Genomic DNA, 71754 nt, shown 5'->3' with positions numbered 1-71754 from the left:
ACCAGATCATGTCTTAGCACTACCATTCTAGGATTCTGTAGTTCAATAAAAAGGGTAAAAGCCTCCATATGGGTAAAGGTTGCAGGAAGAGAGACTGAGTCCTCACTAAAGTGTTTTCAATTCCAGTGATAAAGCTGTTTTTATATTTGATCTGGTCCCCTCATGCATGTTGCATGTTACAGGATGGTTTTCTGGGTCAGCCTTTCTCAGATAAACTGTCATCTAATCCATGACCAGGACATTTCTCCCTATAGAGTAACAACTTTTCCCGCCGTAGCTTTGGCTATTTTGAGATTGCTTTGCCCCAATTATCTGAATGGCTTTCAAGAACTGTGATGTAAGGGCTCCACGTGTCTTTGTTTGAAAGGGGTATCTTGTAGATTCTAGTCTGTCATATGTGGAGTTTCATGCATTCATTCATTCAGTAATTTGTTTTTCTGGAGAGCCCACTTTATGCCAGGAACTTAGAATATGATGTGAGCAATAACAGACAGCATCTCTACCACCAAGAAGCTTACCTTGCTAGAGAAGTCTTTAATTAAATAAGCCTACAAATTTTCATTGTGACTGTAACAAGTGCTGCAAAGGACAATTACAGGGGGCCCTGAGAACTTAAAATTGGAAACTCAAAGAACATCCTTAGGGAGGTGCAGAGGTGCAATTTGAACTGAGTTCTGAAAGATGAGGATAATTAAATAGGTGCCAAGGTAAGGGAAAAGCATTCCTGGAGGAGGAAAAAGTACAGGCAGAAATCTATAAAAGGGAGAATCATGAGACTAAAATAAAGCCAGTGTAGTTGAACACAGAGATCAACGGTGTGTCAGGGAGGAAAATCTTTTTCTCTACCCTCTTCGGTTCAGAACTAGGGGCTTGCGATTTAAACTAACAAAAGCAAACAGGAGAAAAAATTATTCATATATATATATGGGAGCTTACAAAAGAAGTAGCTCGATAAATGGTTAAAGTCAGAGGCTTATAAACTTCATTTAGTAGGGAAGAGAGATGGGGAGAAAGCCTCTATGAGAAGAACAAATAAGTTTCTTTAGAAGAGACAAATGGGTTTCTAGAAGAACAAATGGGAGATAAAGGGGTGCCTGGGTGGCTCAGTCGTTAAGCATCTGCCTTCGGCTCAGGGCGTGATCCCAGCGTTCTGGGATCGAGCCCCACATCAGGCTCCTCTGCTGGGAGCCTGCTTCTTCCTCTCCCACTCCCCCTGCTTGTGTTCCCTCTCTCGCTGGCTGTCTCTCTCCGTCAAATAAATAAATAAAATCTTTAAAAAAAAAAAAGGGAGATAAGAAAGTTTGTGATAATGCTTGTTCATGCATGTACAAGTGGTCTTTCTGACTTCTTCATGGTCAACTACCCCCAGAAAGGGAGTTCATAGTAAGTTAACTCTTGATCTCCTTCCCAGGAGCAAAAGCCACCCTGAAGAGGGAATTTGTGGCATCCCCATCTCCCAAAAGTTTCTGCATTTAGTCAGATAAGGGAAGCTCTAAGAAGGCTTCTTTCTGCATATGTTGAATCTCAAATATCTTCAGTTGAAAATAATCTTCGTACCATTTCTGGGATTTTAAGCAGATTTCCATAGGTGGCTCATGCAAGGTGATCCAGAGAGGTAACAGGGGCGAAATGGCACACAACACTATGTTAGGCTATGTTAGTTTCATCCTTTTCTTTAGGACAATGGGAAGTACTGAAGGGTTTGAAACAGGAGAACTACAGGATTAGATTTGCATGTGTTGAACTTGGGGTACATTTGAGAACTCCCAGAGTTAATGGTGAATAGGCAATTAGCTGGATGTACCCACTTGGAACTCAGAGGAGAGCTCTAAAAATCTTAGTATGAGTCATCTACATATAGATGGTAATTATAGACCAGTGTGTGGTTGAGATTGCCTAAGGAAAGACGTATGGAAACATAATGCTCCTTCCCACCCACCTATAAGTGGAAAGAAGGAAGGAAGGAAAAGAAAAAAGAGGGTGCCTGGTGGCTCAGTCAGTTAAGCGTCTGACTTGAATTCAGCTCAGGTCATGATCTCACAGTCGTGGGATCGAACCCTGCATTGGGCTCTACACTCAGCGCAGTCTGCTTGGGATTCTCTCTCTCCGGCCCCCGCCCTGCCCCGCCCCCACTTCCTGCTCTCACACACACACACACTCTCTCTCTCTAAAATAAATAAATAAAATCTTAAAGAAAAAAGTTTTTTTTTTTAATGAAAAGGATGGGGGAAAAGGGGAAAAGAAAAAAAAAGTTGCAGGGAAGGAAAGCTAGTTTGCAGGAAAACAACACATTTCAAGATTTGCAGACAGGACCTCTATGAAATTGTAACTGTATTATTTCTATTAATTCCTTGCAGCTCTGCCCTTGGAGTTGTCCCTTCATCTGGCAAATGGGATTTACTTTACTTCAGCTACTTTAAAGGGACTGATGAAACTCAAATGAATATGAAGATTCTTACAAAATTCAAAGTATTATAATATTGGTATTGTGCTGTTATTACTAGTGTTATTATTATCATATCATTGTTGGCTGAGAAGGGAAGGAAAGTGACACAGAGAAAAATAACATTTATTTTAAGTTTACCAACTTACTGCACTATGCCAGCCGATTTGCATTAGGTAATCCTCACTAGAACCACAGTCAGATAGGTGCTGTCATCCCACTTTACAGATGAGAAATTGAACTAAGGCTCAGCAAGTTAAAGAGATTGCCTAAAGTTTCATAGCTAGGACATAACAGAACTGCAATTCACACTCACTCCTGACACCATGGCTCATTCTTTTCCTTTTTAAAGTTCTTTCTCTCCAACCGTGTGACCCCACTCACACACACACACACACACACACACACACACACACACTCGCGCACACACACACACAGCTATTTTTCAGCTCCAACTGTGCAGTACAATCAAAGGGAATAGAATGTCATAGGGTCATAACAGTTGGGCTGGGCCACTCCTCCAGACTCCTCCAGGCTCATAAAGCTCTTGTTCTGACACTGGAGAAATGAAGCATGTCAGCCTTGGTCCCTGCTGCTCTGCTACTGGACATGCAGTTTGGCACTGTTACATTATTATTTATTCTTGTATGTCATCACAGACTTTTCATATAAAGAATTAGTAGCTGCTTATTTAATCGAAAGAGCTGGAAATTTATAAAATTCCCATCTCTGGGCCATGCAGATCAAATCCTATTACATCGAAGGTAGTCCCAAACCTCAGCCAACCAGTTTTCTACCATTCTGCCATTTTTCTTGTAGTACGGAAACAACTCTCAATAGAAGAGCAACGAAAAACTCTGGACAGTGTAGGTGTGTAGTTGTTCAACAGCTCTGTAGTGGGAACCTGAAACACTGCAGAGGATACGTACATGTATATACACACACTAAGCCCCAGTTCCTGTCCTCAAGGAGCTTACACTCCAGATATCATCTAACAGCCATCCTACTGGGCCTTACAAGTGAGAAATAGCTACTCTTGCTTCAGGGGAAGGTCAGAGAGGTTACTGTGACTAGGGAGGTTGAAGACACATTCACCGCAAAGTTGCTGCTTGAGTTTTGAAGAAAAGACAGGGGGGCGCCTGGGTGGCACAGCAGTTAAGCGTCTGCCTTCGGCTCAGGGCGTGATCCCAGCGTTCTGGGATCGAGCCCCACATCAGGCTCCTCTGCTGGGAGCCTGCTTCTTCCTCTCCCACTCCCCCTGCTTGTGTTCCCTCTCTCGCTGGCTATCTCTGTCTCTGTCAAATAGATAAATAAAATCTTTTTAAAAAAAAATGAAGAAAAGACAGGGCTCAGAGAGGTGCACCGGAGAGCATTCCAGGCAGAGGGAACCACTGAAAAAAGGCACAGAGGTCAAAACTAAGAAAGGCAGGTTTAGGAATAGGAACAGGACCTGTCTGTGAGAAGCAGAAATGCATTTTGAGAAAAATGTTTGGACATGTGGGTTAGGGGCATAAAATGGAGGGTTTTGACTACTGAATCAGCTTACCTCAGGGTTCGTCAGCCTCGGCACTATGGACATTTTGAACCAGATCGTTCTTTCTGTGTGGGGGGTAGAGGTGAGAAGATGGAACTCTCTTATAGTTAGGGATGGTTAGCAGCACCCCTGGTTTCCACCCACTAGATGTCAGTAATACCTTTTCTCCACTTAGTTGTGACCCAAAAAAAATGTCTTCAGACATTGCCAACTGTCTCCTGGGGGTCAAAATTGTTCAGTGGGCTGAGAACTACTGGGTTAAGGCGTGGTGGTAGTGTGTGTGATCTGTGTGCGATTTTTCTCAGGGTCGAGAGGTCTGTCGTGAACTGGATTCATTCTTCTATACATCATCAGGGCTCCCAAGCTCAAGGCCCAGTGGCAGTGACCTACACAGCCTGTAGAGAATTCATCTTCCTGTAGGACTTCCTGGTCTAGTTGTGGGTGGTGTCCTTATTCACCAGCCCCTCTTTCAATGCCTAGAGAATGACACTAGGGGAGAAAGAACAGGGAAAATGCATCAAACCAAGAATTAACAAGAGCCTGCCATCCAAGTGGAGATGAAACCCCTAAACAAAGATATTAAACAAAAACACATGGGAGGTTCTCAAGCAGTTTAGTATTAACATCAAACCCATTAGGACAGCTACTATTGACAGAACAGAAAACAACAAATGTTGGTGAGGATGTGGAGAAATTGGAACCCTTGTACAGTGGTGGTGGGAATGTAAAATGGGACAGCATTATCACAAACAGTATGGAGGTTCCTCCAAAAATTAAAACTAGAACTACCATGTGATCCAGAAATTCCACTGCTGGGTATGTACCAAAAAATTGAAAGCAGGATATCAAAGAGATACTTGTATACCCATGTTCAAAGCAGCTTTATTCACCCTAACTAAAATGTAGAAGTAACCCAGGTGTCCATTGACCAATGAATAGATAAGCAAATTATGGTATATACATAGAATGGAATATTATTCAGCTCTAAGAAGGAAGGAAATTCTACAACATGCTACAATATAGATGAGCCTTGAGGACATTACGGTAAGTGAAATAAGCTAGTCACAAAAAGACAAATACTATATGATTCCACTTACATGAGGTACTTAGAGTCGTCAAAATCATAGAGACAGAAAGTAGAATGAATTTAATACCACTGAACTGTATACTTAAAAATGGTGAGGATGGTAAATTTTGTGTATTGTGGCACCATAAAAAGAGTGAAAAAAAAAAACAAGAATGGTGGGAAAATGCCTTATTTCCTTCTGAACATTGAGCCCATTAGCAATAAAATGACAACTGTGATCGTCCCAGAGTTGGACAGTGAAATGCTGTCCAATTAGACCTGGCATCAAGCCAACTCAAGCCCCTGATTAACACCAGCTGGGATGTTTAGAGGCTAATGTATTGTTTTCTTGCCCTCTGTGACTGGCAGGTTGTTGATATAAGAACCCTGTGAAAATGTTTACCATTATTCTGGCTTTTCCTAATTAGAGATTCCAGAACCACAGACTTTTTTCAGGACCTCTGACCCGGGGGACGGAATGTCAGGCATTGGGACAGAGCTGTGTGCAGCTGAGTGACCCACGAAGCAGAGCTTCCTGTCTCCCTGCAGGTCTTTCTGCAACCTGTTCCCTTCCGGTGTTGTCTGGAAAGAAAGGCTGGTGAAATACCCACTTTGGAGCCTAGGAAACTTTAAAAATATCATTCTGTTACTGTTAGAATGAATATTTGAGAAGCTGAATTCCATTGCAATGATAGCTAGCATTTGTCTAGTATTTACTATCCTTAAAGGAGTTACCAGCGCAGCATGAGGAATGTGAGGCTTGGCAATGGCAGATGACCTGCCAAGGACACACAGATGCTAACATGGACACTGAGAAGTTGAATGCAGTTCTGTAAGTCTCTTGAATCCCCTTAACTTGAACATGACATCAGAATGCAGCAGTCAGGCCTGCCTACGTGGGCTGTTGATGGAGCCTCTCCACCCTTCACAGAAAGAACCTCTCTCCATCAGGATTGCTTTACATCAAGCCTGGGGACTTGGAACCGTCATGTCTGTATCCCCTTCCTGACCAGCTTCCGCCTAGTAGCCACAGAGAACCTATGACAGTTCCCTTCTCACTCTTAAAAAAAAGAAGTTTCTTTTGCTTATCTATTCACTGCAGAAAGTTAGAAAACTGCTAAAAAGCACAGGAAGAAAAAAAATCATCCATGATTACAAAACCCAGAGATAAGCTTTTAAAACGGCTCAATGCATTTCCTTCACATACAGCGTGTTTTCAGAGGCCCGTTGACCCCAGACTCTCTATCAGCTGCTAATCCTCCAGCAGTGGTAGTGTTCACAGGCAGGCCCACCCAAGATGCCAACCACAGGAGGTCCAGGAAACCATGACCTAGCACCCCCTGTGTTCTAGAAGCTTCTCCCTTTACTCTCATGGGTGAAGACTCTCCTCAAAATGGCCCCCACAATGCTGTGTCCTACAATCTTCCTGCCTCAGGAGGAAGTCGGAATTTTGATGCCAGATTTTGGAGAAATCTGGAGAATTAACCACAAGCAATGATACACCATTTCTTCCCTGAACGTCTTATCCTGAGCATAATGCTGATTTGGTTCAAATTCAAGCCTGACTTTTAAATTTTTTTGAAGATTTTATTCATTTTTTTGAGAAAGAATGCACAGAGGGAGAGGGAGAAGCAGACTCCCCGCTAAAGCACAGAGCCCAACTCCAGGGCTCTATCCCAGGACCCCGAGACCATGACCCAAGCTGAAGGCAGACGCTTAACCAACTGAGCCACCCAGGTGCCCTAAGCCTGGCTTTTTTAGAAGCTGGGCACCCCACCCAGGCTAATATGGGGTGTACAGTTACATGTCATAAATCACCCAGTCCCTATCCCTCTAGACTGTCCAATAGAAATATAATGCGAGCTGCACGTGTATTGTAAATTTTCTAGTAGCTATATAAAAAAGGAACAAGTAAAATTAATTTTGAAAGCATTGTTAATTCAAGATATTAAAAATATTATTGAGATATTTTACAGTCTTTTTTGTGCTCTTTGATATCCGGTGTGTGTTTTACCCTTATAGCACATCTCAGTCTGGAGCAGCCACATTTCAAGGGCAGAGTGATTCCAGACCCATTTTAACTCCATTCAGTGACCTGCCGCAGCCTCCTCAACTATATCCCCATTCTCAGGTCATTTCCCAGCCAGTCCTGAATGCTCCAAGAGTGGGAGAAATGGAGGAAGGGCCTTTTTTTGCACACTGGACAGCCCTGTCCTCCAGCATACTGGATGGCAAGAAGCCGAAACTAATGAGCGTCTCTGCATATCTGGTGTTGGTCGGTTCAACATCATTCAATGTGTGAGCCCTGACCACCCTCGGAGGAGCAAAGCCCACTCCCTTCTTAAAGCCCTCCCGGGTTGGGGGGGGCCTGGGTGACTCAGTCAGTTAAGCGTCTGCCTTCGGCTCAGGTTATGACCCCCTGTTGGGCTCTTTGCTCAGCAGGGAGCCTGCTTCTCCCTCTCCTTCTGCCTGCTACTCTGCCTGTTTGTGGTCTCTCTCTGTCAAATAAATAGGTAAAATTAAAAAAAAAAAAAAAACACCTCTCCCAGTAGCTTTCTGTTGCATACACAATGAAGTTCAGACTCCATAGGCTGCCACCTAGCACAGATTTACCTCCTGCTCAGCTTCTTTTTTCATGACTCCCCAGTGGGACCTTAGCTAAAGCCAAGCCAGAGCAACTTGGCACCCCACAAACACGGCTGGCACCTTCTTGCCTGCATGTCCTTGTGTCTGCTGTTTGTTCCCAGCTAGAACGTCCTCACCTACTAAATTCCAGCCACATTCCAAAGGCCTAGGTCTTCACCTCTTCCCTGAAGCCTTCTTTAATGACTTCTGCTTGAAGGGTCTTTGCCCTCCTCTGAGATCTGCAACACATTTATCAGCAATAACCAGGTCCAGTGATATCATGTTTTAGGACCTGTCTTATTTATTTTTATGTTGTAAACACCCAAAGGGCAAGGCTCAGAGTCTTAGACAATAATACATGATGGTTAATGTCTATCGAGCTCTTACTATGTTCCAGGCACTGTGCTAAGCACTTTACAATCCTCACAACCACCCTGGGAAAGAATTTCCATTTTATAGATGAGAAAACAGAGGCGAAGAGAGGTAACTTACCCAGTCCCACAGCCAGGCATGGCTTCAAACCCAGACAGTTTGAATGCCAGAGCCTCACCACTTCCCACTTAACGCATGCTCTACTGCCTCTCTGCTACGGCAGTTCCTTCTCCAATACAGTACCATGAACTCACTAGACAGTAAAGACACATTTAATTATATGTCAGCTACTCGGGGTTTTTCCCAGAGCCTCTAACAGTGTGTTAGGCACATAATAGGGATTTAAAATTTAATGCCCTGCACCCGCATGGCCACCATGGGACTGGACATTCCTTGCATACCCGTAGCTCATCTCGGCTCATCCCTCCATACCCCCCGCCCCCGCACCAGCACCTACAGCACAGCTGTGCCATCAAATGCTGCTCTATAACTTGATGTCAGCTTTGTTCTCGGTCTTGGTGCACACCATATACAGTAGAAGACACGGATCCAGACACTGGGGAGCAAAGAACATCCCCATGGGACACAAGTGAATTCCTCCCCCTATTTCTATCAACCTTATCTGCTTGTTGTGGCTCTTATCACTAAGAGGCAATTTAATCCCCCTCCTGGAACCCAAAGTCACATACCCATTCCCCAAGGAGCTGAGGTAGTAAGAAAGACCAAAGTTTAGGATTACTCCTTGATAAGAGTCTTGTTTAAACAAGATCACATATAAAAGCTGGTCTGCTCCCCCACATCCTTCTCCCCTCCGTTCCCCTCTCTCCTTTCTTCCTCCTTTGCTTGGAAGATTATGAGATTGTGCGATCCACCCCAGGGACTCAGGTTCTGACAGACCTAATGCCCATTGCTTTCAAACCCACAAATGTGTTTCCCAGCCCTCTCTGGGAGCCTATGTTTGGGGCTCCCCCAGGGCTGATTGCTCAGACCAGTTCCTGGGCACTTCCCACTGGCACTTGCTCATTTACATTTTGAAACTAGAGCAAAGTTCAACACCCATTGGCTTCAGAACCCTATGAATTGCCCAACCTTGGTTAGAAAAATGCAGACAATAGCATCCTGGGAAAACTGCCCTCCTGAAAATAGCCCAGCCCCACAGCATTTTGGCAACAGGTTTCCCTGCGGTGAGTCTCCCAGTTCTGCAATAGTGGAAACACCCAGAGATGTAAATAGCAATGAAAAAAAGGCCACTTGTGCCACTATTAGGTTTCGTGGTGGCTGGTTCATTTCCTCCCCCCGCCCAAGGCATCAGTTGCATTTTTTGTTGTTGTTCTGTTTAAACTTTGGATAAAAGTGTAAACACCATGAGTTGAGGCCTAGTTGTCCCACTTTTATGTTTTTTCTCCTCCTTGTAGTGACCTGGCTCCTCTATTTCAGCTCTGTCCTCCCCTGACCTCCCCGTCTGAAGACCAGTCCCTTTAGCTTCAAAGTGAAGGTAACACCAGCAGCCTCAAGAGCTGAGAGGGGTAGAATGAGGCTAAAAGCCCCACCCCTGGCACCATGCCGGCCTGCGACAGGCCATCAGAATATCAGGGCCATGGTTAGAATGGGTTGTTGCAGGCCACTGCGGGGGCATGCACTGAGGGACCCTCTCGGCACTTCCCAGTCACACAGGCACCTGGCAGGCTGGCCCGCTGGGCACCGTGTGGGAGCTTCAGGTAGAAGCAGCCAGCTCCCCCCACTGGTCCCCCTTTGCAGGGTTCCAGGCCAGGGCCAGCAGCCCTTCAGCACAGAACTTTCTGTACATTCCACAGCAACTAAAAGGGCTTTTGTCCCCAACAGGAAGAACAAACGACAAAGGCAATTGTGTGTCTCCTTGCAGGCCTGTACAGCGGGCTTGGAAAGAGAAACTTCTTTCCCCAGGAGGCCGGTTTGCCCGAGCGGCTGCAATCACAGATGTGGTCACACAGCCACACAGCGCAGGAGCTGTGTGGTGTTTGAGTTCCCAGGTATGTGGCAGGGTGCTCATCACACGCACGGTACACACCCTCATACACACACACAAAACGCAACAAACTGCTGCCCAGCCCAGCAGGGCTGTGAGTCACGTGCCGCAACTGCAAGGGGCCTCAGGAAGACGTCTGACCAACCAGCTCCTTCAGGAGCCATCACTTTATTATTCTTCTTTTCACGTGGAGCCACACAGGTGCCAGGTCACATTGTTCTTTCCAGGGCCCACGGCCCATTCCTGCGAAGAACACTGGGCAGCATCAGAGAAAGACCTATTCCCAAGAAATCTGTCCTGCCTTTTTCTCCCTCCTCTTTTTCCCTTTTCCCCTGTAATTGCCATAATTAGAGACTGAAGGTTTGAAGGGTTTTAAAATGTGTTTGTTAAAGGGAAAAACTTTTCTTATCAAATGAAATTATTATGTATCATTTTATTGCTCCCTGTGAATGGAAACACCCAGCCCATTTCCCCTGTAGATCTGGCTGCAGAACGCTCAGTGCTGAGTTTGGAGGATTGGCTAGAGCTACTTATTCTCCCAGGTATATCTGCTTCCCCAAACAGGTGTCTACCCCGGTGTTTGTTTTAGAATTGTGTCTTTTTGCATCCCGAGTTCAAATATCATAAGCAACCTTTGTGCTGTGCAAAAACTTTGACCTGGAAGAGTTGGGAAATCTGAGCATTATTTCTGGCTCTGCCTGTGGGATCAGTTCTACCTTAAGCAAGACATCCCCTCTCTCTGGGCCTTGATTTCCTCATTTGTGAAACACGAGACTGAGCTGTCTGTGTCGCCCACGCTGGCCTGTCATAGCATCACCAGGGGCTGTGGTTAACCATACAAAACCCCAGGCCCTTTGCCTAGATGGCAGGGGAGGCTGGAATCTGTATCTTTAAACCAAGCAGCCCAGTGGATTCTTAGCTTCCAGCAAGTTTGGAAAACACTAACACCAGATGGTTGCTAAGGTCTTGTTCTTCACTAATCTCTATAATTTATATAATTTTTTGGAAAGAAGATGCAACAGATGATGATTTTGAAACTATGCTTTGTATTTACTGAATAGAGTTTATTACAATCCTCAGTTTTCATTTATAAACACATGAGGGGCACACTTTGTATTTCCCTTTGCAGAATAACCCCCCCCCCAAGTGCTGGGTCCTCATGCGGTTAGATTTTCACGAGGGTCATAACCCCCACCCCCCCACCCCGCCCTGCTCCTGCCCGTGGAGACTGCGCTTCAGGAGCTCAACAGACGTTTCCCCAGACAGGTGCATGATTCCCCACCTCACCACCTTCCCTTGGGTGCTTACTCAAATGTCACTTACCCATGAGGCCTTCCATGGGGCTAAGATGACAGCTCCCTCTTCACTTCCTCTCCTCCTTCCCACTTTGTTTTTCTCCTTAGAACTCGTCACTGTGTAACCTACTGAATTTTCAGTTATTTATCTTGTTTGCCATCTGTCTTCCCCACTAGAAAACAAGCTCCTAAAGGGCAGGGATTTTTGTCTGTTTTGTTCCTTGCTATAGCTTCAGTGCCTGGGCTGGGACATAGTAGTTACTCAATCAAAATTTTGGGAATCAGTGAATGAAATGCTTACTGGATGAATGAATGAATGAACTTCCAGAAAATGTCCAGATGTTTGACCCCAAGGAACAGCGGCTCACCACCCATGCCAGGCTCCAGGCTTCCTACAACTGTGTCCCTAGCCTCTTGCTCATGCATTCTGGTCACATCGGATTCCGATGGACATTATCCAGTCCTGCCTTGCTCCTGTGGGATTGTCCACAGGGCACACAAATCCCCACAGGCCCCTGTCCTCTCCTGCTCACAGCTTACTCTTTGATGTCCTTCGACACCGTCCCTTTTTTTCTTCTCCTTTTCCACTAGGACCTACTAGACCTTGCTCCAGGCTGGGCTTGTCCACCTCCCAGCCACACTCCTGAACCTTTCTCTAAAAATATTTTCTCATTAAAAAGAGGGGAAATGGCAGATGCTGGGATCCATCTCCCACCTGGAGGGATGAAACAGAGTCACAGGACGACAAGGGAGATGGAATTAAGCAGGGGACTTGTATTCCAACCCAGAGAAACTGGTTCAGGCACTCATGGCTCTTCTACCATAATTAGCCTTCATAGCGTCCAATATCGAAGCATCAGCAGGGCCATGCTCCCTCCGAAGGCACTAGGAGAGAATCCTTCCTTGCTTCTGCTGGATTCAGGTGGCTCCAGGCATCCCTGGCTTGTGGCTATACCCCTCCAGTCTCTGCCTATGTCCTCACACGTCCTGCCTTCTCTGCCTGCCTTGTATTCTCCTTTTCTGTCTGCTTGTCATTGGACTTAGGGCCCACCAGGATAATCCAGGATGAACTGACCTTGAGATTCTTAAATAATTACACCTGCAAAGACCCTTTTTCCAAATAAGGTCACATTCACAGGGTCTGGAGTGAGGACATGGACATATCTTTTGGGGGGGACATATCTTTCAACCCATTCCAGTAGCCTTGGTAAGAGTGTGTGTGTGTGTGTGTGTGTGTGTGTGTGTGTGTGTTCACTTGCTTACTTAAATGCTATTGTTCAACTTTCATATATGGAGAGCCATCCCGAAATCTGATTCTCTTGCACTCTTTGCAAGTAAATTTCTTTTGTTTTTTAAAGCTTCCCAGTTTTCCTTTGACAAACCACTGCGTAGGTTTGCCCCATTATTCCCCCCCCGATTTAGAGATGAGGAAACTGAGGCCCAGAAAGTAGAATGACATGGGAATTACATGAATTCTCACAGGCACTCTGCTCCAAAAACCTTCCCCCATAACTTCACTGCTCAAGAGATAACTCAAAAGAACCCTTTGATGTGTAAACTTCCAGTCCTCTTCCCTTACGTGTATATTGGTTTTATTTTTTGCGAACTAAGAGTCATCCTGCTTCCATTTCACCACATACAGCTCAGCCCAGGTTTCAGTGGCTGCCATCGTTCCTCACGTGGATGTCATCACTCAGTGTTATTAGTTCAGCACACGTGTGTGCAGCTCTTTCAGGAGCTCGCTGGCTAGTGTGTGATGCTCACCCCTGGCTGTGTACCAGAATCATCTGAGGAGCGCTTTTTTTTTTTTTAAGATTTATTTATTTATTTGGGGGCCGGGCACAACGGGGAGAGAATCTCCAGCAGACTCCACACTGAGTGCGGAGCCTGAGTGGGGCTCAATTTCACGACCCTGAGATCATGACCTGAGCCAAAACCAAGAGTCGGACACTCAAAACTTAACTGAGCCCCCCAGGCACTCCTGAAGAGCTTTTAAAATACAGCCAGCTACCCCACCTTAGACCAACAACTTCCGATTCCCTGGATCACGGGCCTGGGCATTAGCATTTTTAAAGCTCCCCAGGTGATCTTGGTGTCCAGTCAGGGTTGAGATCTCAGGGCAGGGGACAGGAGCTCCCACCACATATGCTAATACCTGCTCTCTCTGAAGCCCCTTTCCTGCCTCCTGGGCCAAGTGTTGGCCAGATCACAGAACTCTCTGGAGGGTAGATTAACCCTTTAGGCTCTGCACTTCGGCCCTGTTGATTTCAGCGGCAACAGCCTCAAGGGCCTCCTGCCCGTGGAATCGTGTCTAGCAAGAAGTTGCTGCGGCTGAGGTCACAGAGGTTGTTGCCTGTGTGTTCCTCAGGATTTTGTTGGACTCCTGCCTCCCATTTAGGTCTTTCATGCATTTTGAGTCTATTTTTGAATATGGTATAAGGAAATGGTCCAGTTTCATTCCTCTGCATGTGGCTGTCCAATTTTCCCAACACCATTTGTTGAAGAGACTGTCTCTTCCATTGGACATTCTTTCCTGTTTTGTCGAAGATTAGTTGACCACAGAGTTGAGGGTCCATTTCTAGGTTCTCTATTCTGTTCCATTGATCTATGTGTCTGTGTTCGTGCCACTACCATATTGTCTTGATGATTACCGCTTTGTAATAGAGCTTGAAGCCCAGGATTGTGATGCCGCCAGCTTTGGTTTTCTTTTTCAACATTCCTTTGGCTATTTGGGGTCTTTTCTGGTTCCATACAAGTTTTAGGATTATTTGTTCCAGCTCTGTGAAAAAAGTTGATAATGTTTTGATAGGGATTGCATTGAATGTGTAGATTGCTCTAGGTAGCATAGATATTTTAACAATATTTGTTCTTCCAATCCATGAGCATGGAACATTTTTCCATTTCTTTGTGTCTTCCTCAATTTCTTTCATGAGCATTCTATAGTTTTTTGAGTACAGATCCTTTGCGTCTTTGGTTAGGTTTATTTCTAAGTATCTTACGGTTTTGGGTGCAATTGTAAATGGGATCAACTCCTTAATTTCTCTTTCTTCTGTCTTATTGTTAGTGTATAGAAATGCAACTGATTTCTGCGCATTGATTTTATATCCTGCCACTTTGAATTCCTGTATGAGTTCTAGCAACTTTGATGTTGAGTCTTTTGGGTTTTCCATGTACAGTATCATGTCATCTGAGAAGAGTGAGAGTTCGACTTCCTCTTTGTCGATTCAGATGCCTTTTATTTCTTTTTGTTGTCTGATTGCTGAGGCTAGGACTTTTAGTACTATGTTGAACAATGGTGGTGATAGTGGACATCCCCACCATGTTCCTGGCCTTAGGGAAAAGGCTTTCAGTTTTTCTCCATTGAGAATGATACTCACTGTGGGCTTTTCGTATACAACTTTTATGATATTGAGGTATGTTCCCTCTATCCCTACACTGTGAAGAGTTTTAATCAAGAAAGGATGCTGTACTTTGTCAGATGCTTTTTCTGCATCTATTGAGAGGATCATATGATTCTTGTCCATTCTTTTATTAATGTGGTGTATCACATTGTTTGATTTGCAGATGTTGAACCACCCTTGCAGCCCAGGAATAAATCCCACTTGGTCGTGGTGAATAATCCTTTCAAATGGACTGTTGGATACTATTGGCCAGTATTTTGATGAGAATTTTTGCATCCATGTTCATCAGGGGTAATTGGTCTGTAATTCTTTTGGTGGGGTCCTTGGTTTGGGGATCTATGTAATGCTGCCCTCATGGAAAGAGTTTGGAAGTTTTCCTTCCATTTCTATTTTTTGAAACAGCTTCAGAAGAATAGGTATTAATTCTTCTTTAAATGTCTGGTAGAATTCCCCTGGGAAGCCATCTGGCCCTGGACTCTTGTTTGTTGGGAGATTTTTAATTACTGCTTCAATTTCCTTGCTGGTTATGGGTCTGTTCAGGTTTTCTAATTCTTCCTATTTCGGTGTGGGTATTTTATACACCTCTAGGAATACATCCATTTTTTCCAGATAGCCTAATTTGTTGCTTATTATGTGTTCTTAAAATTGTTTATATTTCTTTGGCGTTGGTTGTGATCTCTCCTCTTTCATTCATGATTTTATTTATTTGGGTCCTTTCTCTTTTCTTTTTTATAAGTCTGGCCAGGGGTTTATCAATCTTATTAATTCTTTCAAAGAGCCAGCTCCTAGTTTCGTTGATCTGGTCTACTGTTCTTTTGGTTTTTGTTTCACTGATTTCTGTTCTAATCTAATTAATTCTCTTCTCCTGTTGGGTTTAAGTTTTACTTGCTATTCTTTCTCCAGCTCCTTTAGGTGTAATGTTAAGTTGTGTATTTGACACCTTTCTTGTTTCTTGAGAAGGCTTATATTGCTATATACTTCCCTCTTAGCACTGCCTTTGCTGCACCCCAAAGGTTTTGAACAGTTGTGTTTTCATTTTCATTTGTTTCCATGAATTTTTTAAATTCTTCTTTAATTTCCTGGTTAATCCATTGATTCTTTAGTAGAATGCTCTTTAGCCTCCATGTATTTGAGTTCTTTCCAAATTTCCTCTTGCGATTGAATTCTAGTTTCAAAGCATTGTGGTCTGAAAATATGCAGAGAATGATCCCAATCTTTTGGTACCAGTTGAGACCTGATTTGTGACCCAGTACATGATCTATTCTTGAGAATGTTCCATGTGCACTCGAGAAGAATGTGTATTCTGTTGCTTTAGGATGGAATGCTCTGAATATATCTATGAAGTCCATCTGGTCCAGTGAGTCATTCAAAGCCCTTGTTTCTTTGTTGATCTTGTGCTTAGATGATCTGTCCATTGCAGTGAGGGGGGTGTTAAAGTCCCCAACTATTATTGTATTATTATCGACGTGTCTCTTTAATTTTGTTATTAATTGGTTTATATAATTGGCTGCTCCCATGTTAAGGGCATAAATATTTACAATTGTTAGATCTTTTTCTTGGATAGACACTTTAATTATGATATAGTGTCCTTCCTCTTTTTTTATGACAGTCTTTGGTTTAAAATCTAATTTGTCTTATATAAGGATTGCTACCCCAGCTTTCTTTTGATGTCCATTAGAATGATAAATGGTTTTCCACCCCCTCGCTTTCAATTTGGTGGTGTCTTTGGGTCTAAAATGAGTCTCTTGCAGATAGCAAATCAATGGGTCTTGCTTTTTTATCCAATCTGATACCCTGTGTCTGTGCCCTGTTTATCTCTCTTTTTCTCAGCTTCTTTATTCTCTATCATTTTTGTCTTCTCTATCACTAATTCACTCTTCTGCCTCATTTATCCTAGAAGTTAGAGCCTCCATTTTTTATTGCATCTCATTAATAGACTTTTTGATTTCGACTTGGTTTGATTTTAGTTCTTTTATTTCTCCAGAAAGGGATTCTCTAGTGTCTTCTATGCCTTTTTCAAGCCCAGCTAGTATCCTTATAATTGTTATTCTGAGCTCTAGTTCTGACATCTTATTTATATCCATACCGATTAGGTCCCTGGCAGTCAGTACTCTTGTTCTCTTTTTTGAGGTGAGTTTTTCCATCTTGCCATTCTTGCAGAAGGTGATCGCTTTTCTGTTTGTGGAGTTGCAGCTATTCTTTTCTTAGATCTCCAGTGGAGTTCGCAGGTGTTCAGAATGATTTGATAGCTATTTAGCTGAATTCCTGGGACCAGATGAAACTAAGGTTTCCTACTCCTCCACCATCTTGAACTATCTCCTCTCTGTGCCTTTAGATGGAGGATGAGGCAGGATATTAATAAATGGTTCAGGAGCAATGTCACATGTCTGGGAATCAAAAGGCCTAGACTTAGGTCCTCTCTTGGCGCCCATATGACCCTGGCCCAGTCACTTGCTCCATTCAGTACCTGTAATCAGATGGGTCAGTTCTGAGTTTCAGGGAAATTCATAAATTTGTGAAGTGACTGCAGATGCCACTGGTCCCTATCATGACATTGTACAAATCCAAGTTAATTCTGGATTTTAATAGTTCCTCAGCCGCCTGCTCTTATGCAATGAACAACCTGAAAAAATGACACCTGGCCTGAACAAAACACACCTTAAAGGAAAGTTAACTGGCCAAGAGAACACTGGACCTGTACCTTCACCTGAGATGAAATGAAGGGTCTGCAAATGGAAAAGAATGGGGGACAGAGGAGGCTCCAAGAGCTGCTGCAGAATCTCCTGCAGCCTCAGAGGGTCCCCATATTGGGCTGGGACAGACAAGGAGCAGACCACTCAGCGTGCATGCCCTCGATCGTCCAGTGAGGCTGAGAGCTGGTTTACAAACCTAGCAATACATGCTTACATGCCCACAGTCACACTTTGCAAAAAGAAGCTGTAAAATTTTTTTAAAAATTTAATGAAGATTAAACAGAATCACTGAAGCTATAGATGTTAATCTTCCATTGGAACATTTGTGAAATTGGGCAACTTTGCTCTGAGATACATCCATGCCCACTCTGCTTTTTTCTCCTCTTCTCTGTGCCCACTTAACTTTTTAAAAAATATTTACTTATTTATTTGAGAGAGAGAGAGAGAGAGAGAGCATGCAGAGGGGGAGGGGTAAAAGGAGACAGAGACTCTCAAGCAGACTCCCCGCTGACTGGGGAGTCCAATGCGGGGCTCTAGCTCATGACTCTGAGATCATGACCTGAGCTGAAACCAAGAGTCCAGTGCTTAACCTGCTGAGCCACCCAGGCACCCCTTCCTGCTTTACTTTTTTACGTGTCCAGCATCCCTAGCTCCTTGCTTACCTTCCTCAGTCACCACACCCTCATCCATTCCCATTCTACCCTTTCAGTTAACTTAAAAAGTTATTGATGGGGTGCCTGGGTGACTCAGTCAGTTGAGTGTCCAATTCTTGGTTTCGGCTTAGGTCATGATCTCAGGTTGTGATCTCACGTCGTGATCTCAGCATCCTGGGATTGAGCCCTGCACTGAACTCCACACTCAACGGGGAGTCTGCTTGAAAGATTCTTTCCTTCTGCCCCTTCCCCCACTTGATCTCTCAATCTCTCTCTCTCTAAAATAAATAAATCTTTTACCAAAAAAAAGGGGGCGCCTGGGTAGCACAGTCGTTAAGCGTCTGCCTTCGGCTCAGGGCGTGATCCTGGCATTCCGGGATCAAGTCCCACATCGGGCTCCTCGGCTGGGAGACTACTTCTTCCTCTCCCTCTCCCCTGCTGTGTTCCCTCTCTCGCTGGCTGTCTCTCTGTCACATAAATAAATAAAATCTTTAAAAAAAAATCTTTTACAAAAAAAGATATTGAAAAGACTACTGACTTTGCAAACAGGCAGATCTGGGTTCAATTCTCAACTAATTATGTGTACTTGAACCAGTTATAAAACCCACGTGAGCCTCAGCTTCTTCATCTATAAAATGGGGATAATGACACTTAGCTGATATGATAGCACTCAGCAGATAGGATTGCTGTGATAATCAAAAATATGCTCATAGTATCAGGCATGTAGTAGGTGTTGAATAAATGCAGATTCTACCATTTTTCTCTCTGGAAAGTGATGCTTTCATTTATTTAAATCCTAGTACAAATTTGAATCATATCTTCCTGTATGTCTGGGTATTAACAATTGTGTTGTTGTTGTTGTTGTTGTTGTTGTTGTTGTTGTTGTAGTAAAGCACTGCTGTATCTTGAGCAGCCCCAGAAGGGCTTGTTTCCTGAAATGCACTGATCTTAGCAAATGCTCAGTCTTGGAGGGGCAGGCAGCAGGGAGGCCAAGCTGCGTGAATGAGAGCAGGGTGCCCTGGCTTTAGGTACACTTGACAGGTAGCCTTCTGGGACAAATGCTGGTGAGTTCTGGGGACAAGTGTATGGATGCCACCTTGGCATCAAAGGCACGACAGTGTGCAGCCACCTGCCCTTGAGCCTAGCAAGCCAGGGTCTCCTGCCCTGCCCACCGTTGAAGCTCCTCATTATTCTTCAATACCCCTGTTCTTTCCTGAAAGGCTCAGGCCACCGGTTTCCCACTGACTTTCTCAAGTGAGCTGCTATCCCAGACTTCAATATGGATAGAGTGCTGCAGCCTCCTTGAGCCTGGCATCCCAGGCCTTGCTAAAGGGGACAACAGCCTCTTGGACAGCCAGATGCCCACTGAGATGAAGAAGAAGTGCCACTCAAGGGACATTGGCTCTCCTCTTGGGCAGCGGTGGCTCCTAGGTCCGTGTGAACACCTGCACCCTTCCGAGGGCAGCCTCTTCTGTGTCTCCATTGTCTACTCTTCTTATAACCTCAAACTCTGAAGCAGGACCTCTTAACTTCTTAGCCCTTGTTTGGAAAGAAAGTGTGAAATCTCTGTGCATTTTGAAGCAACAGAGCTGAGTCACAACCAGCAGAAAGCTCACTTCTTTCTGTCACACAACCGACCATGACTGCGAAGCCTCTTCCCCCAAGGCACCTACCCCACCAGCTTTCACAACCTTTCACAACCAACCAGTCCAGCTTTTGAAGCTCAGAGTGTGCCAGAGCCTGCTCGATGCTATGGAGGGGGAATGCGGGTGTCTGACGGTCTTGTGCTGGGAACAGTGGTTAAAATATTTGAAAAGATAGCTCTCCCCAAGAGGGGAAGACAGTTCCTAAAAGAAGAATCCAGGGGTGCCTGGGTGGCTCAGTCAGTTAAGCATTGGACTCTTGATCTTAGCTCAGGTCTTGATCTCAGGGTTATGAGTTCAAGCCCCATGATAGGCTCCATGCTGGGCATAGAACCTACTTAAAATTATGATGATGATGATGATGATGATGATGATGATGATGATGATAATAATAGAAAAAGAATCTAGATGTCTTTTCCTGGTCCATCAATAAGTCATTTTTGTAGTAGAACAAAAGCAAATGTGGTTATTAATACTTTTATTATCAAAAATCTCTTTTACTACCAAAGCAGTGCATGTTAATTTTCTGAAAACCCAGAAAAGCAAAAAGAAGCATAAAAACCACACACACCCCCATCTGCACGTTTACAATAACAACCAATTATTGAACAGTACAAGCTAGGCACCGTGCTAAGCCCATCATGTGCATTTTTAAATTTAATCCGCACAACCCTATACAAGAGATACAATTTAAATCTCTAATAAATGATTAAACAGTCTCAGACAGGGTAAGTGTACAGCCAATAAGGAGCAGAGCTGGGATTTGCACCCACTCCTCTCAAGTTGGACTATAAGACTTTATTCTCTCTTAAGGAAGCTTCAGGCAGCAGAGATGACGTTTGGGAGCTGAGGTGCTCTTTCCAGCCCCCAAATCTCAATCCTTCAGAAGCCTCCCACTCTGGAATTCTCTGCCTGGTTGGCCGCCCCTGTCCACACCCACCTGCCCACCTGTGCCAGCTTCTGCAGTTGCTTCGTCTTTGCCGGCTGCCACAGCAACACATTTGCGTGTGGCCATTGGGGCTACTACACAGCAGGGACAGAATTCTAGGGCCGCTGACATAGGAGCCAGAGGTCCTGCCCTTCACTACTTTGCAGGGTGACCTTGGACAAGACCCTAGAGAGTCCCCAACTCTCATGGGAATAATAGCAATCAGTTTTCCTGTGGTTCTAAAGGAGGTGAAGTATATAAGACCAGCCAGATAGTTTAAAGATGTTTAGGGCTCGATCTCATGACCCTGAGATCATGACCTGAGCTGAAATCAAGAGTCAGGCACCTAGGGACACCTGAGTGGCTCAGTCGGTTGAGCGTCTGCCTTCAGCAGGGTCCTGGGATCGAGTCCCATGTCAGGCTCCTTGCTCAGCAGGAAGACTGCTTCTCCCTCTGCCTGCCATTCCCCCTGCTTGTGCTCTCTCTCTCTGACAAATAAATTATTAAAATCTTAAAAAAAAAAAAAATAGAGTCAGACACTTAAACGACTGAGCCACCCAGGTGCCCCAAGACCATCCAGATAGTTTAAATGTCATACAACAGACGTTACTGAGAAGATAAGAGTAAGTTGTATATAACATGTTTACAATGTTCAAAGGGCATTTGATGACATGAGACTATGAGAACATATGCAGGCAGACCAGCTGACACCAAAGGTGCCTTAGTTATAGAACAGGGATAGGCAAATGCATATTGACCGAAGCTTTACCTGACATGCCGACCCAGAGTAGGTAGGTTCCCTGTGACATTGGGTGGGGGGTGAGATTAGGCTGGAGTCAGGATTACCTGCACTGAGAACAGGATCCTGATTTCTCATCTGCTCTGGGGGGCGGCCCTTCCTGGAAGAGGCTGAGTCTCATGATTCCAGCCTGTCTGTTTTGGACTTTCTGGAGCTTCGGGAAACACCCTATTGGCTCTGTCTCTTTGGATCTCACAATAAGACTTAACTGAGGAAAAGGAGAAGAGAGTTGGCCAAGGCATGACTGCCCAAACTGGCGGGTGGGTCCTGCTGATTTCTGCATCTAAGCACGTCAGCCCTACCAGCCCAGAGTGCTCAGATCAAGCAGCTCACTTGTCGCCTCACGGCCTTCTGGGTCTAATGCCCTGTAGTTTTAAACAGCCATCTCCTGCAACAGGAAGAAGAAAGTACCGTATTTCTTCTGGGCTTCAACAGGCTCTTAAAACAATGCTGTTTCTGTTTCAGATGATGGTACCCTGAAATAACCTGCCCATCCCTACCACCGCTCATGCAGTCAAGAATTAATTGACCAACTAACATTCTTAGAAAGGACGCTGCGGAAGACCCAGTGCTGTGTCGGGCCTAGGAGGTTACCCAGAGGTTCACAACCCTGTCCCTGTCCTCAAGGAGGTTAGCCTCCAGATGATGTTTGAGTCACCTTGGAACTCACCATGGGCACTGGAAAAAAAAAAATAGTACAGGAAATGACTTCTTGGTGTCAGCCTGAGGACATTTGCCTATTCGGGAAATGTTTACACGAAGATTGCACTGTATGGAACGTTACACCACATACATCTGCTTTTGTGGTTGTGTTGTCCTTGGGCATTTCCACGTGCTGAGGAAGGGAGGACAAGGAACATTCCTGGGCTCCCCCTGCGGGTGGGCACTGTAGCAGCCGCCTCACAGGGGTTACTCCTCCTTCCACCACCTGGTGGGAAGCTTCGGGACTCCTCTCTGCAGAGAGAGATCACAGCTCTGAGGGGCAGGGAGTGCTGTGCTCTGGGGCTGGAGCTGAGAGTGCAGGTTCGTGAGCTGATTGTTGTAGGCGTGGGCTATAGGGTGACATGGCAGGTTCCAGCTCATGAAGGACCTCAGGTACTGTCTAAGGAGTGGGACTTTCCTGGGAGCTGCAGGAGCTGCTCAAGGGTGGTACTGATTTGATCATACCTGCAGGGAAGCGCAGTGGCAGCTCTGTGAGGGCTGGCAGGGTGAGGAGGACAGACTGCGGAATGAGACCGGAAGAGAGGGCTCTGGAAGGGCAAATCTGTTGTCCCTCTCCTCCTGCCCCCACACACAGAAGAATGGTATCTGGACTCAAATAAACCATTTTAATAACCCAGTTTTAAATTTTAGAACCCAAGTCGGTGGGCTCTATATTAATTTGGATAATCAAAATTAGCTAAACTGAGTGAGGGAAGCTTGTGCCGTGGGCAACAGCTCTGGTAGGTGGCTGCTAGGAGGACAAGCGTGACAAGATTTGGCGCCGTGGCTGAGGGAGTGTGGGGGGGGGCGGTGCTAACTGTGGATTTAGGCAGACTTGAGTTTGAAATCTGGCTCGATAAGACCTTTAAAACGTCATTTAATCTCTGATCCTCTTTACCTCGTCTGTAAAATAGATTTCATCATCCCTCTCTTGCGTGATTATGGAATTAGAGTATTCAAAGTTCCTAGCACACGTAGCTAGCGTGTCACCACTTGTCCTGGTTGCTCCACGGTGATGGCTGCCACCAGCCTGGCTCTGCCCTGTAGAGCAACAGTGTCCTTTAGTGGCCAAATAGGGAACGACAGGTCTTCCAGGTGCCCAGGCCTGGCTCCTGCCCCAGCCCACATCCCACAGGTTCAAAGTCTCCTTTGTCCTCCACAATCAGAGCTGACAACCACTCAGATCCAGCCAGCATGCGCCTCTCAGAAGAGCCCGAACCGCACACTGGTCGGCAGGTGACAGGCTCCACCATCCTAGTACTGAAGGACCTCAAATCCAGTGTGTTCTGAGCCTTGGGCTAGGAAGAAAACATGACCTTGAGTAGCCTGGGAACAGTTTTCTGAGATGGCCATGACCTCCAACCCCTCCTACCCCGCCCCCAAGAATAGTGTGAGTTGAAAACAAAATGCCAGCTGCACAGCCAGGCGTTCCTCAGCAGAACAAGGAGGAAAGCCATTCAACAAACACTGGACACCATCCAGGCCCCTGGTTCCACACCAGGCTGCAGATACCATGGCCAGCAAACACAAAGCCCTGCCCCCAGGTAGCCGACTATTTAGTGGCATAAGGACATTGGCTCAGCAAACACTTGCATACATAACTGCAGACCATAATAAGATTATGAAGGAAAGGCTCAGGTTCTGGATAAGGTGTGCTCTTTACTGCTCCCATGGGCCTCACGAGCACCTTACTAGTTAAGGTGATGACCCTAGGCTGCGTGCTCTTAGCATAATTTAAATGTTCATTACTTTTTGGAGGTGGGCTGATGTGGCTCTGGGCTGTCTGCCCCTCCAATTAGTAGACAGCAGTCGGGGAAGTCACCAAAGGGTGAACAGGCATTAATAAGTGCTGGTTTTTAGAAAGAACATTCCCAGAAGCAGTTCAGAGGTCCTGAAGTGGGATCTCATGGGGCATGTTGGTGCACAGAAATCAAGGGCAAGGACAGTAACGCTAAAGCAATAGGCAGGGGGGTGATAATCAGGAGCATAGAAGCCACCTGCAGGGCTTCTGCCTCCCTGCCACCCAGCCACCTGCCCACCCGCTCCCCCTGTCCCTGGGACAAGCCCCTCTTGCTGCCTCCCTCCTCCCCCAATGGCCCAGGTGCCTCCATCAAGTCTTTTCTGAATCCAGCCTTTTGTCCTTTTCTCTATAGCATCCTATCGACCGTGTCAGAGATGTTTCCCTTTCTCCCTTCTTTCCACAGAAAATCCTAAGTAAAAACCAGCCTTCAAAATCACATTCCCATACCTAAGCTGCAAGGATTTCTTGCCCGCCCCGTGTGCCCAGCCCTGTGCTAGGCAGGGCCAAGGATGAAAGAGGAAAATATGCTCCTTCCTTACTCCTCTGGGGCTTCTCATCTTGTCCTGAATCCAGAGCCTGGCTCTCAGCTCTGCACTATTGCATTCCAAGTCCTGTTGATGGAAACGACACTTAAACATGCTCCCTCTCTTTCGGAACATTCAGGTCCACACGCGAGAGTCAGCCTGGGGGACGGTCAGCTGATCTGGCGAGTGGAGTCTAAACCCCTGGGTTTGTAACCTGGCCCTGCCATTTTTTTTTAAAGCTGTGTGTCCTTAAATTTTTCGACTTCTCTGGACTTTGGTTTTTTCATTGATGAAGTAGGGAACAACATGACTTTCTCTGCCTCCCTTGCAGAGTGTTTATGAGGATCAGATGAGGCACTGCTGTTGTCCCCAGATGAGGCTCCTGAGACAGGTGCCACCCATGAGGACGTTTTCACCAGCCCACCATGAGCTGAGGAAAATGAGGACAGCAGAGGGAGGTCTTCACAAAGGTAGATTCATTCAACTGGAAGGACTGGCCTTTATTATCAGACTGTGTCCTTCTTTGCATTGAAATTGCATTTATTTGGGGGCCTGGGGGGCCCCAGTCAGTTAAGCGTCGGACTCTAGGTTTCAGCTCAGGTCATGATCTCAGGGTCATGAGATCGAGACCCACATACTCAGCATGGAGTCTGCTTGAGTTTCTCTCTCCTTCTGTCCCTCCCCTTGCTCTCACTATCACGCACGTGCTCTCTCTCTCCTCTCTGTCTCAAATAAATAAATCTTAAAAAAAAAAAAGGAAGAAACTGCATTTACTTTATGAAATGATGTTAGAACATTTTTTTAATGTTGATAAAATAAAAGGGCAACTATTCAGTTTGGGGTAAACTTACTGCTCTGTGAAACCCCAAATCCACCCAGTAAGGGTAACCAGAAAGCCCTCTGCAAACCACAGGTACTGCTCTTGCTGACCCACCTCCTGGATTCCTGGGCACATCCTGTGTCCTTGGTTGTGGCCTTCTCATCCTGGCATTCAAAGCAAAGATTCTGGAATCTGACCATTAGGACTTCAATGCCAGTCGTGCACTTCCTAGCTGCATGTGATCATGAACACGTTGCTTATGCTTGAGTTTCGGTATCTAGAGTGAAGATTAAAAGTAAGACACATAAGGGGTGCTTGGATGGCTCAGTCGGTTAAGTGTCTGCCTTCAGCTCAGGTCACGATCTCGGGGTCCTGGGATCGAGCCCCACATCGGGCTCCCTGATCAATGGGGAGCCTGCTTCTCCCTCTACCTCTTCCTCTCCCCTCTACTTGTGCTCTCTCTTGCTCTCTCTTAAATGAATAAATAAAAAATCTAAAAAAAAAAAAAAAAGTTAGGCACATAAAACAGCATGTGGCACATATGGGCACTCGGTGAATGTGAGCTGTGATTATATAATGATTTTCCCTCCCAGCCCTAGCTCCCAGGTCACAGCTCCCTGTGCCAAGTCTTAAACCATCATACCCTCTGCTTCTCTGTCTCAATCTCAAAGCCTTTCCAGATCTGCCTTTAGGGGCCGCGAAGCCATTGGCTTCTCCCGGAAAGTTCTGGGAAGGGAAACACACAAGCCTGTTCCCAAGAAGCAGAGAGAAGAAGGATTTTAACTGTACTTTTGTTTTCCTCTCCTTCTGAGACTCTGCCCATTGACTTGCAAAGGAAGAATCGCTTTCAGGTTTTCAGCCATCTTTCACCACAACTAAGCCAGAAAGGGAACTTGGATGCTGAAGACTGGAGAGGAGCACCTGCTTGGCAGAGGCCAGGTGTTTTGGTTTGTTTGTTTTAAGGGAGTCCTTTTCTACTTCAGTTTCTCCTTCTCAGGACACAGACTCACTATCCCTCGCGCTCGCGGCGGACATGCGTGCTCTCAGTCATTTGCTAAGAAGACAGCGCAGCATGCGTCTCCCTTGCGATTACAAACGTGCAGGGAGCCAGAGCAGGCACCTGCCTCCAACGCTCCTGTTCCATTAAGAGAGACCACACAGCCGGCCCTGGTTTGGGGCCTGCCCATCCACGTCTGAGCGTAAGAAGACAAGGTGCTTCGCCCTGGACTTCCAGAACAAGCTGAGAACACCAGCTAGTGTCCAACTCCATGCTCTTGAGAGTCAGCCGCTGATGCCACCTGGGAGCCCATGGAGGTAATGAGCTTTTGCTCTTGCTTATAGCTTGTGGTATTTGCATCATTGACAGTTGGAAGTTTGCAAGCAACAGTGTTTCCATTTTTTTCATACTTTGAATAATGGACACTGCATGGTTTCTCGTTAGACTCTTTACCGCTTTTGTCCCTAAGTGCCCCGAAAAGCATGCAGAGGGTTTTGTCTTTCAGAGTAGCTTTAATGCAGGACTGGCTCCCTTTATCTGCAGTTCCCTAGGCTCTACCCTCTCTCCCTGCTTGGCCCACACCCCCAGCCTGGTGGCCAGATGGCTCGGGTGGGCCATAAATGTCCCCAGGAAAAGAGGAAACAGGTCCAGCCCAACATGAGAAGCAAGAATCCTAAGAGTCCCGCTAATTGGACAGCTCAGGGCACAGGGGCCCCCGTGAAAGCAGTGATGGTGCTGACTGGCTGTGCTGACCAGGAACCCCAGGAGCTGGGCCTGGGTTCCCCTTCCCCTGCCAGATGTGGGCTGTGTGATGAAGGGGTAGACACGAAGGCTGGGTGGACCACCAGTAATGCCCACCACACAATCATTCTTGAGCTTTGGAAACTGCCAACAAAAAATTGGGCCTCCAAATTTAGAGGGTTTGTGGACTCTTGAAGTCCTTCTCTGGGGACCAGGAACCCCTCCACGGTCCTATTTGATTCAGCAGCTGTCCATGCTGCCTTGGAAGAGCTCACACCTTTATGTCCCACTCCTCCTCAGAAACCTGCCAGAGTCCTCTCTTATCGTCTGAACTCCCCCAGCTGGCGGTGGTCCGTGTCCCCTCCAGCTGGTGCCACCATCCCTCTCCACCTTAGTTCCCCCACCCCCTCCCGGGAGCCACTGCTCCTGGAGGTTTCCTGCAGGTAGCCTTGGAGCCTGCCACTCTCCCCACCTGGATTGTTCTTCCTGCATTCTCCTCCAGCCAAATGCTACCCTTAAAGCTGAGCCTACCCAAAGGCTCCCAGGCAGCCTGGCCTCATCTGAAGCCCGCAGCTCCTTCCCTTGTGGCTCCTGTGGGACACTGTGCTCTGGTGGTCAAGTGGCTGGTAGAACAGAAGGATTTCCAACTTGCTCAACAGCAGAACAGGCCCACCTGTTCCTGGACTCCCTCTTCACTCCAGCAGGACATCAGTTACTGAAGAAGGGACAGATGAGCAAAGGGCTGCATTTACACAGCTACACCCTCTCGCAGTTAGTGCACATTTTCTCATTCTGTTTCCCCGCTCCCTGGCTACACTGTGGAACTGAGCCAGGTGCTGTGACTCACACAGGGAGGGGACATGTGACTCTGGTCTCCCCAGCACAGGCCCTAAATAGCTGCGCCAACAGGGCCTGGAGCACAAGTGTGCACTGGTTACCCTGACTGCAAGCCTGTATGACTATCCAGGAACTCAGATAAGTAGCAAATTAATTTTTAGAGAGAAATGATTCCTTATCCCCCAAGTTACTCCCTTATCGCCTCTGACCCTCACAGGGCCCGTGTCCTCCAAGAACCACAAACCATGCAGTGGGACTCCAACTGAAATAAATAAGAACGTGTTGAACATGTTCTTCGTTTAATTCCAAATGTTAGAGCGTTTGCTGTGTGCCTGTAATTGGTCTAGACAGTAAGGATATGTCAGCAAGCCAACAAACAAAATCACCATCCTTCTTGAATGTCCTTTCTAGAGATGAAAGGTAAGCAATAAACAAATAAATGTGATATTTAGTATGCCTGATGGTGAAAGTAGTTCCGAGGAAAATAAAGTCAGAAAATGGTAATAGGGACAAAGGGAGTAAGAGAAGGTTTGGAATGTTCAACAGGGTTGTCAGGGAGAGGTTCAGTGATGAAGTGACATTTGAGCAAAAGGCCTAAAAGAGAGGAGGGGTCAAGCCCTGCAGAGAGCTGGGGAAAGGGCTTTCCAGGCAGGGGGAGAGCAAGCGCAAAGGCCCTGTGATAGGGACAGGTCTCAAGTGATGGAGGAACAGTGTGGAAGGCTGAGTGGCAGCAGCAGAGTGTCACTTGGTGTCCAGCCTTGGGCTTGGCCTTCAGAGCAATTCAAGGTAGGAGAACAAGACAATCCTTGACCTCAAAGAAGCAAGGAGCTTCTAAAGCCCACACAGCAAATGCTAAAATAATAGCCCACCCTGAAAAGATCGAGTCCCAGTCCATGCTGTGAGAGTTCAGAAGAGAAAGCTAAGGGTGCTCAGGGCTTCAAGGGACAGTGCACACCGTGGGACATTCTGATCAACTCTCAGCCGTGTTCCCTGTGAGTAAGTCTCTGAAATCACTGCAGCTTGGGACGTTGGGAGACAAATCAACGAGGTTCACACTGTGCAGGTGTTTTCTCCAAGGAAAAGAAATTCTGTATCAAGGCCTCTGTCTTGTCTTTTCATTTCTTTTTTTTTTTTTTTTTTTTAAGATTTTATTTATTTGTCGGCGGGGGGGCGGGAACGGGAGAGGGAGAAGCAGACTACCTGCAGAGCAGGGACCCCGGGATCATGACCTGGGCCGAAGGCAGACGCTTAACCGACTGAGCCACCCAGGCACCCCTGGTAAAATTATTCTTAAAATTATCTTGTTTAATAATTCTTAAACTAGGGCGCCTGGGTAGCGCGGTCGTTAAGCGTCTGCCTTCGGCTCAGGGCATGATCCCGGCGTTCTGGGATCGAGTCCCACATAGGGCTCCTCCGCTGGGAGCCTGCTTCTTCCTCTCCCACTCCCCTGCTGTGTTCCCTCTCTCGCTGGCTGTCTCTCTGTCAAATAAATAAATAAAATCTTTAAAAATAGTAATAATAATAATTCTTAAACTAGTGGCGCCTGGGTGGCTCAGTCGTTAAGCGTCTGCCTTCGGCTCAGGGCATGATCCCAGGGTCCTGGGATCGAGCCCCACATCGGGCTCCCTGCTCTGTTGGGAGCCTGCTTCTTCCTCTCCCACTCCCCCTGCTTGTGTTCCCTCTCTTGCTGGCTGTCTCTCTCTCTGACAAAGAAATAAATAAAACCTTTAAAAAAAATTCTTAAACTGATTAAAGGTCAAAGTAGCAAGACAGTGGCCACAGAGCATTAATCCTGAGTAAAGAACCCTCTGTGTGGGGGGCCCTTCTGAGTGTGGGGCCTGTGTGACTGCACTGGTTGCACACCCACAGAACCATCTGGGCGACAACTTCAAACACACATGTCTATGGTTTAGGTCCTCTGCCAAGTCTGTTGCTCCCAGTAGCTCCCATCAGAGCTGGGCTGAGTCTTCAGACTGGCATGAGGAGAGACGTGACGCTCCCCACTACGGTAATAAAAGCATCCCCTGAGACCTCAGGAGTATCACCTGAGCACCCTCAGACCCCGATCACCGCTGCCTCATCAGCTTCTTCCAGGTGCAAAAAGCATCTCAGGGTCTTGGGAGCCTGGTTTGTTTGTGTCAGATACGATAACTTGCCTGGTGATTGCTTTTAAAAACTGGATATGCTTCCATCTGCCAGCCTCTGAGATCAAAACCATGTTTCATGTTTCCCAGTGTGCCTTTGAGAAAAGTCTGTAAACCCATAAACACTTTCTTTTTTGTCTCCAAGGAGCAGTTTAACTCTAATACTTAGTACCACTGATTACTGAGGAGTTGTGTGGAGAATACCTTCTCTTTGAGGCTCCATTTCCCATCCCAGGGGACTGGGTGCATATGCAGCCACACTTCATTACGGGAGATTTCAAAAGCCTCTGAAGAAAATGAAAGATTTTGAGTTAAATCTTATAAGGAAATAGAGAGGAAATACTAGTAGAGTTTACAATTTTGATTACGGATCCATTTGCAGAGATCCGGTTTTACAAGAGTAAAGAGAAGCCCCTAAGCATAGTAGCTTATTTTAATACCCAAATGCATTACCAGGCAACTGAGAGCATCTAACTTATTTGGTCATACAAGCGTATCTGAATGAATCCCAAATCTCTGCTGGGCCCTTGTCCTCGGCACAGAAACCAGCACCTGTGGGCCTGGGCAACTGTGGCCGAGTCAGGACTCAGCAGTGCCAGGGCCAGGGTCAGCAATACAGCCAGAGGAAAGTTCCATCAAAGGGTTTTTTGGCCGGGAGGTGTTGAGGGGCCCAGAGTCAGGAGAAGAGCATGGAGGACGTTCCAGGGCGCGCAGAGCCCCAGACCACGGGCCCCCACCCCCAGAGCAGGACAGAATGTCTGAGGGGGGCCCCCACAACCTGTAGTCAGGTGGGTGGTGCTCAGAGCCATCGTTCTTTGAACATTTATGCCAGTGCAACCTAATTCACTAAGCACAGGCTGGAGAAGTTAGATATGCCCTGCTTAAATTCAAAGCCAAAGACACTCGGGGGTATTTTCTGAGGAGTCCTGGTGGCTGGACAATCGTTCCGTGTTTGATTTACCTCCCACTTTGCCTTATGATAAGTGTCTTTCCTCAGTCTTTCCCAAACGTAGGAAAGGACTTAGCAGTCAAACTTGGTTTTGATGCGCTGTACCGCACTGGGGCCAGCAGAGGGCAGCACTGCACTTCAGAATGGCAGTTTGAGAGCCTTTCAAAAACTCCAAGAATTTGAGTCTCCCCACCTTGTCACTACTACCCCCCTTCACATTCTTCGTTAAGGCCTTGTTTTCTTCTGTTTCCTATTCTGGGGAACCTTAAAGCCATATGAAATTATTCCATTGCTGTTGCGAGGGAAAAAATAGATTTCCTCATTGGGATGAACTTGAGCAAAATTATACCATATACATGAGCAAAAATATACCCCACCCCCACCCCAGGGAAGCCCAGCTGGACACTCTCTCTCTCCTCTCTCTCTTTCCCTCCTTCCCTCCCTCCCTAAATGGAAAGTTTGCTGCCCATTAAAATGAATGTCAGGCATCAGTGAACACGCGAGGAACACATTTGAGGAAGTAGAGCAGGTCAAGCCAGTAGTGACCGTGTCTGAATCTCTGGTCCAAGAAACACCAGGGCCTCTAACATGAAGTCTCGACTCCTAGCCCTGGACCCAGCTCTCCTTGGGAGTGCTAGTCATGGCTTCCAAACCATTTCCTAATCATGCCCATGACTGAGCCCAGTGTGAATGTGCCTTATGAGTGCCAGGGAATTTCAACTGTGAGAACTGATTTTCTTTATCCTGTCCCAATGCACAATTAGCCAAATCTTGGCCCACACTACAGGCTGGTGTTTGGCTGTGAGACCCGCACCCCCCCCCATGCCCCTCCCTCCATCTTCTGGGCCCTTTCTGACAACCAGTACCCTTTCTCAGGCTCCGAGGGAATCTAGAGGAGGATTTCCTCCCAGTCTGCTTTCCTTGTTTTACCTCTGCATCTCTTGTCTGCGGGGGTGTGGTTCTCCACTAGAAGTCCTAGGGGGGAAAAAGAAACTCACGCACCATTCACAATAGGATGTACACATTGAAAAACATTTTTTTTTATTTTTTAAGTAATCTCTACAGCCAACATGGGGCTTGAGGGACAAGAGCCCAACAGAATTGAATTCTAGAGGTGAGACTCCTAGTTTTGGAGCAAGATATATGTAAATAGAGGAGACTAGGTTACCATGTAGGAGGCTGCCTCTTCACTGGTCACTGAAGCCAGCCTTGAATCTAACCAGCTGATACAGGGCCAAACACACCCAGCCAGGTCTGGTCAGCAAGCACTTCTGCCAAGCACCGCTGCTTTTACAGAGCCAGAGGTGATCTCATCACAGCAGCTGGGTTCTCTATTATCTGTCCCAAGCACAGAATCCCCTCTGATAGCCTTTGCAGGTGGCATTCTACCCTGAGCAGCTCCTATATATTCCATACTGGGCTAAGCTCTGAAGAAGATACAGTGGAAGAAACCACAATCCCTCAAGGAGGCTGCCACCCACCTCCTCCCAGAAGCTACCTTCCCTCTCCACATTTTTCTCATGGACTTTTAATGGGTCATTTCAATAGTCCCACTCCATTGAGCAACATTGCATGCTCAGAAAGATGACGTTAGGCTTTATTACATACTCCCATTACAAATTTCGGCATATAATATTTACATACGCACTGGTTCTTACCAAGGAACTCAAAGCCATTTATGGATCCTGTCCCATTTGCTCCCACAGGAGCCCTGAAGGTAGAGGAGAAGGTGTGGGGCTCATTCTATCTGGAAACAAAGAGACTGGAAGAAACTTCCAGGCCTTCTCTGATATAAGAAAAGACTCCTCCAAGGTTAGTCATGGTCACCCATCTGTGCTTTATCAACATTCTGAGTTGATAATCCTAGGGCCATCTTGTGAAACTCACATCTTGCAGGATGATAATCCTCATTCAGGAGCCAGGGTTCTCCTATTGTATTCATAAGGCAAACAAAACATTATGGATTCTATGACAGGGAGTCAGCATAAGGACAAAGGCTTAAGAGCTTGCCTGGATGGCCAACCAGAGCCAAGCCTTGGCAAGTCACAGAGAATGAGCACAGGGCCTCAGGTAAAATGAGAAATGAGAAGAACCTAGACGTTTTCATTCAAATGGCAATTCGTTATTGTACAGACACATGAGAAAAGGTGAAAACACAGATGTGTGACAGCATATCTGGGGAAATGACAACAGGGTCGTGAGTGGGGCGGGAGAATGAGCGCAGGTGCAGTGTGAGAAGTGGCTAGAGAGCCAGGCGGGGGCCAAGCCATGCAGATCCTGTGGACTCTAACAAGATGTGTAGACTTTATTCTAATGGTTCTCTGACCGGCTCACACAGGACAGAGACCTGATCAGATTTGATTTTGAAAGAATCCCCAGGGCTCTGATGAAGAGAATAAGTCAGAGAGGCTGGAGTAGGTGCAGGGAATCACCCTGGAGGCTCCCATGGGAGTCAGGTAGGGGCCAGGCATCTGAACTAGAAGGCTGGTAGTGAAGGCAGAAAAAGCCAATGGATTGGAGAGCTGTTTACGAGAGGAAATCCCGAGGAGAGAAAGGACCCAATACTAGAAATTGGATTTCCTGATATGAACTTTGGTATCTATTACAATTTTATATCCTTTGAACTGCCAGGGGTCAGGAAGGTAACAGAGTAAAGGGAGAGTCTCACATTTGAATTCTCAAATTCCTGCTATGTGCCAGGCACTGCCTTAAGCTCTTATAACCCACGGGATAACAAGGGCTTTGGAATAAGAAGGATTCCAGCTCGGCATTTATCAGCTATTTGACATTGGACAATTTACTCAAACTTTCTCATCTATATAATGGGCTAATAATACCTTTCATTCCGGGTGGGGGGAATGGGCAGAATGGGTGAAGTGGGGAGAGGTTAAGTAATTTACCCAGAATTTTCACCTCTGGTCATAATGGAGTAACAGGAATCGAATTTACCTTCTCGCCGTAAGCAACCAGAAAACTAGACAAAAAATGCATAAAACAAATGTGATTAGATATTAGACAACAGGCAGCACAAGTCTGTGATCCCTAAGAGAAAGGAAATTCATGAAGTGATTGCCCTGGTTTTCTGCCTAGAGACATATTCTAGACCATGGCACAGGGAGAGCCCAGAGGACTTGCTGAGCTGAGAGAGAGAACAGAGTGCAGGGCCAGAGGGTGGACAGTAGCTGGAATTTATAGGGCAGAATTCCAGAGAGGAGGAGTTACAAGAGAGAAAGAGCTTGAAGGTCCCCTTGAATCTTTGCTCAATAGTAAATAGAGTGAAACTCCATGAAAACATGAACACAGAGAGAAGAGAAATGGAAGGTCTGGGAGGAAAAAAAGCCGAATGGAATTTCTAGAGATGGAATTAATGATACTGCCAGAGAAAAAAATTACTGAACTTGAGACACGGCAACAGAAACCAGCCAAAGTGAAGCAGAAGAAAAAAAGACTTTATAGGATGAACAGAGGGGTGCCTGGGTGGCTCAGTTGGTTAAGCAGCCAACTCTTGATTTCCATACAGGTCATGATTACAGAGTCCTAGGATAGAGCCCCACATCAGGCTCTGCACTTAGCAGGGAGTCTGCTTGAGGATGTTCTCTCTCCCTCTCCCTCTGCCCCTCCCCCCTGCTGACTTGCTCTGTCTCTAAAATAAATAAATAGGGGCTCCTGGGTGGCTCAGTCAGTTAAGCATCTGCCTTTAGCTCAGGTCATGATCCCTGGGTCCTGAGACTGAGCCCCACATTGGGGGCTCCCTCCTCCACGGGGTGCCTGCTTCTCCCTCTCCCTCTGCCTGCAGCTCCCCCTGCTTGCGCTCTCTCTCTGTCAATTAAATAAATAAAATCTCAAAAAATAATAATAATAAAATAAAATAAATGAATCTTTTAAAAAAAAAAAGAAGAAGTAAAACATGTGATCACAATAGTCCAAAAGGTAGATGGGAGAAAAGAATTGGAAGTATATACTTGTGAGGTTCTTAAATTTTATGTGAAGGGGTATGATAACATTTTAAGGTATTCTGGGATACGTAGTTTATCCAAGGTTGCACATATGGTGGAGCTGGGAGCAAATCAAAAACTCCCGATCACAAAGCTTTATATAGAGAAAGATGGGAGAACAGGCTCACACAGCTGTAGAGCCCTACAGTGCTCCAAGACAGTTGTACCAAAGGCTTTAGGAATTAAGCCCCTTTATCCCTGTAGTGGGTGGAATTGTGTCTTCTAAAAAGACATATTCAAGTCCCAAACCTCTGTACTTGTGAAAGTGACCTTGTATGAAAATGGGAGGTTTGCAAATGTCATCAAGTTAAGAGGTTAGGAGGGCCTGGGTGGCTCAGTTGGTTAAGCATCTGCCTTTGGCTCTGGTCATGATCCCAGGATCCTGGGATCGAGCCCCATGTTGGGCTCAGCGGCGAGTCTGCTTCTCCCTCTCCCTCTGCCACTCCCCCTGCTTGTGCTGTCTCACTCATGCTCTCTCAAATAAATAAATAAATAAATAAAAATAAGTAAAATCTTAAAAAAAAAAAAAAAACGTTATACTGGATTACGGTGAGCCCTAATCTAAAGACTGGTGTCCTTTTGAAAAGAAAGAAATTTGGACCCGAAGGGGAAAGAGACACAGGGAAAGTGTTAGGTGGCAGTGGAGAGATAGACTGGAGTGATACTTCTATCAGCGTTGGAACACCCAGGATTGACTCAACCACCGGAAGCTGGAGGAGACAAGGAAGGATCCTCCCCTCGGGTCCTCAGAGGAAGCACGGTCTGCCAACACCTTGATTTTGGACTTCTGGCCTCCGGAACCATGAGAGAGTAAATGTCTATTAGTTTTAAGTCACCAAGTTTGTAGTAGGTTGTTACAGCAGTTCTAAGAAACCAATACAATCCTGAAAACTTCCTTTCCCTCATGTCCCCAGTCTTTGCAAGGTGAAAAGGCTCTGGGGGCCCAGGAGGAAGTGAACAAGGACAGCAAGACTCTAAATTGAAAAAACAAAGCAGCTTCAGGATCTAAGAGCCTTGAAGGAGGGAACTGGTTGGACTGGTTTTCTCATAACACCCAGTGACTTTAATCCCAACCAGGTTGCATTTTAAAGTTAATTGACTCAGTGAATAACAAGTAATGCTTGAACAGCTTGCTGTGTGTGTGTGTGTGTGTGTGTGTGTGTGTCCCTTTGTTAGGCCCACAGGGGAAAGCCAGATGAATCAAATGCCCTTGATCTTGAGAAGCTCTTTCTAGGAAGACTCACCTCAGTGAAAGGTATAATGGAGTAGGTCAACGGAATTAGTCAAGTAAGTGAGTAACTAGCTACAGGGGCTCAAAATCCAGAGTGATTCATTCTACCTAGAGGAAAATCAGCCAGACAGCTTCAGGGAGCAGGAGGAGATACTGCACCAAATAATGCTTGACAGTGGAGTCTGCTGGCCCAAGGACAGGCTCATCCTCTGTGTCCAACAGATACAAATGGAGGAAACCAAATCTACCAGGAATGCTGGTGTTCTCCCAGGGAGCGTTTCACGATAATTAGGTAGTAGTGCTCTCTGCTCAGTGGAGAGGTAAAAAGCTGTCCGGCCCTGGCTTGAGCAAGGGGCGATTCTCTGGGCTCACAGGGTCTCTTGTTTTCCCTCCTGGTTCTCCACGTGGGGCTGGTGTTCATCACCACATTCCGCAGAGGCTGAGGAAGGTGGCGAAGTTGGAGTGATGGGAACTGCTAATGATCTCTTAACAACTACATTTTGTTCAAGAGCTGGTGGTGTAAGGAAAGGGCAGAACTTTGTCTAAAATTTGCAGGAGTCAGGGTCAGAGTATAGCCTGCATGTCCCAGCTCCATCCACATTGCCGAAAGGTAGCACCCCTTGGCCCCACTTGGGCCTCCCTAGTGTCATGGCGCAGAGTCTGAAAAAGAGACCTGGAGAAGAGGCCGGGTCAACCCTGAAAGCAAACATGACCTTTTGATCAAGGAACTTTGGTGTCCTGAGTACCCAGAATGTGGTCTAGAAGGGAGGTGCAGGCTATAGTAGGCATATTCCCATGGCCCTCCTGACCCTTAACCCAGGGGGAAGAGACATGGCTGGAACAGGCCTGGAGCAGGACCCTTTAAAGCCTGGGACCTGAGCTGGCTGACCCTTCGATTTCTCTGAGTCTAACGCAGAATTGGGCAGGAGCACTCTTAAACTCCCCGTGAACTGATACTGAATTTCTTGGTTTTGTTCTGGTAACTGGACAAGCTAATGCCAATCATCACAGCAGCCTATGTATAGAATTTCATGGAGGGTAATGTGTCTGAAACAGTGGTTCTCAACAAGAGGCAGTTTTGCCCTCAGCGACATTTGCCAGTGTCTGCAGACATTTTTGGTTGTCACAACTGGAGGGTGCTACTAACATCTCATGGATAGAGGCCCCCCACAATAATGATCCAGCCCCAAATATCAATAGTGCTGAGGTTTGATACATGAATTTTTCAGGATCTTGAGCATGTGGACTTGCCTGCTGCAAGACGCTGAGCCTAGAAAGTATGTGATCACAAGAGCTGGGGCTCCTAAAGAAGGACCCAGAGTAACTGCTTCCAGAAAAATGGGTCCATACTAACAGAAAAACAACTTGATGGTGAACTTGGGACTGTACTACCAGCCTCAACAAATGGACTTTTGGCCCATACCAAGATCCCCTAACACCAACCAGTCCTAAACCTTCAGCCCCTTCTCTTTGTGCACCTTGGCACCCACCACCCGCATCACCTCCACCATCCCCTTGTCTTTGGTCTTCACAGGGGCGGCTCTCCAGTCAACTAAAGCTCCAATGCTTAAACTGAGTTTTCTTTGCAGCTTAATACCATGCCTCACAGTGTCTACTTTTCTTTGATCAGGCTATATAACTCAGGACACAGGCAGAATTTGGACTTAGGCCTGTGTGGTCAACTGAGCAACCAGAACTAGTTCCCCAGAGCAGCCAAGGGTTTGGGAGGGATGCTTTGGGTGACATTTCACCAAATGTTTTTGGCCTCCCTCTTGCCAGAGCAGAAAGTGGCGGTCAGGACATTCTGAACAACAACCCGCCTTCTACCCCCACCCCAGGTTCATGATGAGCTGGCAGGGCCAAGTCCAAGAGCATACCCTCTCGTCTTCTTCATAAGGCCTGGGACCCCAGCAGTTCTGGGATCTAAAAGCTTTCCAGGCTCCTAAACTTTCCAATAATGTTTTCCAATAATTTCCAATGATGTTGTTCTCAAAAAATTTCCCCAATAATTAACTAAGCAAAAAGGAAAACATGTATTTTTATTGACTCCCTCAATTCTTGATTATTCTAGGAGGAATTTTCCCATGTGAGAAATCTCCAGCTTCTTTTCTCCCAGACTGTTCTTCATTCCTTCCTTCATACATCTTTATCTGGCATCTACTAGATACCTGGACCCTTGGCATGTGTGTGTACGGTGGTAAAGAGCCATCTTCCTGTATAATATCACACAGGCGGATTCCCAGATTTACCGTATCAGTCTGGAAAGAAAGAAAAGTGTTTAATGAAATATTTGCCATGCAGTTTCACCAGAGTAAAAACATCCCAGGAAATAATTCCTGATACTTCAGTTGAGGGCTCTGTAAAGGCATCTTTAAAAAGGTGGTATTGGAGGGGCGCCTGGGTGGCTCAGTCTACCTTCGGCTCAGGGCCTAATCCCAGGGTCCTGGGATGGAGCCCCGCATCCGGCTCCCTGCTTTGCTGGGAAGCCTGCTTCTTCCTCTCCCACTCCCCCTGCTTGTGTTCCCTCTCTCACTGGCTCTTTCTCTCTCTCTCTCTGTCAAATAAATATATAAATAATCTTTTTTTAAAAAGTGGTATTGGAGAAAGGAAAGGAAGTTTCTGACAGACTGGTTGTTTTTAAAAGCACCTTCCCTTGGTCTGGTGATTTTCCTACAAACAAATAGTACACCCATCTTTCAAGATCTAAAAAGTACTGGTGAGTATCAGTTTTAGGGAGAAATGAAACAACAGAGCCTCCTTTGTGCAGTAAGAATATATTAGCTTAACGGTGTTTTTCTTTTTTCTTCCTTTTTTTTTTTTAAGTTTTCACTGACCTTAAAAACATTGAATTCTAAGAAACTGGATTCTGGAGCTAGAGGTGGGGGGGAAATCCCAGGGTCGTGGGCACACAACCACATGAACAACAAAAACAAAAGGGAAAACAAAAAAATGGGGCAGCCGCCTGAAATACTAGGAAGCCTGGTCCCAGCAGGGAACCCAGGGGACTGCCAGGAGCTCCGCCCCATTCGAGCCACGTGATCCCGTTCTCGGCCGGCCCCTGGGGCCTGGGGACGCAGGAGGGGAGGAGACTCCGGGACAAAGAGCAGAGCTGTAGAAACCAGCCTGAGGGTGAGGATGCCCCTGTGACGGGTCGGAGTTTCTGCCTTTGTTTTTTATCTCACCCAAGGGAAGTTAAAAATTCACCCGGGTTGTAAAAGGACTCTTAAGGTAGCGGGGGCCTCTACGGATAGCTGCTCCTCCGGTTTGTTCTCCGGGCTGAGGCCAGAGCGCCGAGGGGGATCTCTGAGCAAACTTCCGGGCTCTGCCTCCACGTTAGCAGCTGTGCACGCAGGGCCGGGACCGAGCCACCTGCCGGGTGGAAGGGTCTCTGTGTTCCCCGCCCAGGAGCCGCACCACACAGCCAAACCGCGGGAAAGAGGTTTTTGTTGTTACTTGATGATGTTCCGAGAAACGCAAACAGCACGAGGAGGAGTCTAAAAGACATGGGGAAAGCAGGACAGGTTCGGGTGCCTGCGTGGCTGTGGAATCCATGTCTCTGGGTCCAGTGAAACTGTGTCTTCTAGCTTCACGATTACGATAACCTCCGTTATTTGTCACACACACACACACACACACACACACACACACACACACCCTGCGAGCTAGATGAGAGTTTAGAAATCAAATCTCTGGTGAACGGACTAAATTTAAGTTTTGGAGAAAAGAAATGAAAATGCCAGCTCTACAGTTCAACCCTAAGTTTATCTGCCTAGTGTCTTTATCGGGAGTTTTGCCTTTGGGCTCCTACTTGCTTATCTCTGATTTCTCTCCTGGCTGAAGATGAGGAACGCTGGGGTCGAAGGCTCTGCCGGCCTTTTTCCCATCATAGGGCGAGTATGTGCATCCATGGGAATAGTCTCTTTAAAGTGGCCGGGACACAGATATAAGGAAACAGTGTGTAATATGTTTTCCTTGGTTGCTTATCAGTCTGCCCTTAGCTCTAAGGGCACCATTTTTCTTTACAGTTATTTTGTAAAAAGTTGAGATATAACTTACATATAAAGTGCACAGATGTGAGGTTACGGCTCGGAGAGTTTTGACGAGCGCGTATGTTTGTTAACTCACAACTCTATCAAAATAGCAAGCATTTGCATTACCCCCACCTCTCAAAATTTTACGCCCTTTGCCAGTCCCTCCCCTCCCACTCCCACCCCAGCCCCGGGCAACTTTGTTCTGGTTTCTATCACCCTAGTTTAGCTTCGCCTGCTCTAGAAGTCCATATAAATGGAATCACACAATATGTACTCTCTTTATCTGGCTCTTACTGCTTAGCATAATGTTCTTGAGATGTACCCATGTTGTCGCAGGTATCCGTAGTTTGTGTTCAAGGTGTTTTTGATAGCAAAACCTCACAATTTATCAAGCCCCCTCTGTACAGAGCCTTAGGCACTGCGTCTGGTGTTGAGACCCTGTGTTTGGCTTTGTTCTGTGTCCACTTAGCCAAGCCAGAACCACATTTTTCAGAATTCCTCTCCCTGTATATTCCAGGCAAGTGCTGGCTACAAGAGAAGTGTGTGTGGTGTTTGGAAGATGCACATCAGCCATGATTTTAAGGGTCTGAGGGCAGGTGCAAGGCACCAGGCACTGAGGCATTTCATGCGCTGGGCTAGTTCGCGGGCAGGAGGCGGCATCAATGCCCACAGTACTTTCCGCTCCCACCAGAACTCCTTTAGCTTTTCCGTGGGCTGGGTCAAGTGTGTGTGGCTGCAAGCAAAGGAGCCAGCATCTCCTGGAGGGCACCCCTAGCATTAGAAGGGGTAACAATCAGACCGGGGTTTCTGTTTGTCCTCATGAGTTCCCATCAGTGCTCACTCTCAATCAAATCCAGCTTGCTTTCCTGACCGCCAGTATGGTGACCTATAGTGACTTCAGGCTAAACATTAGATCCAGAGGCAGCAGCTTTGCTGTGCTGTCTTCTACCAGTTTCCACACTTGCGTAATTCTAAATAATCCCTGTAATAAATCCTTTATTCGATACCATTCATAAAGTTTCTGCTTCTCTGGGCAAACCCCGACTGAATCAGGAAGGACTAGAAGTCAGGATCCATGTAGACAGTGCATCCAACACCCAGCTCCTTGGATTTGGAACCAACAGTCCACATGAACGGCCTTCTGCTCTGGACCCTGAGCTCTGAGAGCCCCGGGAATGTTCTACCTCTTCAGCTCCTGGCACACATTCTTGTTCTTTCCATTTTCATACTCTCCTTCCCTCACTACACCTGCTCCTAGACCCCATCTACTCAGCCTGCTCTTGACTGCTCCCTTTCTCTTATCTCAGTCCTCAGCTCCTTTCTGGCTCCCCGTGTCTCCGCTCCATTCTACACCTCCTAGAACCACCTGAACCACTTTCTTCCCAGCAGCTTCAGGGCTATTAAGAAAAATTATCCAAATGTGGAAATAAAGCTAGACAATGATTGCCTGTCCTTTCAGTGTTTAGCACTGTTTAACAGGCTCCCTTACGATGATTTATTTATCTAGAAGAAAGAATCCAAGTTTGACTTTGCTATTTACTATTGATTACAGCCCATACACTGTGAAGTTACACGTTAGCTTACAGATTTTTGTCCAATAGAGTTAGAATTTATTTCTGTCCAATGGGAAAGATAAACTACAGTTTTGTTGCCCTGTAGGACATCAACCAGTTTTATATCTAATGTAGCAAATGTATTCTAAAGTTCCTTTTTTTGCCTATAAATACCGGGTTTCTCAGTGCTCTTGGAACAAGCTTTACTATCTTACTGGTTCACTCGTTAATTGTTGAATCTTTAATGCATGTTCATTTGATATTTGTATCAGAGTCACATTTTTAAATTTTTGAAAATTATACTTTTTAAGAAAGATTTTATTTATTTAGTTTATTGGCGGGGGAGGGGCAGAGGGAGAGAGAGAATCTTAAGCAGACTCTGAGCGGAGTGCAGAGCCCGACATGGGGCTCGATCTCACAAGCCTGAGACCATGATCTGAGCCGAAATCAAGAGTTGGTGGCTTAACCTACGGAGCCATCCAGGCGCCCCAAAAATTATACTTTGACAACACCTTCTCCCCTTGCCCATTAGGATCATCAGCTCTACAAACCGCCAGCCCTGTGTGCATGCAGCCATGTGTACCAGGCTGTTCTGGGATGTGGATTTCCTCCAGCAGTGTCCAGCAAAGCCAGATGTGGGTGGGGCTAATTATGGTTGCTCTGCAGAGGCTTCATCAGCTTTGTCTCTTTCCTGTATCTTCACCTTCTTTCCTGACTCCTTCAGCTCAGCTGACAAATAGGCTCAAATTTTGCCCACCTTGAAAAAATATCCTCCTTGACCTGAGAACCTGCAAAGCGCAGGAACAAGCATCATGGTTCTGCTTAGGTTATCACACTCTTGAATCACTGGCCCTTCCGCTTCGCTGGAGCAGGAAGAGCCAAGATTCAGGTGAGATATCAGGAAAGAAGAAGGAAATTCAGGTCTGTTTTGGTTCTTGGCTTTAGGTCACCCATACCCCGTGCAGAAGTGGTTCCTCATATGGTCTACTTTCGCTCACTAGATCCTCCTAGAACCTGGCTTTTGAGGCCAAAGCCTCACTTTTAACATATTTATTGTCTACATAAATAATGCGTTGTGTTAATTGCTGAAGATATAATGGGCAACAAAAACCTGGTCCTTGCTCTACAGAACTTAGTGTGATTGGAGAGATGGACATTGTTCAAATACTCACCGAAATACAAAATTACATCGGTAAAAAGTATAACACAAGAGAGCTACTTGGGACTCTAGGAGGATCAGACCTGTCTGGTAGGGTCAGTAAAGGTTTCTTTGAGGAAACAGTGATCAAGCTGATGTCTGAAGGATGACTCAGTATTGATTAGACAAAACTGAGGGGACAGAACGTTTCAGACCAGAGGAGTGGGCAAAGCATGGACAAAGCCCTGCAGGGGTGGGGGGACAAGGGGGAGCACAGCATGCTGGAGAAGCAGAGGGAAGAATAGGACTAGAGCAGCAAAGGTCTCAGGAGCCTGGACAGGGAGCCAGGGACCACACCATGAGGGCCGTGGCGGTGTTAGGAATTAGGGTTTTATTCTTAGAACAACAGGAAGCCACTAGAATGGGAATGGGATAATCAGATTTGGGTTTTGGAAGATTCCTCTGGGTGTTGTGTAAAGAATGAATTGGAGGGGGACATGAGTGGATGTAGGAAGGGGTGGCTCTTTGGGCCCAGGATGCAGATGTTGCTGGGTACCCCGACTGGATGCATCTTCATCTCACACCGTTCATTCCCACGCACCTTCATCCTTCCTCTGTCCCTCCTTGGTGGTCTCGCCCCTACCTCAGTTCTTATTTTAGTGTATTACTGTTGTCTTTTCCATTAGTATGAGCACTTCACCATGGCCGTCTCCTTCACTCCTCTCCCTTCCTCGGCCTGCATGTTTTCAGCCTGATGATTGATGCCTAGTAGGTTCTCAAATAAATGTTTGTAGACCTGAAGACTATCTTCCTCCATGTTTCACTCCAAGGTGAGGAAGAGGCTGTACTCCCTGCCTCCGCCCCTTCATGTCCCATTCATTCCCACCTACACAGTATTCTGCCCCCAACACTCCACTGAAACTTCCCTCGCTGAGATCACCACAGCCTCCTGGTGGCCACACACAATGGTCAATTCTAGCTCTTGCCTTAGCTTGAACTCTGCCCATCAGTTTCTAACTGTTCCCTCCTTGTGAAAGGAGTGTGAAATTTTCTCCGTTCTAGTTTCCACAGCTCCACTGTCCTCTGCTAGTTTAGCCCTCCCATTGTTTCTTCTTGATAGCCCTTAAGCGCTCTAGTTCCTCCATCTGTCCCTCAAATATCAGTGTTCCCAGAGATTCACCATCAGCTTTCTTTTCTTTTCTTCCTGGCTGATTAATTCATACACACGTGCAATTCCAGTTATGACCTTAGATGCTAGAGACTAGTATCTATCCATGTACCTAACCCAAAACTTTCCTCTTAGCCCCGGACATGTGTTTTCAAATATACTAGATATCTGTACCTAGATGTACAATAAGCACCTCAGACTCAGATACGAACTCATTCTCTCCTTGGAATCTACCGCCAAACCTGCTCCCTCCCCTTCACTCCTTGTCTCTGTAAATAGGACAACCATTGACCCCATCACCAAGTCCCAAGAGTAGAATCATCCTAAATTGCTCCTCTTTTTTTTTTTTTTTTTTAAACTCCTATGTCCTGTTGGTTCTACCTCCCAAGCCCCTCACAGGTTTGCACCTTCTTCTCCAGGACCTCCTCCCTGCCAACGTCAGTTCGGGCCCCGTTTGCTCTCTCCTCTGATATGGTCTCTCTCATCTCAGTCCTCTCTCCCTCCAATCTGTCCTCTGTATCGCTACCGAAGGAATTTCTCCCCATCTCTGACCACGTCACTCTCTGGATTACTCATCACTTGGATAAAATCCAAACTCCCCAATCATCTGGCCTTTACCTTCAGCCCCATCCCCACCACCTCCCTGAATGCACCCTATGATCTAGCTCTGTGCTACTACTTTCAGCTTCCCGAACTTGTCACACAGCTTCCCCATATTTCAACGTCTGTGTAAACTGTCCCTTCTGTTCCAAATGCCCTTTCCCCATTTGCTGGCCTGACAAATTCCTGTTCGCCTCCTGGTCCTTTAGAGCAGCCCCTTCTCTGTAAAGCCGTCTCTGCTCTCCTAGCACCCTGACATTTCTATACCACATCCCTTATCTTTCCTGTAGTCCGCGCAACCTGCCCAGGTCCTGGGCTGTGAATTCCCTGAGCAGATTGACCCTGCCTTGTCCCTCTGAAGATCCCCAGTGCCCAGCACTGCAGATAATCCAGTAAACAGTGATTAGAAAGACAGATGACTAAGTAAAATGAAACCCTCTTTAGTCAAGAAGTTCACTATTGGGTAAATAAAGCTAATATACAAATATAAATGGAAAAAGAATGTAGAGCTATGTACAAGTGAATGGAAATTAATAAAATGCCATTAGACTAAGACCAGACCTTACTGACAAGACAAGCATCATGATTCTATTGGAAAGAGATGGATACTTCATTAAATGATATTGGAAAAATGGGTTGTTTTTTAATGTATTACTTTAAATCCTGACCTCATGCCATGCCCCAAGATTAAGTGCATATGAATTAAAGAATTACTGCAAATATAATTTTTTAAGAACTAGGAGAAAAATTTATCAAATAGTTATGTGCTTTCTGGATGAGAAATCTGCTTCTAAGCATAGCAGCCATGGAAGAAAAAACCTTAAAAAGGCTGATAGATGTGACTATATGAAAATAGAAATCTTCTGTAAATCCAAAAAATAAAAATACAAGTAAAAAACAAACTGGGAAAAACACTCGTCTATAAATATGACCAAGTGTTGTCACATAGCTGCTTATAAAAACCATTAAAATTTTGGGGCTCATGGGTGGCTCAGTCGATTAAGAGTCTGCCTTTGGCTCAGGTTATGATCCCAGGGTCCTGTGATAAAGCCCTGCAGCCGGGCTCCCTGCTCAGCGGGGAGTCTGCTTCTCTCTCTGTCTGCGGCTCCCCCTGCTCATGCTCTCACTCACTCTTGCTCTATCTCAAATAAATAAACAAAATCTTTAAAATAAATAAATAAATAAATAAATAACATTAAGATTTCAATAGCAAGTAAGCAAAGGACACCTACACATAATTTAAAGGAAAGAAGGTGTAATGATTAATAAACAAATTAACATCATTAATTATCACGGATATACAAATTAAAACAATGGTCAGATAGGTGGGGTTTTTTTTGTTTTTTTTTTTTTGCCTATCATGCTGACAAAGATTTACAAGATGATAATAGTCAATGGAAACAAGGGTCCAAACAGCCATACACTCATGCCCAGCAGGGGGAAGCTTAAACAGAGTCACTTTCAGAAGAGCAAAGCATAAGTAATGAACAAAAGGCTAAAAGTGCATCTGACTGAGCCACCCAGGTGCCCCTGATTATCGTTTTCTTCTTTATGCTTCTAGATATCCTTCCAAGCAGGTCTAATTTTTATAATTACAAGTCAGTTTTAGGTTTCTTTGACACATACGGTTTGAAGGGAACCTGAGGTCCATGTGGAGATGAGGTCCATCAAGTAAAGCTGACTGCCCTGCAGGGGTTTGCAGATGATGCCATGCTCACCTCTAGCCTTCTCTCCACTGGAGATTCCTAAGTTACCAGCCTCAGGAAATCGTGCTCCTGGGGCGCCTGCGAGGCTCAGTCGGTTAAGCGTCTGCCTTTGGCTCAGGTCAGGATCTCAGGGTCCTGGGATTGGGCTCCCTGCTCAGCAGGGAGCCTGCTTCTCCCTCTGCCTCTCCCCTGCCCTTCCCCCTGCTCACACTCTCTCACTCACTGACTCACTCACTCTCTCTCTCAAAAAAAAAATAAATAAAATAAAATAAAATAATCCTTAAAGAAAGAAAGGAAACTGTGCTTCTACCAACCGGACATGGATTTGGGGTAGAACTAGCTTTTGGGGAAGTGGTGTCTCTCTACCTACTGCCTCTACGTTTGGGAAAATACCTGACTACCCTCCATGTATTTATAAAATGGAGGCAATAGGGCAATAATGCTAATACCCATTTCAGAGAACGAAAGTCCCCTATAAAGATGTGCACCCAATTACGAGCTCCTTTTAGAATCAATTGGAGGTTAAGTGCCAGAGCTTACCTAATACACAAACATTTCTCTCCGTTTTCGTTACTAAGACATACACTTTGGGGCTGACAACAGCGTTCGATGAGTTAATGCATATATGCTAGTTATGATTTCACAAATTATTGAAATGTTGTAGCTTAAGGTCCAAATTGTTACCATTTGTTAAAACTGGACTTGCATGAGGAATTAAAATATAATAATAACGATGCTAAATTTTTAGCCAAAGGGCTCTCTTAGCTAAATGCTTTCTTGTTGGTTTGCCATAAATGTGTTCAAATAAAAATCCTTTTCCTTGGTGTTCAGGAGATCAATACCCAGACCTAACTTTGAGGCCTACAGAAAAGCAATTAACATCCCCTGAAAGATTCTTCCGGAGATTAGTTTATGGACTTCCCAGACCCCAGTCTCATGATGGATTTGAGCACCATGATTTATCTTTCTTCTGGAAAGCTCAGTGCTGTACCCTAGTTTTATTGTCTGTTGTTAATATGTAGCTGTTTAAATTTTAACTTCGTGTATGTTTCCGATCTCTCCCAACTGGGCTGGAGGTTCTTGAGAACAGGGCCTATGTCTTTTACTTCCTGGACACAAATAATGCTTAGCATAGAGTCCCATAACTTACTAACTTTTAAGGGCTTAGTAAATATGTATTAAGTAAACAAGTCACAAATTAATCCCCAGCCAGCCCTGTGCTTCAGTGGGGTGATCTGACAGGTAGCAAAGGACCCTGCTGCCTCAAACACCTCCCTCAAAAGCAGCGTCTGTGCTTAAGAATCCCACCTTCCCTTGCCTCTTTTGGATAAGACATTGTCTCCCAGAGAACTGTAGTAAAATGTAAATATCTAACCTGGGAGGTTTCCATCGCTAGGACATTGTCTATAGTTTCCTAGCAGGGAGCTTGGGCCTAGGATTGAGTTGGGGGGGAGGCGGGGAAGGGCCAGAGAACCTAGGGTCCCATTTTGGGGTGTGAATTCGGTGGAGCAGCCCAAGGGCGTCAGCGACAGATGAGGGAAGGAGCATAGAGCAGGAGTCCACTGGGCTGGGTCTTTGCGGGGTGGGGCAGGGAATACCTAACTGGGTTAGAGTGCATCTCGACACAACCAGAATTGACCTGTAGGAGAGAGCCTTCAGTGAGAACCAAAGTGCGGCAACAGAGGAGAAGGAATTTCTGGAGGAATCAGAGGGTTTTATTAACTCAAGTTTCCATCTGAAATTGCCCTCCAAAATGATGGGAGGAGGGGCGCCTGGGCGGCCCAGTCCACTGAGCCTCGGATTCTTGGTTTCAGCTCAGTCCTGGTCTCAGGGTTGGGAGATGGAGCCCTACATCAGACTCTGTGCTCAGAATAGAGTCTACTTGGGTTTCTTCTCCCTCTCCCTCTGCCTCTCTCTTTCTCGAAAATAAATAAATCTTAAAAAACAAAAAATGAAGGGGGCCACCCTGGGTGGCTCAGTTGGTTAAGTGTCTGCCTTCAGCTCGGGTCATGGTCTGGGGGTCCTGGGATGGAGCCCCTTGTCAGGCTCCCTGCTCAGTGGGGAGTCTGCTTCTCCCTCTGGCTCTGACCCTCCTCCCCACTTGTGCTCTCTCTCTCTCTCAAATAAACAAGTAAAATCTTTAAAAAAAAAAAAAATGATGGGAGGATGGGTCGGTGTAGTATGGCTCTTGACCCACAACCACTACAGTTTCAGAATTGGAGCAATTTGGACGCAAACATACCTACGCCCACGCGGGACATACCTATGCTTCAATTCTGCCGTGTATATAAATCCAGGATTTTTTTTTCTATGAATTGTTTGTTAGGAGTCAGAAGTCAGCAGTATCCCAAACTGAGTACGGGGTCATGGATACCAGTACGGAGTACTGGATAGCAGGCAGGGTCCTCTCTCCTCTACCAACCCCCAGGAGGAAGCAGACAGGGGAAGGTTCCTATGGTTACCAGCGCTTGGCTGTTTTATTGCTTTCATTCTTCTGGGCGTTTTTACAAGAAGTAAGCAAAGTACAAATATTTTATAGCCCTCTGGCTAGAAAGTATGATATCCCATTTCAAAGAATGAAGGCCCCATAAAGGTGAGCGCCTAACTACAAACTTCTTTGGGAATCAATCAGAAATTATTAAGTACCAGAGCTTATCTGATACACAAATAAATATTTCTCTAGGTTTATGACAGCTAAGACATAACCCTGCGGGCTGATAGCACTGAAACTGTGTGGTGTGGGGAAAGCGTATACGTTTTGAGTTTTACAGCGTAGGGTCAAGCCTTAGCACCGCCATTCACGAATCAATCATTCAACCCCTAACATTCAACGCCCAATCTTGGGCGTTACCTCACTGTGCCTACCCAGTCCTCTCATTCGTAAAATGGAAATAAGAGATAGAGTCTCTGTGAAGATTAAATAAGATAATGTGAAAAAGCACATTGGGTGCTTACAAATACCGGGTTTCCCTTCTCTTCCTTTCCTAAATGGTCGCCTGAGGAAGATCTCTGATCAGCAGCTGAATAAGGCTCTGAAAACCCTCGAGGGTCAGAAGAATCTAAAAAGTAAGCCGCAAAAAAGAAAGCAATCTGTTTCATTACCATTTATGATAATTTAGAACTGGAGAGCAGCCAGACCAATCCTGGTTCTGTTCATTCCGAGCACCGAGCTCTCTGTCTCAGCCCTGAAGCTGGGAACTCCTCAAGGGAATGCGTGAGGACCGCGAACCCTGGGAGCCCTGTCTTGTTGAACCGGAATCTCCTCAGAACTAGTGTGGAGCCTCCCAGTTTGATTGTGGATGAAAACGGAATCATTGTATCTCCCCTCCCTCCCAGTGGGCCCTGAAATACGATTCTCCTTAGGTGATTTTGGATCCCCTTCAGCCTCACTTATAGGCCAGCTTTCACATTTTTGCCCCCATCTTATGCTCAATAACATGCATCAAATCAATGTACCTGTGCTTTTCAACAGACGATTTCTACAGGAGTGAGCCAGCCTGGGGGATGGACACGCCAGGCTGTGCCTGTGTTTTCTATACTCCTAGAATTCCACTGCTTAGCCATTGCCATTCAACGGGCCCGCTGCTTTCTCCTACAAAGCCTTTTACAATCCAAGGATAGAAGCAAAGTGTGATGTCCTCTATGTCAAGATGGCTTACTAACCTTTCACGGTCTGAGATTTTCTATGAGCCACTGGTAGCACTTAGACCCACATGCTATTTTTTTCTGGGCTATCTTTTTTTTTTTTTTTTTTAAGATTTGACTTATTTATTTGACAGAGAGAGAGAGAGCACAAGCAGGAGGGGTAGCAGGGAGAGGAAGAAGCAGGCTCCCCGCTGAGCAAGGAGCCCACCTTGAGGCTGGATCCCAGGACCCTGGGGTCATGACCTGGGGTGAAGGCAGGCGCTTAATTGACTGAGCCACCCAGGTGCCCCCTGGCTATCTTTTTGCCTTTATAAATCCTGCATGGAAGTGGAAATGTGGTCATTACTTTATTGGTTCATAGACTTCTCTACAGACTTCTGGAAGTTCCCTTTTTTTTTTTTCTTAACAGGGAACCAACAAAGATGTGACATAGCCTCCTTCTTCTCTCCTCTACCCACATTCCTTTATTTCCTTCTTCTTTCACAAACTTCTACCAATTCATGGCCATAATTCTGCGTCTAACGTACTCAGTCCTCAATGACTGCTGATCCTTAGCACTACGGCTGGGGACAGCCTAGATCTCCCAGGAATATTATCAAACTGGGTACATTCTGAGTCAGTATTGCACCCAGTGATGTGTGTTTTAAGAGGTTCATCCGGGCCATGACACTTGATAACTCACTCACCTGAGTAGGAGTGCCAATAAAATTAAGTTTATGATACTCAGTTCATTCTTATCACACACCTTGATTTTCTAGGGACATCTCAGGAGGCCCTATGGGGACAGATAATTCCAGAAAGGAAAGCCATGTAAGTGTGTATTTTTCCTTTGTTGTTTCTTTCTTGTGCCTTGCAAACTGCCCATGTGTTCCTTCTCAAACAGGAACATGAGAACCCAGGTGACGGTCCCATTTGACCCTGTCCGGTTACCAGGAGAGGTAACTTCCTCCAGAACCGTGTATGTATACATGGTTGCTTCGGAGATGTCATTAAACCTGAATGCTGTCTGGAATAAGCTGCATACACATATACAGTATATATGACCTATCATAAAGACCCCACCCCTCTCCGATCCCGATAAGGCAAGGGTAAAGGTCCATCTCTGTTTGCCACACTCTAGTTCCTTCTGTCTAGGCCACAATACAATTTCCAGAACCAACCACTCTAAGCACACTGATGTGTTGAATGGTTAGGTCATCCACAAAGTAAAGGCTCGATGCTTATTAATGATCATGACTCAATCATTCAGGTGGTTATTAAGCTAAGACTGGTCACCCCACAGCCCCTACTTCACCGTATGCTCCCAGAGAAAGCACCTCCTCTACTCCTTACAAAGATTGCCACCTCCCACCACCATACTCCCTCCGATACTAGATACTACGCAGGGCAGGGAAGGGCGGTTATCCTGCAGTTCCTCGACCTTTGTATTCACATTCAAAATCAGCTCCTCAAGGTGTATTCATATTCAAAATTGGCTCCTCAGGCTGATTTCTCATCTCAGTGTAAGAGCCTGTCAGGCTAGTCAGAACATGCCTTATACCCCATTTGCCTCGGTCCCTGCCAGAAGAACAGGACTTCCAGGTCACCCAACGTCACATTGGCCATCCACTCCAGGACCCCTGAGCTCCTCGGCTTATCTTATCCAGCCTCCCCTGCCCTCCCCAGGGTCTCCCACTGCACTCTTACTGATTCCTACTCTGTCGCCATCGAACACCCTGGTAGCCTCCTCTTCCTTGGACACGCCCTCCCCCTCCAGGGGGTGAGTGAACCTGGTTTCCCCTACAGGTGGAAGCTGTGTTTAGTTTTCCCCTCACCTCCCAGACACCTCAGGGCCTGGGAGTGTCCTAGGTGTTCTGCCTGTCACTTCCAAACTATTTCTTTACTTTCGTCCTTCTAAACTTCCAGCTCCTTCAAATCCCCACCTGTCACCCCTTGTCCTCTCAGCTCCTCATTTAAGAGCTCCGTTGTCGCCGTTCTTCACCCTTGTTTGACAGATACTTCTGTCTCCTCTCGTCCTTACTCCTGAACCCTGCTTAGGTGCCATGACCCAGCATTGTCATCCCACTTCTGCAAACACCTTCCACACTAATCTGGTCTTTCTCTTGTCTGTCCTATTGGTCTGGAATGTCCCATTCTGTTGACCCCAGCTCCCTGGCTCTCAGAGCTTCTACCCAAGCAGCTGGTAATCGCTAGAGGAAATCACACAATGTAGCTGATGGATTTCACTTTGGTTTTTTTGTTTGTTTATTTTTTTTTAAAGATTTTATTTCTTTATTTGACAGAGAGAGAGTACCAGAGCAGAGGGAGCAACAGGGAGAGAGAAAAGCAGGCTCCCGCTGAGCAGAGAGCCCGACGTGGGACTCGATCCCACGATCATGACCTGAGCCGAAGGCAGACGCTTGACTGAGTCACCCAGAGGCCCCAATGGATTTCAGTTTGAATTGTGACCTTTAACCTCAAAGGACTCGCACTGCCTAGCAAATACTATCACGTTTTCTAGGAAAGTTCACTGTCCCACTCTATAATGACATCCTCAGAGGTCCTTGAATGGCTCAGGCTGAAGAGCATGTGACTCTTAATCTAAAGTTCATGGGTTCCAGCCCCACATTGGGTGTAGATTAGTAAAATAAGGAAAGAAATAAATTTGTCAGAAATTTTGCTTTAAAAATTTCTTTAATCATCTTTTTAAAAATTTTATTTATTTAAGTAATCTCTACATCCAACGTGGGGCTCAAACTCACAACCCCGAGATCAAGAGTCACTTGCTCCTCCAACTGAACCAATGAGGCACTCCTAAAAAAATTTTTTTTAATAAAAAAATAAAATGACGAGGGTGCCTCGGTGGCACAGTAGGTTAAGTGTCTGCCTTCAGCTCAGGTCATGATCCCAGGGTCCTGGGATCGAGCGCCGCAGCAGGCTCCCTGCTCAGTGGGGAGTCTGTTTCTCCCACTCCCTCTGCCCCTTACTCTGCTCATGCTCTCTCTCTCAAAATAAATAAATAAAATCTTTAAAAAAAATAAATAATAGGAAAAATGACATTTTTCCCCTCAAAATCTTCTACATTGCAAAGCTTAAGTAAATTAAATCTTAATAAAATAAAATAAAATACCATCTTTATACAGATGATTCTGTGTGAATTTAGACTTCCATATGCCACACCCTACTTGACATCTCTGCTTGGACGATTAATGGACCACTTGGACATTTCCCCCCAGATACTCCTCCCCAGTCTTCCCCTTGTCAGCAAATGGCACCATGATCCTCCTCAGCTACTGAAGCTAAGAACCTAGGAGTGATCTTTGATTCCTCACTTACCCTCATGTCCCGCATTGGCATTAGTAAGTCCTATCTGCTCTAACTCCAAAAATACATCTCTTATGTGTTGGTACTTCTCTCCATCTTCACTGCCACTACTCTTGTCCAGGTAAACAATTTCTCACCAAGACTACAGCAATAGCTTCTAAATTCATCTTCCTTCTTACACTCTGCACACTTACAATGCATTCTCTACAAAGCATTCAGAAGTGATCTTTCTACAACATAACTCATGTCTGTCCCCTGCTTCTCTCCCGGCAATAGAATAAAATCCTTACCATTCCTCAAGGCTTTGCATGAGCTGACTCCTGCCCTCAAGCCCTTCCCCTCTCAAAATGCTAGTCCCATTGACCTCATTTCTGTTCTTCCAGCACACATTTTGTGTAGTCCACTTTTTCTTTTTTTGTCCTTTTGATAAAAACAAGTATTTATGTTAAAGAAGTCTAATTGGTCTAAAAATATTTAAGTGTCTCAAAATTTCTGGGCAGTTTCTTTCCTCCAGTAAGTTGACAGCAGCTCACACAGGTTGATGCAGGAAAGCTAGATGGAAGTTCCTAGGATCTGCCCAACACCAGATAGGAGATATCCTCTGCCTTAACATAGTCCACTTTTTCCATCTTATCTTACAGCAATACTGAATTAGATAAAATATGTAGCTGAAATCAAATTGTGCTATAATTTAAGACTGTAGCTCTTAATCGGAAGTGGTACTGCCTTGCCCAAAGGGCTGGAAATGTATGAAGGCCTTTTTTGAGTTGTCTAAATGACTAAGTAGATTGAGTGGGTGGACGCTAATCTCCTTGAAATATTTTGAAAAATATTCCATCCAAAAGTCCAATTTAGTGCCCCATGTGAAGACACCTAGTCTAAGGCATTCTTGTGTCCCTAAAAGACTTGTGATAATAATGTTTATGGCAACTTTATTCATAAAAGCCCCAAACTGGAAACATCCCACCTGTCCACCCATAGTAGAATGGCTTACACAAATTGTGGCACATTCATCCAGTTCAGTACTTCTCAGCAATAAAAGAGAACAGATTGTCAACACATGCAACATGATGAATTTCAAAAACGTTATGCTGAGCAAAAGAAGCTTTACACAAAAAATAACATACGGTTTGATTCCATTTATATGACAGTCCTAGTGGGACCAACGACATAAATTCCAAGGCCCGGTACAGAATGAAAATGTGGACTCCTTGTTAGAATATTGAGAATTTCAAGATTGTTACAGCTCGCATTATACCAAGTATGTTACCCTTCCAAGCATGGGATCCTGTGTGACTGTACGGGTTGCATATCCATGAAGCTGTCCTTGAGTAGGCAAACTAACGAATACTGGAAGACAAGTCAAAATTGGGATTACATCTGTGGGGAACAGGGATCGACTAGGAACAGAAAAATTGAACTTTTTGGAAATGAGGGTTAGATTTATCTTCTTTTATTTATTTATTTAAAAGATTATTTATTTATTTAACAGAGATAGAGACAGCCAGCGAGAGAGGGAACACAGGCAGGAGGAGCAGGAGAGGAAGAAGCAGGCTCATAGCAGAGGAGCCCTACGTGGGGCTCGATCCCATAACGCCAGGATCATGCCCTGAGCTGAAGGCAGACGCTTAACGACTACGCCACCCAGGTGCCTTTATTTATTTATTTTTACGTGGAGTCCTTGTCCAGTGTGGAGTTCAGTGTGGGGCTTGAACTCACAACCCTGAGATCAAGATCTGAGCTGAGATCAAGAGTCAGATGCTTGGGTCGCCTGGGTGGCTCAGTGAGTTAGTCTGACTCTTGGTTTCGGCTCAAGTCATGATCTCAAGGTTGTTGGATACAGACCCGAGTCAGGGTCCGTGCTCAGTGCAGAGCCTGCTTAAGATTCTCTCTTTCTCTCTCCCTTTGCCCCTCTCTCCCTCCCTGTTCTTTCTCTCTCTCAAATAAACAAATATATCTTAAAAAATTAAAAAAAAAAATAAGAGTCAGATACTTAACTGACTGAGCCACCCAGGTACCCCAGTTATATTTATCTTGATAAGAGTCTATATCATAAGTGTATGTATTTGTCAAACACATTTTTTTCTTCTTCCTGTTTTACTGAAAAAAAAAATGAACAAGCTCTAAGTGAATACTGATCTTCAATTAACAGTACACATACTGAAGCACTTAGAAAAAACTGTGTATAAAGTCTTCAATTAACTTGGAAATGCATCAGAATAATGACAGATGGGCGGATAGATGGATAGGTACACGATACAACGAGTACAGTAAAGCATTAATGGTATAATCTAAGTTCGGCTATTTCAATACTCTCCTCTCAATAATTGAAAGAAGTGGACACAAAATCAGAAGGAATAGACAAGACCGGAAAAACACCATCAACCAACTTGAACACTCCACCTAACTTAATTCTTTTCAAGAGCACACGGAACATTCACCAAGACAGACCACAGGCTGGGTTAGAAACAAGTCTTGATAAATTTAGGATTGAAATCATTCACAGTTTATTCTCTGACCCCACTGAAATTAAATTAGAAATCAATAACAAAAACGTGTCTAGAAAATCTTAAAATTTTTGGAAATTAAACACACTGCTTAATAAACTATGGGCCAATAAAAAAATCATACAGGAAACTAGAAAGTATTTTTAATTGAATGATAATTAGAACATAATGTGTGGGATTATAACACAACAAAATGTGTGGGATGCAGCTGAAGCTATGCTTAGAAAGGATACTATAGGGGTAAATGCTTATAAGAGAGGAAAAGTCTAAAACCACCGATCAAAGCTTTTACATTAGGAAGTTAGAAAAAGAGCAAATTAAATCCAAAATAAGTGGAAAAAAGGAAATTATAAAGATAAGAGAGAAAACCAATGAAATAGAAAACAGACAAGCAATAAAGCAACATCAGCAAAAACAAAATTTGGCTTTTTGAAAAAAGCAATACAATTCATAAATCTCTAGCCACAAGACAGTGGCTCAGACGGTTAGGCGTCTGCCTTCAGTTCAGGTCATGATTCCGGGGTCCTGTGATGAGCCCTGCATCGGGCTCCTTGCTCAGCGGGAGCCTGCTTCTCCCTCTGTTTCTGCCTGCTGCTCCCCCTGCTTGTTCTGTCAAATAAATAAATAGAATCTTTAAAAAAAAAAAAATGAGTCAGAGTCAGATGTTTAACCAACTGAGCCACCCAGGCACCCTTATACTACCCATTATATATATATATTTTTAAAGATTTTATTTATTTGACAGAGATAGAGACAGCCAGCGAGAGAGGGAACACAAGCAGGGGGAGTGGGAGAGGAAGAAACAGGCTCATAGCGGAGGAGCCTGATGTGGGGCTCGATCCCATAACGCCGGGACCACGCCCTGAGCCAAAGGCAGATGCTTTAACCGCTGTGCCACCCAGGCACTCCACTACCCATTATATTTTTATTAACTAGTTTCTTTTCATTTCCATCCATTCTTTGGCTTTGATGTAGGTTTTTTAATTTGGTTCTTATTTGATGGCCTGCAGGAGTTTGGTCAGAAAAGTTTAATTTTAATTTTAATTTTTTATTTTTTTTAGGGTTTTACACTTTTATCCATACAGATCTTAAACAGGACTTTTTTTTTAAAAGAGTTTTTGTTTATTTGACAGAGATAGAGACAGCCAGCGAGAGAGGGAACAACAAGCAGGGGGAGTGGGAGAGGAAGAAGCAGGCTCCCAGCGGAGGAGCCTGATGTGGGGCTCGATCCCAGATCGCCGGGACCACGCCCTGAGCAGACGCCTAACGACTGAGCCCCCCAGGCGCCCCAGAAAAGTTTAATTTTTAATCTTGTCGGTTGTTTTTTCAGATTTTTAAAAAAGATTTTATTTATTCACTTGACAGAGAGAGAGAGCACAAGCAAAGGGGGCGGCTGGCAGAGGGCGAGGGAGAAGCAGGCTCCCCACTGAGCAGGGAGCCTAAAGTGGGACTATCTTGTCATATTTCTTTCTTAGTCAAATATTATGTAGTAAACTGCCTAGTGTCAAAATTTAAAAGCAACATCTGTAAAATTTGAGAATAGTTTTAGGACTATACTTGGGTATGAAATCTTACAAAAATATTAAGACATGTTCTTCATTATGGCACTGGTAACGCAGAAGATTCACCATCAAAGAAAGCATAAAATGAGAGTGATTTTGAGCAGTGAGCGACAAAATGCAGGGGCGTTAAAGAGCTATAAAAACAAACAATATCTTGGACGTATACTCAGACACAGTGAGTCAGAGATTAGTGTGGTATTTTGTCATTTATTTAATAATCATGTTTACTCAATTCCCTTTATTGTGATGAACAATTTAATAAACATCCTTCAAGTTATAAGAAGACAAGTTTCTTCTTGATTAGGTGATAGCGTTAGACCTGGCAATGGAACATTTTGCAAATAAAGCCACAAAAATCCGTTGAAATTATCCTTGGGAAAAGTATATGGTTTGGGGGCTGGCAGTGTGTAACTTCCTGAAAACATCCAAAATACAAAAACAACAAAAATTGGGTCGATAACTTGTTCCTGATTTGATACTACTATTCTTTTTCACTTAAATTGCTGAACAGATCACAAAGTTCCAAAACCAGTTCTAGCAACTCAGATTTACAGGTTTAAAAGACTGATAGGATTTCCTTACCAAGTCAACCATCAAATAGTTAAATAGCTTATTTAATGTTCAAGTAAAATTCAAACTTTACAGGTACTCACTGTAACGTGACTATTTACATTAATCAGCTGGCAACAGGACTACTACTTAAATTATTGCTCAATAATTACTGCTCATAATTTTTTACTTGATATACACTTGTAAAAACTAATCAAATTTAGTTGTATCTTAAAATTGGTTTTTTCACCTTTCCTCTTTTGAATTCTTACTCTGATCTCTAAAACAGGGGGAAAAAGCCTTTTAAAAATAGGTTATCTTATTACGGCTAGTCAAAATAACATTAAAAACACTTAATACTTAGAAAGCCTCAAGTCATTACAATTATTTTAAGACTGTAATAATAGCATGTTGTAATTTGAATTCATTTGCACTGAAACAAATTATTGTCCTTCGTTCTACCTCAAAGGACTCATCAACATTGTTCTGCAATATTAATCGAAGCTGGAATCATCTCAGTTCTCAGCATTTGGCTCTATGGGAATAGCTTTTCTTACATCTTCAAGTGCTAAAAGTGCTTGTAAAAAAGGTGGAAGAATGAGAATAACTATAAAGAACACGAATTTGTCATTCCATGAAAGCCAGGGAGAGTTCTCTTTTTCTAGTTTCAAAGGAGCGTGGCTGCCAGGTGAAGCTCAAAGGTCTACTTTTTTTTTTTTTAATATTTATTTATTTGAGAGCATGAGCAGGGGGAGAGGGTGAGGGAGAAGCAGATTCCCTACTGAGCAGGGAGCCAGATGTGGGGCTAGATCCCAGGATCTGGGATCCTGACCAGAGCCTAAGGCAGGTAGATGCTTAACCAACTGAGCCACCCAGGTGCGCCGGTCAACTTTTTAAAAAATTTTTTTTATTTTTTATTGTGGTTTGGACGGTACTCCCGCTTTCCTTTGTATTCCATTTTAGCCTCCACCTTCCTCTTCCCAGACATCTCACTCTTCCTTCAGGCCCCATTTCTTCAAGGTTTCAGCGTCGTACTCCCTCTAGTAAAAGGAAGACTCAGTTTTTCTCAGTGGCCACCAAGGGTCCTTGCCAACTGTCACGATCGCAGCCCACCGCCCTTCCAGCCCCCAACTGGCAGCCGCAGGAGGAAGTACCTGCCGGCCGGGCGGGGCTGGCCGCCGCCCGCGAACACCTGGGGAGGGGGTGGCGCCCCAACGGCCGCGAAAGGTGTGGGGGAGGGGCGCTTGCTTCCTCCCGCCCGCCCCCAGTCGGTGACTCAACACCGGGGACCTGCGGACAAAGGTGCGCAGCCTGGGGCAGGGCCCGGGAGGCGGGGCCGCCAAGTCGGCCAGGTCTGCTCCGCCCCGCCGCGCCCGCAGAGTGCGCAGTACTTCGGCGAGCTCGCATCGTCGGCCAGGCAGCACCTCGCCGCCGTCCTTCCGACGCGGACCCGCGCGTCCCAGGCCTCGCGTCCCCGGCCGGCCAGCGGGCTCCGGCGCCCCGCTCCCTCCGCGTGCCTCGCCCCTTCCCGCGAGCCCCCAGCCCGCCCCGCGCCCCTCTCGACGACGCGCGCGCAGTATGGCGCGCTCCCAGGTCCCCGCGTTCGGGCTCCTGTTCGCGGCGGCCACCCTGGCGGTGGCCGTGGCTCAGAAAGGTAAGGAGCAGAGTTGTGGGCTTGGCCGGGTCGGGGACGTCCCTCGGCATCCGAGACGGAGATGGTGGGCAAGGGGCGGCCGGCCACGCTTTCCCGTCTGGAGCGGACCGCGCGGGGCTGACGCAGCCCAGGCCCTCTGCGCGAGGGAGGCGGCGGGAAGGCTCCCGCTCGCACGGCCGCGAGGGAGCCGTCTCACTTCGCCGCTGTGCACCGCTCTCCAGGATAATGGCCCCGAGCAGGGGCGGGGGGCAGGCAGGGAACAGAGCGGCTAAGTCCGGGGACTTTTCGGCCTCGGAGTGGGCCAGGGGGGCCCGGGGCGGCGCGGGTGCCGCACGCCGTCTGAGCGCGCCCACGTCCTCCGGCCCGGGCGCGCGCTTGGCGGGGTCCTAGTGGGGCGGAAACTTGCAGCCGCCGGCAGGGGAGTCGGTGGCCACCAATCGCTGGCCCGCCCCTCCCCTCGGCACCTGTGGCTGGCCCCGGATGTGAGTCTCGGGCGGGGACAGGTAGCTGCCGGGAGGCCGCCGGGGCCGCTGCGCACCTGCGCGCGGGAGCAAGTCCTCCTGGGCCTTCACGACCTGGCGTGGGAGTGTGGGTGTTTACTCTTTTTTAAGGATCGTGTAGGTAATGCCAAGTTTATTGTAGGGAACCCAGAAATATCGATATCTGTAAAGAGGAAAAACAAACCCACAATCCCAACACTTTAAGAGAATCCCATTATTAATCCCAGTATATATATATTTTTAGACATTGCTGTAAACATTGCCCTAAAGCGAAACAGTTTTGTATCTTGTGTGTGTGTGTTTTTACTCCCACATAACATCCAGAGTTTTCCGTTTCTTTTAGTCTTGGAAACCACGATGTCAGTGGTGACAGAACAATCTCTGGTGTGGAAGGTCGCGCCCTTTTCCACATATTGGACATGTGGTTTGATCACAGTTTCCTTAATTGGAATAAATATCTTGTCTGCCATTTGTTGATTTTTTTGTGAGATGGTGGCCAGAAGTAAAGTGGCAGTTGGCCAGAGCTTTCAGGAAAGGAAACCTTCACCAACAGAGCATGGGCCTAATGCATTACACTTTCAAAATAATGCAGTTTAATCAACTCCTGTTTTTCTAACTCCAGTCCAAGGCTGAGTACTTAATCTTAAATTGCTTTAAAGTGATGATAGTTGCTGTCGGTTCAGAAAAATCTGTACCTAATTGGTCTGTTTTAAATTTCACATCCCATGGGCACGAAAAGGTGCTTTTGAGCTGTGATACAGTAGAGTGATGAATAAGGCTTTGACTCCTTGAGAGAAAGCCACTATCTCCTTCTGTGATCCCAATACTGAGGTTAGTGCTGGACGAATTATATAGGTGGTTCATATTAATTATAACTTAAACGGGGAATAACTAAAACCAACTTGAGTTAGGAAGGAGCAATATAAAAAAAAAGATGGTTTGTCACAGTGGTTTTGTTGTTAATGATTGCGTTCTCTTAGGTAGACAAAAGGAATTAGAGGGGCTTGCCAATTTGAAGTTAAAACGAACTTTTGAGATAGTCAAAGGTATAACTTTTTTTTTAAGGTTTTATTTGAGAGGGAGTAAGCGAGAGAGAGAGAGAGAGAGAGAGAGAGAGAAAGAAGGGGCAGAGGGAGAGGGAGAAGCAGACTCCCCTAAACTGGGAACCTGATGTGGGACTCCATCCCAGGACTCTGGGATCCCGACCCCAGTCGAAGGCAGTTGCTTAACTGACTGAGCCACCCAGGTGCCCAAAGATAGAACTATTAAATTGGTATTAATATCCAGGATAAGCTGTGTAATATCACTTTGAAAGTTTGGTACTAAGATTTAATTTGTTTAGGAAGGCCACAAACAGAAGTGCCCCCAAGTTCATGTGAAAGTATAATTTTTCCAAGATAAATTGTCCAAGGGTTGACTGTGATACCATTAAACTCAAAAGCAAGCATTTCTTTTTAAGAAAATGGGCTGGGAGGAGGAAAGAAATGTGGGTTGTTCCAGATCCTGGAATCGGAATTGTGGATTTTCAGGAAAGAGTCAGTAGCTAACAAGCAAGGGTTTGTCTAGCCGTACCCAGGGAGCCGTACCTAAGACTGGGAGTATCATCATTGAGGCAAAGCTGAAAATGGTGTTGAGAGGGCTGTATTCTTGGCTTAAAAAAGTCAAATGGGAATGCATGCAAATTAGACTATGTGTCTGTGTGATATAAACAAACTATTTACCATAGTATCAGCCCCTCAAATTACAGCTGAAAAATAAAACAAATTACAGCCGAAAAAGACAACATTTTAAGGCTTTGTGGACCTGTAACTTAGGCATTATTGTTAGAGTATCATTTAGTTGAGACACCAGAGTTCATAGTCAGATTCACATTTTAAAATGGGATTTTGTTTTTTACTTCATGTAGCATGTGTCTGTGAAAACTACAAACTGACCACAAACTGCTCCTTGAACACGTATGGTCAGTGCGAGTGTACTTCGCTTGGCGCACAGAATTCCGTCATCTGCTCAAAACGTGAGTAGAATATCCTCATTGCCTTTAACTTTTTTCTTTAACTAATGTGTCTCGAGTCGGGAAGCGTTTTTTGGGCTCAAATTTGAATCACGTTATTTTGTCAAAATTACCTCATAGCTGAAGCTTCTTGAAATTTAGAAAGTGAACGTGGGAACATGTAAGTCTGCAGTAATCTTTGGCTCTGGGAGTTTGGAGTTAAATTAAAATTTTTTTCCTAAAGCATAAAACTGCAGTTACTTTTCAGTGTGACATTAAGCTTTCTTTTCAGTGGCAACCAAATGTTTGGTGATGAAGGCCGAAATGACCAGCTCAAAGTCTGGGAGAAGAGTGAAACCTGAGGGGGCTTTCCAGAATAATGATGGGCTCTATGATCCCGACTGTGATGAGAAGGGGCTCTTTAAAGCCAAGCAGTGCAATGGCACCGCCACGTGCTGGTGTGTGAACACTGCGGGGGTCCGAAGAACGGATAAAGATGCCGAAATATCCTGCACCGAACGAGTGAGGACCTAGTGAGTTGGGCTGCCCTTATTCCTTGTTGTTCATGCTTTTCAGATTCGTTTAAGTAAATTTATTTTGGAATATATAATATGATTTGGTGATTTAGAATTCAAAAGAGAGGAAAGAGATAGAATGCAAAGTTTCCGTTTTATCCCCCTCCCCCCGCGGCTACCCAATTTACCTCCACAGACTGATGTCACCAGTTTGTTATAGAACCTTCCAGAGATATTTTATGAATTCACTAGCAATATGTTTTTCTTATTTAAAATTTTTTCCCTTGTGGTAGCATACTAAACATGGTTTTCCTCTTCTATTTTTACTTAACACTGGTCAAATTTTAAAGTTGGATTAGTGTTAAATGTATATGAAAAATTTAAGTTGTTAATATATTTGCTCATTTATTGTGTTTTAAAATGAGGTATGGGGGCACCTGGGTGGCTCAGTGGTTGAGCGTCTGCCTTTGGCTCAGGGCGTGATCCCGGCGTTCTGGGATCGAGCCCCACATCAGGCTCCTCCGCTATGAGCCTGCTTCTTCCTCTCCCACTCCCCCTGCTGGTGTTCCCTCTCTCGCTGGCTGTCTCTATCTGTCAAATAAATAAGTAAAATCTTAAAAAAAAATAAAATAAAATGAGGTATGGTTACTCCTGAAACCAGTATTGCACTGTATGTTAACTGACTAGAATTTAAATAAAAGTTAAAGTAATAAAATAAAACCGAGGTATGGTTGCCTCAGATTTATATAGTAAAAAGGAACAGAAACACACTCAAGCTAGCTTAAGCAAAAGAGGTTTTATTAAAAGTGACTAGAGCTGGAAAGTTATCCAGACCAAGGCAGGCACTCTCTCCTTTGGTCTTCCGGGGCTTCGCGGTCACTTTTCTCTGCTGCTCTCAGTGCCTTTTTGTCTTTTCCCTTGAGTGTAGCCCAGCACGACCAGCTAAGCCTTGGTTTTGCATGGCCTTGAGTATGGGGGCCCAAAGCCAGAGGTTGACCTGTTCGAAAGGTTGACCTGGATGAGTGCTCTATGAGCAATGTGTGGGAGCCGAGGAAGATTGGAAGTGCGAATCTATTGCATAAATCCTTTTCTGTTGATTGTACTGTAGTTCCACTTGGGAATTTTGCTATTGGCTTATTAGGAAAATACTACAAAAGGCTGAGTTGTTATAGTTAATCATTAAATACTGTCTTTTTACTTTACAGCTGGATCATCATTGAACTAAAGCACAAAACAAGAGAAACACCTTATGATATGGAAAGTTTGAAAACGTACGTACTGTTAAGGGCATTATATTTGCACAGTTGGTACTCAGGTCTTCATTCTAATTCATTAGAAAAACTAAAACATGTCTTAATGCTGCTTTATATTTATGAAAAAATGAGATACTATAATGTTTTAACCTTATTTTGAAATAGAGTTGCAAGAATAGTACAGATTTCCTGTAGTTCTCTTCCACCAATGAACATTTTGCCCCATTTCCTATGTGTCTTGGGTATACTTTCTATATCTACCTCAACAAGTGTAGGTATTTTCCCCAGAACTATTGGAGAGCAAGTTGTAGACATCGTGCCCCTCTACCCCTAAATACTAGTGTACCTTTTCCTAGGAATAAAAGGCACTCTTGTTTTGTTTTGTTTTCCATTCTCTTTCTTGTAATCTCTGTGCCCAGCGTGGGACTTGAACTCACGACCCCAAGATAAGAGCCCTGTGCTCTGCCAGCTGAGCCAGCCAGGCTCCCCAAAAGGCACTCTGTTATATAACTACTTTACAGTTACCAAATTCAGGAAATTTAATGTTACACCATATTGTGCCAGTTTTCCCAATGTTGATCTTTATGGTTATTTTTTTTTCCCTTTTCACCCAGAACCCAATCTGAGATCATGTATTGCATCTGGTTGTGATGTTTTCATCTCTCTTAATATGGAACACTGTCTTGGCCTTTCTTGGTTCTTCATGATAGTATTTTTGGAGAGTATAGGCAAATTATTTCACAGAATGTCCCTCAGATTTGAATTTACCTGATGTTTCCTCATAATTAAATCCAGGTTAAGCATTTTTGACAGAAAAACTACATAAGTGATCGTATGTCCTTCTCAGTACTTCCCGTCAGGAAGCGTATGATGTCTTGTCCTTTTGTTAGTGATGTTAACTGTGGCTAAGGGGATACCTATCAGGTTTGTAATGGAGAGTTACTGGTTACCTCTTGGTAATAATTTCTTTTAATTTTTTTAATTTTTAAAAAAGATTTTATTTATTTGAGAAAGAGAAAGAGTCCACAAGCAGGGGGAGGGAGAAGCAGACTCCCCGCTGAGCGGGAAGCCCCACACGGGTCAATCCCAGGACCCTGGGAGCGTGACCTGAGCTGAAGGCAGACGTTTGACCTACTGAGCCACCCAGGGTGCCTCAACTTTTTGTAATTAATAAATATAATCTGTGGGCAGATACTGGGATCCCGTATGAATATCCTGTTTCTAATCAAACTAGAACTCAACAGTTTTAGCATCAATGGATGGATGATTCTAGCCTGAATCAGTTATGATAGTTGCAAAATGGCATAACATTTTTAAAACAAGTTTGATTAATGACAGTTCTAGAGCTTGAACTACTTGCTTAGTTAAAAAGTAGTGCTCTTTAAAAAAAATAGTGCTTCTTAATGTTGTGTAGTACACTTTTTTAAGAACACAGATCTTTATTTACAGTGCGCTGAAGGATGCAATCACAACTCGTTATCAGCTGGATCCTAAATACATCACAAATATTCTGGTAAGATTTTTGTTTTTAGTAAATGAGCTTTAGCAGAAAGTTAGTGGGATAGAATGGTTTGGGTATGACTTTCAGTAGTGGTTAAATTGCATTTGAATAACAGTTTAAACCCTGGACGCTTAATAATTCAAATTTCCTGTTGTTTTCCTTCCATAGCCTTCGAAAACCTCAGTTTTACCCTTAAGTAAAGTGTTGTATCTCTGGTTGAAAAATACTTGAAGAATGTGATGGAACTTTTTCAAGGCAGAAAATTTGTTCTTTTTTCCCCCCCAAGATTTTATTTATTTGACAGCCAGCGAGAGAGGGAACACAAGTGGGAGAGGAAGAAGCAGGCTCTCAGCGGAGCAGGTAGCTCGATTTGGGGCTCGATCCCAGGACCCTGGGATCACGCCCTGGGGTGAAGGCAGACGCTTAATGACTGAGCCACTCAGGCGCCCCCAAAATTTATGTCATTTTTAAGGACAGGAGGGACTATGCTTTTTTGTTCCTTAAAAGCAGAACATGGTAAATGCATACTGCATTTTGGATTGCATTTCTTTAGCATTTTATTTTTTTTATTTTTATTTTTTTAAAGATTTTATTTATTTATTTGAAAGAGAGCGAGAGGAGTGCAGTGAGCACGGAGGGAGAAGCAGGCTTCCCACTGAGCAGGGAACCCAAAGTGGGGCTCGACCCCAGGACCCTGGGATCATGACCTGAGCTGAAGGCAGGCGCTTACCTGACTGAGCCACCCAGACACCCTCAAATAAGATACTTTAATATCTTGTTTTACATTTTTTTTCAAGGGCAGAAAATACTCTTGAAAAGAAAATAGATTTTAAAACCTCCCAAGGATTTGTAAATTACAGTTACCTACTAATGGAAAGGAACACTGACAAATGTAGGTTACAGAAAATCAAAAACTGAATATTCCGATTTTCGAACCATGATATTTTTACATGATTTTGGCTATATTGATATTAATTTGTATTTTTCATTTTCTCCCAGTATGAAAATGATCTTATCACTATTGATCTGATGCAAAATTCATCTCAGAAAACTCAGAATGATGTGGACATAGCTGATGTGGCTTACTATTTTGAAAAAGATGTGAGTATTATCTTCGTTTTATTCCTGTGTTTAGAAATGTTTCTGTCATGCCTCAAAGGATTTAAGATCTTTCATCATCTTTTTCTCCACTCACACGTCATCCACACCTCTGTCTCTCAAGTGGTTCTTGCGCTGCGGTTAATTTTGTCCTCACCCCTCCATATTTCTCACATACTTTTCTGACCTGTTTGTTGTATGTTTATGCCTTTTTTCAAATTCTTTTACCTAGAATATTTTCTCTCGTAATTCTTACATAGTGCATCCTTGATAGTTTGTGTGTAGAGCCTTCTCCGTTTTAATGTCCATGAACAAGAAGTTATGTAAGAAGTGCTGTGTAACTAGTATGATTTCAAATTCGTTTCTGCTTTAATGTATTACCATTAAAAAAAAATAAACTTTAATATATTCTAGTGAGCCATTTTCTGATGAGAGCTGGGATTTGCTTCAAAATAAACTGGCCTGGGGGGTGGGGAATGGGAAGGGAGGAAGGATGAAACCACAAAGATCTTGGTAACGGTTTTTTCAGTGTATAATTGACAAGTAATTCTATGTGGCCGTGGTGGGTTGTTTTGTTTTGTTTTGTTTTTGTTTTTTTGTTAAGATTTTATTTATTTGTCACAGCACAAGCAGGGGGAGAGGCAGGCTCCCCGCTGAGCAAGGACCGTGATGGGGGGACTCCATCCCAGGACTCTGGGATCACGACCTGAGCCACCCAGGCATCCCTGTGGTGGGTTTCATTAAATATTTTAAATTGCTTTTCTCCTTTTCAATACAGGTTAAAGACGAATCCTTGTTCCATTCCAATAGAATGGACCTCAGAGTAAATGGGGAACAATTGGATCTGGATCCCGGTCGAACTGCAATTTACTATGTTGATGAAAAACCACCTGAGTTTTCAATGCAGGGTCTGCAAGCCGGTATTATTGCTGTCATTGTGGTTGTGACCCTAGCAGTTATTGCTGGAATCGTTGTGCTGGTGAGTATAGAACAAGTCAACTTTCCCTTAAGGGCATATTCTTTCAAGAAAAGGAGACAGCATGAGACAGCTACATCCATGTTCTGGAACATATTAATGAAACAAAAGCTTCATTTTTTATAATTCTGTATAGTGAACGAATCTTTTGCATCTGGTCCTTTTTTTTTTTTTTTAATAAAATAATCACTTTCTGAAGCAAGAAAGCATACTAATCTGAGAAAAGCTCATAGCCGAGCCCCCACAGGTCAGTTACATGGCCATCAGGCAACAAATGTCCTTCAGTTCTCTCACTACCAACAGTCCTGCCAGGGCCAGTGCAAAACCCTTGAACTCCCAAACTGTTCAAAGAACCGCAACAACAGAACCCAATTAACGTTAGCATGGAAAGGATTGAAAGTGGTAAANCAGAAATTCTAAACAAAAGATTCGCAGATTGACTTTAGCAGTGCTCCAGCAGAAGGTACCACCTGAGCAGACAGGGTTTATTCTAGAAACGTAAGGATGTTCCAGCATTAGGAAATCTTAACAACGTAGCCGAATTCGGAAATAGGTTTGAGGGTATGTGGGAACTTAGATTTTCGGTTCAATGGAATTATACTTCGCTCTCCATCTGGAAGAAAAACAATGTCGAACTCCTATTTCACTGCGCCGCGGCGGGCCGTATTGCCCACCTGTGTGAATGGCACTTTATGGAGCAGCGCGCCTATGTTCAAGCCCCAATTCCAGATGGATTATAGTTAAAAATGTTAAAAAATTAGAACAAGTCTCAATTAATTTTGGAAATGTTTGTACAACCTTGTGGTAAAGGGAGCCAAGTAAGGCAAGAAATCTGGAATCCATGAATAAAAAGATACATATTTGACTGAATTGAAATTAAACATTTTGTATGGCAAAGATACTGGAAAGTGAAAAATGTCAGTGACCAGCTGGGGGGATCTCCATGATGCACAAAACAAAAAAGGTGGTTATGCATAACATACAATGAGTTCTCACAAATTGATGAGAAAATTAAAGAATAACAGAAGGCACGGGTAGATGATTTACAGGAGAAATCCAGTGGGGAAATACACGCATGAGAGAGTCACCGAAATCTACTTGTGCTTTAGAAACAAGCACAGATACATCGGAAGCATGGTCAAGGTTATGTATTGTGGTGTTGCTAGTAAGGATGAATCTGGAAACAGCTTTTGTGTACATCTGTGGGAGAACGGATGAGTAGGTGGTGGAGTATTCATGGTATGGAGTCAAGTTATTAAAAGAATGAGTATAATCTATAGCTTTTGATCTGGAAAGGCTCCTATGATGTTGATACAGGCTGTGCAAAGAGAGAAATGATATTGTATGATCCCATTTTTTTAGACTGCCCCCCCTTCCCCAAACTCATGCACATTGGTCTTTGTGTATATTTCTGTGAGGATGGAACAAAATCTGGAAGAATGCATACCAGGCTGTTAGATTTTATTAAAGATTATTCACGGTTTTCTCAGTGCAGTTTTTGGTTTGTTTCACTGGTTGTGGCTTTTTTGTTTTTGTTCCAAAAGATTTTGATTCAGGGGGGAAGGAGGTCTTGAAAGTTTTTTTTAATTTTCTTTTTTCTTGAAATAGAATATACAGAGTTATATTAATTGCAGGTGTACAACGTAATGATTCATTAATTCTATACATAACTCAGTGCACCTCATGATAAGTACAGGCTTTTTTTTTTTCTTTTTAGTTTAGTAGGGAAATTTTAATTTAAGAAATAATGTCTGTGGATAGATTTTTAAGTTAAATTTGTTCAGATAGGAATTACGTCCATTAAAAGCATTTATGTGTCAATTTAGATCAACTTTTTCTTTGCATAGCAGTCCTAAAATAGTAATCATTTTTCTTCCATTCAGGTTATTTCCAGAAAGAATAGATTGGCAAAGTATGAGAAGGCCGAGGTAAGTGGATTACTTTATAAAAAGCCCCTTTTAAAAAAATCCTACTCCTGATAATCACTGTAACTTCCTAGACCCCGATAGGACTCAGTTATACTGGAGCCCCTTTATAGTATGGTCCTTAGGGTCCTAGGGACTGTCTTTCAATGCTCCCTTACTTACATTCCCTTATTTTGTTGTTGTTTTAAGATTTTATTTATTGAGAGAGCCAAGCACAAGTGGGGGGGGGCGCAGAGGGGCAAGCAGACTCCCTGCTGAGGGGAGAGAGGATGCGGGACTGGATCCCAGGACCCTGAGATCATGACCTGAGCCAAAGGCAGACGCTTAACCAGCTGAGCCACCCAGGCGCCCCTTACTTGCGTTCTCTTGCATGAGCTCTACAGCAGACCAGCTGATACTGAGCTCTGCCTCGAAGAGTAGTGGGATAGGAAGCCTACAATTTTTGTTCGATGAAGCATCAACTTTCAGTGGAATCTTTTAGAGGCGAACTCCATGGATTGTTAGAGACACTCCATGTGACTGATGACCTGATGTACTGTCTCTATGCCAGTGAAATAATCATTAAAAAAGACCTTGGTTTACGTCCTCCTGAAACCGTTGGTGCTAGTCACGTACTTCAGTGTGGAGACCAACTGTCAGATGGTTAGTGTGGCAGTCACTGGGAACTGGGTGTGAAACGCACTTGTTCCTGAGCCCTGTCAACAACATTTTCAGTATACCCACCAATTCGACCTATTTATGCATTTATTTGTAATTGCAAATGTACTTTTTACTAATATTTTACCGAGAAACACAGAAATGTAAAAGAATATTTAAAACAGTCTAGTTGTAACATTTTCCCCCATACCATAGTCGATCATCTGGCTTAATTGGTTTGGTGACCACAGGTTTTGGGACAGACTCCCGAGCTGAATCATTAACAGAAAGGTGGGATGACAGTGTCCCGCAGCAGTTAAGAGCAATATAACGCGGGTTTGACCACTTGTTAGCTGGGTAGGCAGTTACTTCTTTAAGCCTCCATGTTTCCTTGTCTGTAAACGGGGATAATACTACAGAGCCGTTGTAAGGATTAAACAAAGTAGTCTGCATAAAGTATTGGTCCCGTGTATGCCACATAGTAGAATGTTTGCCAGCAGTAGTAGTTTCCATCACCTTGTCTCCGTTCTGCCTGTAACTAATTGTGTGATCTGGGACAAGTCACTTAATTCTGAACTTCAGTTTCCTCATCTGTAAAATTAAAAGATTGATAATAGAAAATAGATTGATTCTTACTGGATGTAAAAATGGCATACATTTAATAAAGCCCTTATCCATTCTTACGGATCTGGCTCATCCGCTACTTGCCCCATCACTTTGGCCATCTTAACCTCCAAATAGCAGTTTGGGCCATGCATTCAGTATGTGCTTCCTTGTAGGTATCTCCTTGCTGCTCATAAATGTGGGAGAGAATTATCTTGATTTCCTTAAAAAAAAAAAAAAAAAAAAAAAAAACTATTTTCAGGATGAACAAAAGGTTGGGCAATTATTTAAAATTTTTTTTCTCATTTTCTTCTATTTCAGATAAAGGAGATGGGTGAGATGCATAGGGAACTCAATGCTTAATGACCATAATTTGAAGAGTAACTACAAGAAGGGAAATTAGCAGATTACAAGTGTATGAGCATGAGACAAAGAGATCCTTGAGGACTACTCTTTTGTTAGTTGACATCTTCTGTTTGTAATAGTGAAACCTGTACTCTGTGTAAGCAGCTTCAAATTGACTTTACCAATCTTAAAATCTGACCAGAGTCCTGTCTTTGTAGATCTGATATGAAATCCAGAGCTTGGACTGCATAGGTAAAGTTGTTCATGCCTGACATTGAGGTGTGTACTTAGATATTCTTCAGTGGAGTTTGAATGACTACTGTCTCATCCATTTGTGATTGAAAGCTGCCTTTCTATTGACTTCGAGTCTTGTACATATAAACTTTTTTTTTTACAAACTGAAATAAAATATTTTAAAACTGAAATTCCTAACTTTACTTGAATCATTGAATCAAATTTCTTAGTATACACATAAGATAACAGATTGAGAAATGCTCCGAATGCTAGCCACAAATTAGGGTTTTGTATGATTACTTATAATCATGTGTATTTGATACAAAATGTATAACCTATAATAATATAACTTCTAACAGGAAAATCAAACAGTTGTATTCTGAGTGAATCTAAATTTTAAACAAATCAGCACTTTGGCAAACATGCATTGGGGCAGAATTGATGGAGAGTGTTGTAAATCATGAATGCTGTGCTTGGTTGAAATAAAGCACCAGTCATTTGACATCTTACGTAATGAGTAATTATAGTACAAACACATTTTATATGAAGTTAAAGCATCCTGAA

At 44.8% G+C, this 71754-nt stretch overlaps 1 protein-coding gene across 1 annotated transcript; it reads left to right on the top strand.

Moving 5' to 3' along the window:
- Nucleotides 1-59320: 59320 nt before the first annotated feature.
- EPCAM (epithelial cell adhesion molecule) lies at nt 59321-71376 on the top strand. Its single transcript, XM_040623503.1, has 9 exons — nt 59321-59614; nt 62021-62128; nt 62397-62637; nt 63825-63890; nt 65322-65385; nt 66373-66474; nt 67250-67450; nt 69331-69375; nt 70933-71376. Exons 1-9 carry the CDS (start codon nt 59539-59541, stop codon nt 70972-70974), a joined length of 945 nt encoding a protein of 314 aa, XP_040479437.1. The 5' UTR covers nt 59321-59538; the 3' UTR covers nt 70975-71376.
- The last annotated feature ends 378 nt before the right edge of the window (nt 71377-71754 follow it).

The sequence above is a fragment of the Ursus maritimus genome, unplaced genomic scaffold, assembly GCF_017311325.1.
Source record: "Ursus maritimus isolate PB19 unplaced genomic scaffold, ASM1731132v1 scaffold_6, whole genome shotgun sequence".
NCBI lineage: Eukaryota > Metazoa > Chordata > Mammalia > Carnivora > Ursidae > Ursus > Ursus maritimus.
Note: the sequence above shows the minus strand (reverse complement) of the source record. Positions and strands in the feature narration are given on the sequence as shown.

What these genes read in the sequence shown, in the direction of transcription:
- EPCAM (XM_040623503.1), top strand. Translation starts at nt 59,539, where the DNA reads ATGGCGCGCTCCCAGGTCCCCGCGTTCGGGCTCCTGTTCGCGGCGGCC. An exon ending in GGTGGCCGTGGCTCAGAAAG is followed by an intron (nt 59,615 to 62,020) that starts GTAAGGAGCAGA and finishes TACTTCATGTAG; the next exon opens with CATGTGTCTGTGAAAACTAC. An exon ending in GATATGGAAAGTTTGAAAAC is followed by an intron (nt 63,891 to 65,321) that starts GTACGTACTGTT and finishes CTTTATTTACAG; the next exon opens with TGCGCTGAAGGATGCAATCA.